This window comes from Hordeum vulgare, chromosome 5H (genome assembly GCF_904849725.1).
Source record: "Hordeum vulgare subsp. vulgare chromosome 5H, MorexV3_pseudomolecules_assembly, whole genome shotgun sequence".
Taxonomy (NCBI): Eukaryota; Viridiplantae; Streptophyta; class Magnoliopsida; order Poales; family Poaceae; genus Hordeum; species Hordeum vulgare.
The window spans coordinates 454,001,224-454,073,312 of record NC_058522.1 but is presented as its reverse complement, the minus strand read 5'-3'; the positions used below and the strand labels follow the sequence as shown (position 1 = coordinate 454,073,312).

Genomic DNA, 72,089 nt, shown 5'->3' with positions numbered 1-72,089 from the left:
CGACCGCGTCGGCCAACCTCCCCTTCCTCCAGCCCACCCTCTCCCTCTCCTCTCCGTCGCCGTCGCTAGCACCCACGATCGGCCTTGTCCCGGGTTCGCTTGTGGCGGCGGCCCCCTGCCCTTCCCCTCCCGGTGGCTCTCCGACACGGGGCAGAGCTGCACAGGGGGATGCTCCTAGGGGCCGGCGTTCCAGGTGACGGCGGGGCTCCCCGACGTGGCGTGGGCGGACGGCTGGGCGGCGGCGTCGTCGTTGGCGGCGGGGTGAAGCTGTGGTTCGATCTGGCGGCGGCCTCCCGGCCTAGGTCTAGGCCCTACGGGGCCCACCTAGGCCTCGACGGGCCAACAACAGAGCGGGTCTGCGGCAGAACTTTCGGGAGTCGAGGGAGCGGCAACCAGCGGCTGGGTGCTGGCGGCACCGTTACGAGCCCGCTGCAGTACGGCCGACAGGGCTTAGCGGGCCCGTTTCAGGCCTGGCTGGGCCAGGGGTGGCCTGGTATGCCCTGCTGCCGTGTCTGGTCGGTGACCGCGGCAGTGTCGAAGGCGCGTGCCTCCCGCACGTCGGCGGTGGAGGTGGATCTCCTCCTGCTCGGTTTTGTGCTGCTGCTCCATCATTTGGCGCAGCTCTCCGATCTCCTTGCCTCGTGTTGGTATTCGCAGTGAGACTGCATGGATGGTGGCGCAACCGTGCTGGTGCATGGGGTTAGGCGATGGTTTGGTTGGTCGGCTTCGGTTGGGCGGTGGGGTTTGGAGTGCGGGAGAAATACTTGTCGGTTCGTCCGACTCCGATGCGGTGACACCGACGGGTGCCACCATTCCTTCCTGGAGGGTGTCGGTGGTAGCCATCCCCTACCCCCTTCCACGTGCCGGGGGAAACCCTAGGACTCGTCCGGGCAGCAGCGTCATCGACGCCGCATCCCTTTTTGGAGGTGTTGCTTGGCATGCGACGTATCGGAGCCTCGGGCTGTGGTGGTTTGTCTTAAAAAACACAGCGGTGGAGGATGGTCCGCTCTTTGTCGAGCTAACGTTGTTGGCATTTGTTTCTTTTTTGTTTTTTGAGCTTGATGTGATGTTCGCCCCAACAATGATCTATGTACGGTGTTGGCTGCTTTGTATACAAAGCGAGGAAAAAGCCTTTTTCGGTAAATGAAATATTGTGCAAAAACAGTTAGAGTAACCTAGTTATCTGAAGCTCATCATCATCCAAGCCATTATGAAATCACATCGAAGTCCATAATATTTACGTCGTGCAAACAAGTCTATTAGAAGTACCAGTGACGGTCATTAATTGTTGATTACTACATAGCAAGCAATATGTCAGCTACAAGTTATCTATCTATATTCTAACTAGGGTCGGAACATAAAAGATTACATGGAACCTTTTGACGGTCCTCCATGAGTATTCAACAAGCGTTCCCATATCAGGGTTGTAGTATATATCTCAAGACATTCATGCGAGCCATAGCCTTGTCTCCTTTACGATCTAGTTGGACGTCAGAGATAATCTAATGTATCTTGGTACACTATCTCATCATCAAGACGCATGGAAAATGGGTAGTCGAGCACATGCCGCTGATGCCACCGTGGCGGGTTGTTGCCTTCCACTTGGTTGCACATCCATATCTCGACCAATTCACTGTTAGGCCCTGGAAGAAGCGAGCGACCTTGTAGGCGTTTGAGCGATGATGGTCGCGCCCGAACCCGATCGAACGCGGCGGAACGCTGTTCGGGCTCGAAGGCAGCACGCGAATTTGGCGTGTGGCCGGGTTGAGCACGCGCACGTACGGTATCCTCGATCGGCGGGTAGCAACACTAGCCCGTCGCAGTGCGCGAGCCCATGCAGGCCTTGTCGCTTTTGGTACGTGGTGCGATGAGCAGGCTAGCTGTAGGGCTTCTTGTCTTGCTGGTGAAGTTGTGGAGGTGCGCCTGCCTGAGAGAAGGAGGGGTCGGCGCCGGCGCCGGAGATGGTGTCGCGCCATGCCTTGCAGACGCACCGCAGCCGCAGCTAGCAGTGATTTGGTGGGCAGCCGGACCAGGATCTTCCACAGGATCAGCTCGTGAGGCAGGCACGGCATGGTCAGGTCGCCGGTCGACGGACCAACTTCGAGCGTCCATCGTCACCTATCTTGAAGCTTGTTGGCTGCCTTTCTCTTGACCAGCAAAAGGGCCCGTGCGTTGCAACGGGAGAAAACAATAATAATCATATAAAATGATATCGAGTTTAAGTAGGACCTGAGTTGAAATAGCGTCCACCTTCAATTCCTGCACCATGGGTTTGGTTGGTCAGACCTTTGCACTATTCCAGCTCCACCCAGCATCACCTTGCCCTTTTGTGTCGAGACGCGCCTCACTCATGGCTATCTCACCTGAGCTCTTCTGCTGCCTTTTCCGGGCCCTCCATTATATTGTGCATCCTTGACGCCTTTCGTCTTCAACCACGGTTTTGTGTGAACACATGTAGACATTTTAGAATATAAGATTCATCAGTTTCATTTAAGGCCCTGTTTGGAACCATAATAGATTATGATAATCTGGATTATGAAGATAGATTATATAATCTGATTTATAAAAATAATCTAGGTGAACATGTTTGGAGGCCAGATTATACAAACTGTAATTCAGGTTTTACATTGCATAATGACCTTTCTGTCCTTTTTTTTTTAAAAAAAAGAGAGGAGGGTATTAAAAGATTGATGTTTATTGTACATGTAGAAACATTGTACACAAGTATTGCTTGACAAATTTATCACTATATGAAGAAAACGAAATGGAAATAGCTAATCATGTAAGGAGAAGCAAAGTACATAACGCTAGTTTTATTTAGTTCCTGACTTACGCCTTGCCCCGATCACTTTTAGGTTGTTGCCGGCCCGCCGGCGCTTCGCGTCATGACCGGCAAGCTTGGTTTCTTTCTGTCATTATGTGTACTCACTTCATGCTATCTTTCAATCAATCAGATCAATATCTGAGCTGATTAGCCATTGGGTCATCCGATCTCTCTGTTTGCGTTTGCATTGATCAAGCAAAACACAAATTAGATGCCACTCGCCTCCATGGATCAGAATAGAGGAAAGGGCAGCACAGGGGACCCTGAGCCACACCGAAGCCATGGATTAAATAGCCACACACATACCGATGTAGCGATCAGCCAGTTGCGCCCTTGGTCAGCCGTCGCCACATCTCTGATCCAGATCGCCATGGCTCCGATCCAAATCGCCAACGCTGCTGCGTCGCGACCTAGCACAGCCACTCCCTAGCCCAGGAGCATCGCCGACAGCGACATCCGGTGCCATAGGGCACCACCCTCCCCGAGGAACGACGCCACTGGGTCACGCCCTCGCCGAGGAACAGCGCCACCGGGTCGCGCCCTCGCTGAGGAACATCGCCGGCAGCCACATCCGGAGACATCAGGCCGCGCCCTCGCAGAGGAGCATCGCCGACAGCGACATCTCGTTTTCTGACTTAAATCCGGGCTGCGGGTTGATTACCTGAAACATCAGGGGGTTTTCTAAAAAATGCAAAAAATATTCTTTTTTGACTCAAAAACGGACTGCGGGTTGAATACTGAAAAAGCGACGGGTGTTTTTGCAAAATGACCGCGACGGACGACAGAAGCGCTCCGCGCTTTATTATTACTAGCAAAACGGTCCGTGCGTTGCAACGGGAGAAAAGAAATCCTATTCTCTAATGGCAATGACCATATTTTACTGCATCATCGAGATACACTATCACTTTCATGTTCATGAAATCATGAACAATTTTTGAAAATCATGGACATATTTGAAATCGTGAACTCAATTCACGAACATTTTCTTAACCATAACAAAATATATTTTGGCTGAGCAAACTACATTAATGAACCATGTGTGAGCTAGATTAATGAATGATATGTCTCGCTTTGACCTAGCGTGGTGGTGTTTTTCATAACCAATAAAAACCATGACATCAGAATAAACATAGTTGTGTATGGAGGCAAAATGAACATTTAGTCATCTTCATATAACTTACAAAAACTAACCTATAAAAAGTTGTGTCAATTTTTTGGGGCACAACGTTGTACAAAAACATGGAAACTGTTTTCTTACGCAGCGCGTGAGGGACTTAATAAAAGTATAAAACGAAATCTACAAATCTCCTAATATAATCTCTACGTAAGAGACAGTTTGTTTTGTTTGTTATTTACGTATCCGCTTTAATTTGTGTGAACATTGTAAAGAATTTGATGGACATTTTATTTCAAATTACCAAATGTTTTTTGAATACACGATCATTTTTTCAAAATTGTGAAGATTTGTATTTCACTAACATTTTCTCGAAACACTGCAAAAAATAGAAACGTTAAGAAAAATACTTGGGCCAAAGTTTTTAAAATTCCCCATATAAAAAGGTATTAATTAAGGATGTAAAGACAATTTCAAAAATAATTATCATGAAAGATAATATTATATTTGAAGTTTACATATTTTTTAAGCTATTTCATATATAACTTTTTGAAATTTAGAGTTAGAGTTTTAAAGATATGAATATTTAAAAATATATTTGAATCTGCAAAAAATAGAAACATTAAAAAAATTAAGCCGAAGTTGCAACAATGCAGCTCTAACTTACCCCAGCCTGAAATCAAGTAGAGAAAAGAAAAAGAAAACTCGATGGTGGTGGGGGTTGAACTTGGGTATCCCTAGTGGGAGTTGAAGGCTCAAGCCACTCGGGCTAATGTCAATCTATTGTATATAAAGGGCCGAGCGCTAGATGAACCAAAGCCACTGGACGACGAATTTAAAAAAGAAAAACGAAGCATTTTCTTTATTTATGGGTGGCACAGTGGGTAATTTATGTCAACTTTAAGGTTAATATTAATGACGGACGACAGAAGCACTAATTGCTTTATTAATACTAGGACAATGCCCGTGCGTTGCTACGGTGGCACATATATTCTTCCAACTCCCTAATCTGTTTGATGAATATGTTTTCGAATTCATTCTATGAATGCTGAAAATTTTGATTCTGTCAACAGTTGTGTACTACTTAGATTCGGGACACAACCACTAACTATCTTTGAGATGCATCAGACTTTGATTCATAGTATTTTGAAAACGTAGGAATAAGAAAAGTATAGGGTTGAAGTGGCATGTCCACTTGAATCCTATAGGATTAGCTATGAGTGTTTGATGCCACAGGAAAACAAAGGAATCGTAAAAAAGGTTGAAGTGGATGTTAGAATTTCTATGAAATGTAGTTCAAAAGATTCCATCGGAAATATCTATATAGGATTCAATCATATGAATAAAAGGACCAACATAGCTAAAATTTAAAATCATTTCAATCCTTCAAAAATCCTATTTATTTCTTTTGAATCAAAGATGCCATAATGTAGAAAAAAATCCTAAGGATTTCAATCCTCCAAAAATTCTATAAAATGTCTTTAAATCAAAGGAGACCGAAAACACTAAATTGTTAGTAAAAATCATGTAGGGAGGGAATCTCTCCCTCCCTAGCCTTGGAGTGGAGCAACAACGAACCGTTGATACTGGAAACTAATAGCATCATTGCAGACAAAATGATCATGGAGCCGGACCAAAACCGATCACGTGTAGCAGCTCGAGTTGGCGAGATAAAGAGGCTTCTTTTCTGTAGGCTCAGAGCATGTAATATCACATGTGAGTAGGAGTAGAAATAAAGTTAGTTGTATGTTAGCTTAAATGAAACTCTCGATCCCTTATACTGCTGTTTGGCTACGGAACGGACCCGATGAAATCGGCATCTTGTGTCAGCAGGATTGTAATGAGCTACCTTGATAATACTTCCTCTATAAACTAATGTAACAACGTTTAGATCACTATTTACGGAGAAAGTACAATTCTTTCCGTTCACAACAAAAAAACTAAATTGTCCGTGCTTGGACGTGGTATGGCCATGTACCGTAGCACGAGCTCTGTTTTCGTGGAAAGTTGTAACTTGACTACGTGAGCTAATTCAGCGCTCGAGAGTGAGAGGTGCAATGCAACACGGCACGCACACACATTTTTCTCCGAGGCAAAAAAGCAGCTGAGGCCGTTCCGTCCGCTCGCCCGACGCAGAACGCTTCTGGCTTCCTGTCCTCTCCCCCCTGCCACCATCTCATTCTCAATTCTTGGAGAGGTCGTCCCCCCACCAACCTGATCCCCCATTAAACATCCGGCGCGCAACCAGACAAATCCTTCCAGGCGGCACCACCACCACCAGCAGCAGCGCCACTGCCACCCCCATCCCCATCCCCACCCGCACGCGCGCGGCGAGCAGGCGCCATGCGTCCGACCGGCACCAGCAGTAGCCTCCCGGCCCAGCCGGGCACGCCGGGCCGCCCGCGCCGCCACCCGGATCTCAGCCTCCTGATGCCGCAGCACCCGGACGTTTCCTCCTCCCTGGCCGTCCAGCTCCCCCTCCCTCCCCCACCACTGCTGCTCCCCCCGTCGGGGCCGCCGAACCCGCCCAACCCCGACGGGCCTGCCCCCGCCCCCGCTGCACGAGCTCGAGCGCGTGCGCCGCGTGGGCAGCGGCGCGGGCGGGACGGTGTGGATGGTGCGGCACAGGCCCACGACCCGCTTCTACGCGCTCAAGGTGCTCTACGGGAACCACGACGACGCGGTGCGGCGCGAGATCGCGCGGGACATCGCCATCTTGCGCACCGCCGAGCACCCGGTGGTGGTGCGCTGCCACGACATGTGCGAGCGCGGCGGGGAGCTGCAGATCCTGCTCGAGTACATGGACGGCGGGTCCCGCGACGGATGCCGCATCGCCTACGAGCCCTTCCTGGCCCACGTGGCCCGCCAGGTGCTCTCCGGGATCGCCTACGTTCACCGCCGCCACATCGTGCACTGCGACATCAAGCCCTCCAACCTGCTCATCGACTCGGCGCGCCGCGTCAAGATCGCCGACTTCAGGGTGGGCCGGATCCTGAACAAGACCATGGACCCCTGCAACTCCTCCGTCGGCACCATCGCCTACATGAGCCCCGAGCGCATCAACACCGATATCAACGACGCCACCTACGACGGCTACGCCGGCGACATCTGGAGCTTCGGCCTCAGCATCCTGGAGTTCTACCTCGGCAGGTTCCCCTTCGGCGAGAACCTCGGCCGGCAGGGCGACTCGGCCGCGCTCATGGTCGTCATTAAAAACGATTCACTCTCACAAAATTTGGAACGCTGGTTATTTAGCATGAAAGCAAGGGGATTTTGTGTAAAATGTGAAAAAACGGTTCGGCCTCACTTATAAACGGACTGCAGGTTAGTTGAAGGAAACTATAGGGGTCTTTCTGCAAAAACGCCATAACGAACGACAGAAGCCATCGGTGCTTTATTATTAGGGAGATATATATCTCTCCCTAATAATAAAGCAAATACGGTTTCTGCTCGTCCGTCTTGGAAATTAGCCCTAAAGTTTGCATAAATTACCCACCATGCCACCGGTAAGTAATAGAAAAAGTTTCATAAAGCGAAAATCTTGGACTGGGCCGGCCCATGTAAAAACCTCCTATATTACGCTCTGCACCCTGGGAGAATATCCAGCACACTGTATGGGCCGGCCCATGCACAGGCACCTGCTTTTAGTTCCGTTTATTTATTTATTTTCAGTTCCGTTATAATTTAGAACTTCAAATAATCTTTAAAATTTTAATAAACTGAAAATTATAAATCAACATATTTAAAAAATTAAAATGTTTGTGACTTCAAAAACTGCTCGGAGTTTTGTAAAAAATGCTGGCATATACAATAAAATGTTTGCAATTTTAGAAAAATATTTGTACAAAATGCTTTCTAATTCATAATATGTTAATGCATTTAAAAAATGTCCTAATTTTTTTAAAATATCTAATGCCTGTTTTGATAGTTTTTTTTTATTTAAAATTTTCCGTTCCATTTTTGTTTATCTATAATTTAAATAATTTAGAATTACAAAAACTTTTGCATATTCAAAAATAGGAATTTTGAATTAAAATGCTGACGAATTTTTATTTTGAATTAAAACTTGGATTCAAAGAAAGCGCCGGATTTTTATATTATTTTTGCAAATTCAAAAACAATGTCCATGAATTTAATAAATATATTACTGATTTATAAAAATGTTTGTTTATTGAAAAAAACTTCATGCGTTTCAAAAATGTTTGTGAATTTAAAATAAAATCCTCCAACATAAAAAATTATGTTCGCCTTTTCTTGAATTGGTCGCCAATTCAAAAGAAAATATTTAAACCCTTTCAAAATATAAAAAATATTCACGATTTTTAGTAAATGTTTGTAAATTGTAAAAAATGTTCTCGATTTTAAAATTGTTCTCATATTTATAAAATTGTTCACGAAAGATCTAATGTATGTAGTTAAACATTAATGCTTCTAAGTCTTTGCAACAAACCTGTGTGAATTTTTAAGAATTAACTGTTGTATGGATCGGATTATTATTTTTTATGTTTTCTATTTTTTTTTTGAAATTCAGAATAAACCTTTGAGTTACCAAGATTTTTGACAACCATGATATATATTTTTTGAAAATGTAAAGATTGATTCAACTTGTGAATGAATTTAAAAGAAGAATCATTTTCTTGTATTTGTGAATAAAATTTATAAATCAAGCGATCATATGTGAACATAATGTGGTCATCATCATTGAAGATTATGTTTTTTTCTGTGGCAATGTACGGGCCATTTTGCTATGTATATATCTTTACCTAATAATAAAGAGGTTATCACTTCCGTCGGAAAAACCCACCGAGGTGATTTTACAAAAAAACACTTACTGTTTATGACATTAAACTCGTAGTATATATTAAATATTTTTGTAAATACTCATATCTTTTAAACCGTAACTCCAAATTTAACATATTATACATGAAATTTGATTAGAAAAATATGTAGAATTTAAATATAATATTATTTTATCTGTTAAACATTTAATAAAAATACTATCTAGGGTGCAATCTTAATAAATAAGTCATTATTCATCTTTCTTTCATACCGGTACTCATCCGGGTTGAGAATGAACACGTCAACAAAATTAGGATTAGAGATGAAACTGAAGGTCACTTGACTGATTCTTTATACGTATTAAATCTACATGCAAACCGTGTTAAAATAGAAGACCTGTGAAATTTTGAACTGCATTTTTGTAGGATAAGACCATCTTTATTTGTATCATAACTATAAATTCTTAAATTATAAACATTTTTTATAAATTAAGAGCGTGTGCCGTGTGGTATTTTTTTCTCCCGTTGCAACGCATGGGCCTTTTTGCTAGTATAATATAAATAGGTAAAGAGGAGAGAGGAGAGATATGATTTTTGGCACCGTACGTAGGCCGTAGCGGTATGAACACGTACAGTGGGATTTCCAGCGTCCGTCATCAGCCATACGCACGTGTATACACGAGCAGAGCTGAGACAAACCAAACCAAAACGATTCGATGGTGCCTCAACCGAGTCGGACACGGAAGCTGTAGCAAACTCGAATTTGGAAATTTGGATAACACGGAAATTAATTGACTCGGACTTGCCTCCTGAAATCTGACGTTTCGGTTGCCGTGTGATTGGGAACAGGAAGAAGATCTGAACCGTTATTCTCCGGGAATTGGTTTTTCCCTTCTTGCATTGCATTGCTAGCTGCCACGGCCTCGTCCTGGACCGACCACAATCCGGCGGATCCCTTCAGCCGGATCGATCATCGTCCGATCTGACAATATCTAAAAGCATCTAGAACCGGATCCTTCGTAATTGTTTTAAACGTTCCGAGCTAACCGGCACTCCTCATATCCAGCACAAATATAGGATGGATATGAGGCTGCTCTAGCGCCTACGGACACGACCGTCACGTCAGCGCGACCCACCACCCAACCAACAAATACCCCCTGTCCGAAAACCCTAGACATCGATCACTTCAGTCTCGCCATCCAGTCCACTCTGATCCCTTCCCATCCGATTCGATGGCTGGCGACGGAAGCCACTCCGGTGCAGAGTTCGACGGACCCAACATCGATGTGCAGGAGGTGGACCTCCGCATCATGTTGAGGAGGTCGCTTTAGGATCAACCCGTCCCCGGCAACGGCGGATCTTCTTCTTCAGCGCTCGTTGCCCGTTGACGGAGCGTCGGCGCCATCGCTGGCCCTTCCCGCCCGGCATGCAGCTCCGGCCGCTCTGCTCCGCTAGTTTAGGTACGTCGCCCATCTCCACCACTATCTGCTCTGGAAATGGTGCCTGGCCACCGCCGGGTCCTTGTGCCCGCGCCGAGCCAAGGACACACAAGGACGCCCGAGTCGAAGGTGCCTGCAGCCCGTCGTGAGCGGCAGCAGGCGAGGGAAAGGGTGGAGGCAATGGCCGCGCATCGGTCAACCCGGAGGAAGCGCTCCTCGCATCAGTCCTTCGGCGCTCTCTCACGACGGCGAATGTGGATGCGCGCCGCCTCCGATGCAAGAATATCGAGGCGCTCCGACTCGCCATCGCGTTGTCGGGGTGTGAGGCAAACAAGGAAGCGGCGACCATGCCATGGAGCAAGCCTGCCTGCTCCGCAGTCTGTCGGACGTGAGATGCAGCTCTGATAACTCAAACATGACGGACTCTCCACCTCTAGCTCCGACGACGACACACCTCCGCACACAGACGCTTATATGGAGGAGGGGCACAACCGCGTCAAAGACCGGAAAGGGAAGGGGCCGGTGAGGAAATGATGATTTCCGCTGCCCTTCCCTTATGTTTATATTTTTATTATGTTTTATGTAATTTGTTCTATGAATTTGCCAATGAATTATGTTCTCTTTTGTCCAGCGATGCAATACAATCCTATGAACTGCTTGTTTGATCTAGTTATGTAGCGTTGCATGTATTTGTATAGTTTTAAAGGTTCGGATATAAAAATACGGATATGAAAGGCAATAAATAAGATGCGTAAGGTTCGGCTTTTAAGGATTAAAATTTGCAAATTCCGACTGTAAATGCTCTAACGTCTATAGAATCACCGAGCGCTGCTGTTTAGCCTACGCACTGCTCCTCTCCCTTACTTGTTGAGAGATGAATAGGACAAAAAAGGCTAGGTTATATTGTTACAGTAATCTAATGGCTATTGTAATTTTCTTGACAGAAGTAACATCGAAGATACTTGCAAATATTTTTTTATAAATATAATAACATTTTGTTCAACGACGGCATAAAAAATAGAAAAACAAATGGTAGGGATAGGTCGGCCGACTTTCCAAATAACAGTGGCAAGCAACTTGCAACGATGGTGTTCGATCTTCCAGCATTTCGTCTCAGGTTTCAAGCAATATTTGGTCGATCTGGCAAAAAAACAAAATGTGGGTCGGCTTGCAACATCATGCTTTTAACTTGTCATGTCAATTGTCCGGCTTGTAGCAGTACCAGCAAGCCTTGCAACGTCATACGGTTTTGCGACACGAAGATCAGGCATTTGTCGTAGGAAAAAAACCAACGAAAACAGGCGTTGCAACATCACAGCTCAACAGTTGTGACCCAGCCAGCCGTGGATTGTGTACCAGTTTTGTAACATGATAGTCCGGCTTTGCAACAGAAAAAACATTGGAGCCCAGATTTGCAGCGTCGAGCATCCAACATGTTGCATCGCAATCGTCGCTCGCAGCATGGCCCACAACATCGATGAAGTTGTCATAGCACCCATTTGTGCCACCTGTTGGAAATATGCCCTATAGGCAATGATAAATAGTTATTATTATATTTTCTGTTTAAAGATAATCGTTTATTATCCATGCTATAATTGTATTAAATGAAAACATAGATACATGTATGGATAAATAGACATAACAATGTCCCTAGCAAGCCTCTAGTTGGCTAGACAGTTGATCAAGGATAGTCAAGGTTTTCTGACTATGTGCAAAGTGTTGTTGTTTGATAACTGGATCACATCATTAAGGGAATCATGTGATGGACTAGACCCAAACTATAAATGTAGCATATTGATCGTGTCATTTTATTGCTATTGTTTTCTGCGTGTCAAGTATTTGTTCCTATGACCATGAGATCATATAATCCACTCGCACCGGAGGGATGCCTTGTGTGCATCAAACGTCACAACGAAACTGAGTGACTATAAAGGTGCTCTACAGGTATCTCCGAAGGTGTCCGTTGGGTTAGTATGGATAAATACTGGTGAAAAGAACGTGGATGTCGCCTAGAGGGGGGGGGGTGAATAGGCGCTTTAAAATAGTTAAGGTTTAGGCTTGAACAAATGCGGAATAAAACTAACGTTTAATATGTCAAGCACAAAACCTACAAACAACTAGGCTCACCTATGTGCACCAACAACTTATGCTAAGCAAGATAAACAACTAAGTGATAGCAAGATATATTACAATAAACAATATGTCTATCACAAAGTAAAGTGCATAAGTAAAGGGTTCGGGTAAGAGATAACCGAGGCACGGGGAGACGATGATGTATCCCGAAGTTCACACCCTTGCGGATGCTAATCTCCGTTAGAGCGGTGTGGAGGCACAATGCTCCCCAAGATGCCACTAAGGCCACCGTAATCTCCTCACGCCCTCGCACAATGCAAGATGTCGTGATTCCACTAAGGGACCCTTGAGGGCGGTCACCGAACCCGTACAAATGGCAACCCTTGGGGGCGGTCACCGAACCCGTACACGTGGCAACCCTTGGGGGCGGTTACCGGTACCCGTACAAATTGCTCGGGGCAATCTCCACAACCTAATTGGAGACCCCGACGCTTCCCGGAGCTTCACACCACAATGATTGAGCTCCGAGACACCACCAAGCTTCTAGGACACCAAAGCATCTACGAAGAACAATATCAAGGGTACTAAGTACCAAAGGTAGTAAGCTTCTCAACTTCTCACTTCCACGTATCACCGTGGAGAACTCAAACCGATGCAACTAATGCAATGGCAAGAACACACGAAGTGGTCAAGTCCCTCACAGTCAAATCCCTCCACAACAACAAAAGCTATGGAGAAATATGAGAGGAAGAACAAGGAGCTCACAAAGATCTCCAAGATCAAGATCCAAGGGGTTCCCCTCACAAAGAGGAGAAAGTGATTGGTGGAGATGTGGATCTAGATCTCCTCTCTCTTTTCCCTCAAGAACAAGCAAGAATCATTGGAGGGATAAAGAGTAATCAAGCTCTAAGAATGTCAACAATGGAGGTAGAACAAGAGCTCAACGGATGGATGAGACCAAGGGGGGAAGAAGACCCCCTTTATATAGTGGGGGAAGGAATCAGACCGTTACCCCCACTTTCTGCCCGAGCTCCAGCGGTACTACCGCTGGCACTCCAGCGGTACTACCGCCAGCTAGCGGTACTACCGCTGGGCCCCTGGTAGTGCAACGGCACTACCACCGCCAAGAAAGTCTTCACAAAAGGGTCCGTCCACGAACAACCGCTAGGCAGGCGGTACTAAGCTCCTGGAGCGGTACTACCGCTGACCAGGGGCGGTACTACCGCCAGCTAGCGGTACTACCGCTAGGGCCAGCGGTACTACCGCCAACTCTAGCGGTACTACCGCTAGGTCCAGCGGTACTACCGCTCGCCACTGAAACAACCATAACTTTCGCAAACGAGCTCCGAATCGAGCAAACCCAAGCTTGTTGGATTTAGGACGACAAGAGCTATCCAAGCAACTAGAAATCTTAAGACCATGCAGATATGAAAATGCCAATGATATAGAGATGTGAGATCTCTATGAATGAAGAACCGACAAAAACTCCAACATCGAAAACATCATAGTAGATGCATATGGACTCCGTTTTCGATGAACTCAAGCTTGTCACGAAGATGACCATAAGCTCTAAAACTCACAAAGAGAAACACCAAACAAGAACCAAGAAGTATGATGCAAGGATGCAAATGGTTTGAGCTCTCAACGAATGATACGATCAAGCTACTCACTTGAGAGCCCCCTTGATAGTACAACAATCTATCCTAAACAGAAAACCTATCAAGGGCAAACCTATACCTTGCACCTCGTCCTCTTGAGCTAGATGATGATGATCTTGGCTTCCTCAAGATGGACCACCTTTCTTGATTGTGTTGGCTTGATGAAGACTAGTTGATTGCTCCCCCATACTCACTATGGGTGAGCCACTCTTCAGCATATCTTCACAAGTCCATTGCCACCACAATGGACGGCAAGCTTCAAGCATGATATCTTCGTGCTGATCCACTTGAACTTGCACATTGCAATCTTGATGACTATCACAACTTGACGTCATACTTCATGGGTTGTATGAGATCTTCCCTTTGATGCAAGCCCATGGAAACACACCTAACCCCCACATAGAACTCTCATGAAGACCATGGGTTAGTACACAAATACGTAATGGACAATGCTTACCATACCATGGGATCACTTGATCCCTCTCGGTACATCTTGTACGCTTTGTGTGTTGATCATCTTGATTTGCTCTTTGTCTGAGATCTTGATCAACCATGTGTCTCTATGACCATTCTTTGGATAATACCTTGAATTCCATCTTGGTCATCGACGTCATACTTCATGGGTTGTATGAGATCTTCCCTTTGACGCAAGCCCATGGAAACACACCTAACCCCCACATAGAACTCTCACGAAGACCATGGGTTAGTACACAAATACATAATGGACAATGCTTACCATACCATGGGATCACTTGATCCCTCTCGGTACATCTTGTACGCTTTGTGTGTTGATCATCTTGATTTGCTCTTTGTCTGAGATCTTGATCAATCATGTGTCTCTATGACCATTCTTTGGATAATACCTTGAATACCATCTTGGTCATCATATAAACTTTTTGAACCCAACAGATGGACTTAAAGAAGTGCCTATGGACAAATCCTATAAATGTAACTTAAGGCAACCATTAGTCCATAGGAATTGTCATCAATTACCAAAACCACATATGGAGATATATGCTCTAACAACTGGGATTTGTCACTCCATCTGACGGAGAGGTATCTCGGGGCCCACTCGGTAATACAACATCACACACAAGCCTTGCAAGCAATATGACTAAGTGTAAGTCACGGGATCTTGTATTACGGAACGAGAAAAGAGACTTGCCGGTAACGAGACTGAAATAGGTATACGGATACCGACGATCGAATCTTGGGCAAGTAACATATCGAACGACAAAGGGAATGACATACGGGATTGCGTGAATCCTTGACACTGAGGTTCAACCGATAAGTTATTCGGAGAATATGTAGGATCCAATATGGTCATCCAGGTCCCGCTATTGGATATTGACCGAGGAGTACCTCGGGGCATGTTTGCATAGTTCTCGAACCCGTAGGGTCTGCACACTTAAGGTTCGATGATGTTTTAGTATAGTTGAGTTATATGTGTGGTTACCGAATGTTGTTCGGAGTCCCGGATGAGATCACGGACGTCACGAGGGTTTCTGGAATGGTCTGGAGACGAAGATTGATATATAGGATGACCTCATTTGGTTACCGGAAAGTTTTAGGGCATTACCGGGAATGTACCGGGAGTGACGAATGGGTTTCGGATGTTCACCGGGAGGGGGCCAACCCACCCGGGGAAGCCCATAGGCTATAGGGGTGCCGCACCAGCCCTTAGTGGGCTGGTGGGATAGCCCAAGAGGCCCTATGCGCAGGAGATAAGAAATCAAAGGAAAAAGAAAAGAAAAGAAAAAAGAGGTGGGAAGGAAGGGAAGGACTCCACCTTTCAATCCTAGTTGGACTAGGATTGGAGGTTGAAAGGACGTGGATGTAGCCTAGAGGGGGGGGGTGAATAGGCGCTTTAAAATAATTAAGGTTTAGGCTTGAACAAATGCGGAATAAAACTAACGTTTAATATGTCAAGCACAAAACCTACAAACAACTAGGCTCACCTATGTGCACCAACAACTTATGCTAAGCAAGATAAACAACTAAGTGATAGCAAGATATATTACAATAAACAATATGTCTATCACAAAGTAAAGTGCATAAGTAAAGGGTTCGGGTAAGAGATAACCGAGGCACGGGGAGACGATGATGTATCCCGAAGTTCACACCCTTGCGGATGCTAATCTCCGTTGGAGCGGTGTGGAGGCACAATGCTCCCCAAGATGCCACTAAGGCCACCGTAATCTCCTCACGCCCTCGCACAATGCAAGATGCCGTGATTCCACTAAGTGTAATGCCCCAAGTGTAGGACTTTCCCTTCTTGTAACCTTCCATGTGGGGCCACCTTGTCAGAGATTGTGATGATATCATTTTGTGCCATGATTTCATGTGTGTTCCCTAGTGCTTACTTCCCTTGCATGCATGCATTACATATCATTCCTTGCCATACTTATGATTGCATGCCATGATCATGTTGCATTTGTTTTTACTAGGAGTAGTGTTGTGGTGTTGTGAGTGCATGTGATCTTGCTAGGGTTAAGTGGTGGTTTTGCACAATCTTGTGATGCATGTGATAATGGTGTGTGTAGTGTAGGAGTGAGTGCTAGTCATTTGAAGCTCTTGCAATTTCAACTCCTTTTCCCTCCTATTTTTTTCCATGTCAAAAATTCCTTCTTCCCAAAAGTGATTCTAAAATGTCTGACGGTTAGATAAAAATGTGTTTATGAGGAGGTGCAATTTTTTTGGTTTGTTCTTTGATTTTTTAGAGGTGCAAATAAACTCAAAACAGTAGGTTAATTACTGTTTTGCATTTATTTCAAACATCTCCAAATATTGCATTCCTATTTTTCCCTATTGGGCCATAATTCCTTATGTCCAGCAGATTTTTCCTTTTGAATTTTTGCCACAGTAGATTATATTGTGGGTTATTTTTCTCTGTGGGTGTTTAAAACTAAATAGGAAATTCCCCTCCCAGCTTTATTTCTTTGTCCTGGACAGCATGGGCCTCCTTCTCCTTCCGGCCCAGCTGCTCCCTCCAGAGAGAGCCCACGCGAAGCCCTCTCCTTTCTTTCTTTCCTGACGGCGTCCTCCTCCTTCCCTCGCTGTCTTCTTTCCGTCAGCACGTGTGAGAGAGAGAGAGCTGACGGCGCCGTGAGCAACACATCGAGGACCCCCTATAAGATGCGTTGGCGTCCGTGCCCGTAGCCTAGGGTTCCTCTTCTCCCCTCAGCCGCCGCCGGCACCTCTCCCAACCCCATCTCCATCTATTCCTTTCCTCCCAGGTGAGCTTCCTGTAGCTAGCAGAGGGTGCAGAGAGAGAGAGTCGCCGGCGTCTACCCGCGGGCGTCGTCGGGCGGCACGGCCGCCATGTCCGAGGGCTCGGGGCAGCTCCCCGCGTCCCATTCCCGGCGCTAGGACCCCGAGGAGCGATCCCCCCCCCCCCCGTCGAGCTCGTCCTCGTCAACGGGGCGAACCGGGCGATGTGCGCGATGTGTTTTTATTGTGTGTGTTGTGCCTTAAGGAGATAAGATGCACTAGCTACTCTTGTGGAGCCCATCTTTGAGAGTTTTAGGTGGTCTAAGTTGATATTGTAGTTTCTTTTGTTTGCATGGATTTAGTGAGGGTGTGGATTGTTGTGGTGGTTGCATATTGAGGATGACATGAATACTAGGAAGATCCTAGTGATGCTTGTGATAGTGTGCACCATCACATGCCCATATGTGGGGGTGTGCATACTCTTTTGTTAGCTTAGAGTTACCTTTGTGTTGAGCTTGATGCTAGTGCTAGTGAGGTATTGTGTGGGTTGGTGTTGTTGATGTGCATGACACAAACATGGGGTTCAAACCCCCATGTCACTTTGTCATTATGCACATGAAACTCTCCTATGTAATTGTCATCTCATAAGCATACCTTATGGAGTTGCCTTTTCATTTTGTTGAAAGTTTGGGCTTTGTTTCCATGGTATAGATGGAACCCAAGGGCATGAATTTTGTGTGTTAGTAGTAGGGGTTTGTACTCAACACCATAGTGGTGTCAATCACCTCTTGGTGACATGTGTGTGCAAACTATGCCTAGACAAAGTGGGCATGTGGCTGGAAAATTCCAGATTTTTGAACTCTAAAAATTTCACTAAGTCTGGAATGCTGGAAACATTTTCTTCCCCTGTAGATAAGGCAGTGCTGGTCATTCTGTTGAGAACTGGACTTAGTTCACTGCTAGAGTTTTGAACCTGGTATGTTTGTGAAGCTTGCTGTCAATTATCAAGTCATTTGGAGTCCAGTAGCTTGTGTTTTGATTGCTGTCAAAAAGCTTCAGAACAGAAACAGAATCTCAGGTGCAGGAATTTTCACTAAGTCCCTGAGAACTGATGGTTTTGGGAAAGTTTGTGGCCTTGTATCTTCTAGAGTTTAATTCCTTTTGCTGTGATTCTTGCTGGAGCTTGTAGTGTTCTTGGTTGGCAACAGCCACATATATTATTTGTCATATTTGAAGACCTGTAGCTATGTTGCATGTTGCTTACAAACAGCTAAGATGCAGAAACTGGCAGATTGCGTAGTTTTGCCATTTTGTTCAAAGTTTGTGCTTAATTGTTGTTGGGGTGTTCTACCTTGCTCCATTTCATTCATGTTGGATTAATATATGTCTTGGCAACCTGGGAACACCAGATTTGTGCCAAATGTGTGTGAGGTGTGCATCTTTCATGTAGAGCTTCGTATCGTGTTTCGTTGATTCCCGTTGATCCGTAGCTCCGTTTGCAAAGTTCTTTATATGATTTTGCACCGTTCTTACGAGATGCATCTGATAATATCATTACCATGCATGTCCAGATAAGGTAGTGCAAAGTTATGCCCAGGAACTTGTTGTAGTTTATTGTGCTTGTGCTAGTGATGGAAATAGTAGTGCATGCTCAACTTTCATCTCATGCATCATGTGAGTGTTGCATTTTGTGGTGCTGCTGTTCATTGGCTGTTATTCTTGTGTTGGGTAGCACCGGGAGCGGAGAACGAATACGTGGAGTCAGGAGAGTACGTGCAGGACGATCCAGAACCATTTCAAGCTGGGGATATCACAGGCAAGATGACATGACCTTGATCCCACCTCTAGACTTGTTATGTTTGTTTCGATTCCATGTCAAATTTCTCGCTGCCTACCACTGTAAATATATTGCCTCTTCATATGCCATGAGCTTAAACACCTTACTCTTTCCTAGCAAACTTGTATGGCTAGGTAGGCTTGCTCAGCTACTAATGTTAGTTAGCTGCAGGTGCCTTAACTCATGTGATTACATGAGCTTGATATCATTATTTTAATTTATGTTATTTAATTAATGTATCTATATACTTGGTAAATGACGGGAGGCCTAGCCTTTTGCCGGGTGTCTTGTTCCGTTATTGCCGCCTTAGTTACCGGTTACCGGTGTTTTATTCCATAATGATCGCTCCTAACACGTTCGGGGTTGTTATAGGGACCCCCTTGATAAATCGCGTTGTGTTAAGGCTTGTCCGGCAGGACCCAACTTTGGTACTATTTGCTAATCACCTAATAATAAACTGCATAGGGAATAGCTACCCCGAGGATTCTAATCAACAACCCGGGCCAGTGCTCCTCATGAGTGTTGGTCCAAACTGGTCTGCCTGCGGGGCCACCACAAGGAAACTTGAGGTTTGGCACCTGTAGCTAGTTCCATCCGGCGTGTCCTCAGACTGAGATACGCGGCTCTTAACCGGGTCGTCGACACGTCGGAAGGTCCTGCTAGTCTTGTCTTGCCTTAGCGGTATATCTTGCGTATAGGAATCCCGGTGAAGCTTTGGTTTTCCCCAGAGTTGAGGTTTTCCTCTAAGGAATCCGACGAGATCACGAGATTCGTGAATAGAGGATGCCTTTGCGGCCTGTGTTCGTTTGTGATGGACTAGTTGGAGCACCCCTGCAGGGTCTAATCTTTCGGAAAGTCGTGCCCGCGGTTATGTGGCAACTTGGAATATTTTGTTAACATCCGGTATTAGAGAACTTAAACATAAACTAATAAAATATGCCAACTGTGTGCGTAACCGTGACTGTCCCTTCGAAGATCTCTCTTCGACCGGGAACACGGTGGGGTTATGATTGCCGTAGGTAGGTGTTCAGGATCACTTTCTGATAAGTATTCTCGATCGTTAGCGTAGACCACTTTCACTTCCTTCTCGCGTAAGTTAGCCACTTATTCAATCATAGGGTGCAGTAGCCTGAAACACTTCACCCCTTCCTTACCCAAATAACGTGACTAGTTTTGGCACCAAGGTCTTAGATTGCTGAGTCCCCGTGGCTCACGGATTCCTCCGAAACTTCCAGCAGGTACAAGTACCCCAGAGTCAGATGATCCCGACGGCACCCAGCTGGCGTGGCAGTATGACGAGGAGACAGATCGCCTTTACGTGAACTATCCAGAGGACTGAGCCGTGGTCGTGATCGTGGGCCTGCAGCGGGTAGCATAGCATTTTCCTTGTTTTGTAGTCCGTACCGGAACTACCTTGTTTGTATCTGCGTTGTACTCTGTATTATTTATAAGCAGACAGTTGAATCCCAGATTGTCTACTGTATTTATTATTTTGTGCTATGTTTACTTGCTTGCGAAACGCTTGGATGCGCTTCTTTCCTATTCGGGGCCTCGACCCCCAGATCGGAAAGGACCGCATCTTGGTCGTTACACTAAGGGACCATTGAGGGCGGTCACCGAACCCGTACAAATGGCAAACCTTGGGGCGGTCACCGAACCCGTACACGTGGCAACCCTTGGGGGCGGTTAACGGTACCCGTACAAATTGCTCGGGGCTATCTCCACAATCTAATTGGAGACCCCGACGCTTGCCCGGAGCTTCACACCACAATGATTGAGCTCCGAGACACCACCAAGCTGGGATGCCAAAGCATCCACGAAGAACAATATCTAGGGTGTACAAAGTACCAAAGGTAGTAAGCTTCTCAACTTCTCACTTCCACGAATCACTGTGAAGAACTCAAACCGATGCAACTAATGTAATGGCAAGAACACACGAAGTGGTCAAGTCCCTCACACTCAAATCCCTCCACAACAACAAAAGCTATGGAGAAATATGAGAGGAAGAACAAGGAGCTCACAAAGAACTCCAAGATCTAGATCCAAGGGGTTCCCCTCACATAGAGGAGAGAGTGATTGGTGGAGATGCGGATCTAGATCTCCTCTCTCTTTTCCCTCAAGAACAAGCAAGAATCATTGAAGGGACTGAGAGTTAGCAAGCTCTAAGAATGTCAACAATGGAGGTAAAACAAGAGCTCAACAGATAGGTAAGGCCAAGGGGGAAGAAGACCCCCTTTATATAGTGGGGGAAGGAATCAGACCGTTACCCCCACTTACAGCCCGAGCCCAGCGGTACTACCGCTGGCTGCAGCGGTACTACCGCTGACCCTCCAGCGGTAGTACCCATGGTAGCGCAAAGATACTACCGGGCCAACCACCGCCAAGAAAGTCTTCGCAAAAATGTCCGACGCGGTACAACCGCAAGGATGACGGTACTAAAAACTTGGAGCGGTACTACCGCTGGCCAGGGGCGGTACTACCGCTCGGACAGCGGTACTACCGCCAACTCTAGCGGTACTACCGCTAGGGCCAGCGGTACTACCGCTAGGTCCAGCGGTACTACCGCTCGCCACTGAAACAACCATAACTTTCGCATACGAGCTCCGAATCGAGCAAACCAAGCTTATTGGATTCAGGACGACAAGAGCTATCCAAGCGACTGGAAATCTTAAGACCATGCAGATATATGAAAATGCCAATGATATAGAGATGTGAGTCCTCTATGAATGAAGAACCGGCAGAAACTCCAACATCGAAAACATCATAGTAGATGCATATGGACTCCGTTTTCTATGAACTCGAGCTTGTCACGAAGATGACCATAAGCTCTAAAACTCACAAAGAGAAACACCAAACAAGAACCAAGAAGTATGATGCAAGGATGCAAATGGTTTGAGCTCTCAACGAACGATACGATCAAGCAACTCACTTGAGAGCCCCCCTTGATAGTACATCAATCTATCCTAAACAGAAAACCTATCAAGGGCAAACCTATACCTTGCACCTCGTCCTCTTGAGCTAGATGATGATGATCTTGGCTTCCTCAAGATGGACCACCTTTCTTGATTGCGTTGGCTTGATGAAGACTAGTTGATTGCTCCCCCATACTCACTATGGGTGAGCCACTCTTCAGCATATATTCATAAGTCCATTGCCACCACAATGGATGGCAAGCTTCAAGCATGATATCTTCGTGTTGATCCACTTGAACTTGCACATCGCAATCTTGATGACGATCACAACTTGACGTCATACTTCATGGGTTGTATGAGATCTTTCCTTTGACGCAAGCCCATGAAAACACACCTAGCCCCACATAGAACTCTCACGAAGACCATGGGTTAGTACACAAACACGTAATGGACAATGCTTACCATACCATGGGATCACTTGATCCCTCTCGGTACATCTTGTACGCTTTGTGTGTTGATCATCTTGATTTACTCTTTGTCTGAGATCTTGATCAGCCATGTGTCTCTATGACCATTCTTTGGATAATACCTTGAATACCATCTTGGTCATCATATAAACTTCTTGAGCCCAACAGATGGACTTCAAAAAGTGCCTATGAACAAATCCTATAAATGTAACTTAAGGCAATCATTAGTCCATAGGAATTGTCATCAATTACCAAAACCACATATGGAGATATATGCTCTAAAAGTTATGCAGTGCACAGTTCGATGCATAGTTAGCTTGTAGCCCAAGGCATATGTTGATAGAGTTAGTTTGAATGATTGTAATCTCTTTAAACCAATTATCTCTATCTCCTCTTATCTCTTGTATCTCAAGATTAAATGTACCGCTATCAAGGGACTTGCGACCCCTCTATTTAACACGGAAGCGTCGCCCTGGAGAGGGACGACGTTCTCACACCGCCAACACAGGTACCTGCTAATATGGATTTAATTGATGTTTTGATTCTTCATTCACTCACGTGGACTAAGGAAACATGCACGCCATTGTTGCCATGCATGCTGCGATCAAGTCTACAAGTAATCAATCTCCTCCAAGACCTCGTGCATGGACACCAGAAGTTGTACTGTTCGGTCAGTATATATGCATGTGCATGCTAATTTGCGATCTCTAAATCTCTTTCCTGAATAAGGTGACGGATATTCTGGACGCGCGACGCATGGCGTGACGTGACGTGTTGGGGGTTGAGGATGGATTGCACCAGCACAACAGCTTCAGCACAGACCACTGGTCTCGACGGACAACGGGAGTGGCCTGCAGCTAGTCGCCCTGTACGTACGGACTAGCGTCAGACAAGTATTATATTTCGAAACTTGTTGGCAGGCACTGGGATGTCATCCGAATACTCAGGAATCCATCCAAGTACTCCGCCGACACACTCACGCTCTGCCCAGACGTTGCTCGGCCGAGGTATCCATGCATGTTGCCACGGGCTACTCGGCCATTGCGACGGGAACCTCCAAGCCTCTGCTTCCGGCTTGTCAGTGGAACTGGAAAAGGAATTTTCTATCTTGCAATTAATTTTCATTGATTTACTTTATTAAATTATATATCGATTAACAATCTTCTAATTTGTTTGGTTGTTATATTAATCCGCTGCTGCATGTATGTCACAGGGAAAAGACGTCTACCCCTTAGAAGAAATTTAGCAGCAAGTCTGGATTAAATATGAGGATGGAGATTTGTTCGCCGGCTTACGAGGAGGACATATTGGAAGAACGCACTGAGTACGATGAACTTGCCTAAGGCGGTTACAGCAAGTTGATTCGCGAAGGGTATCAAACTTCCTTCGCCCCTGTCCTGAACTTTGTGGTAAGTGTGCTCCCCTATGTAAATTATGAATTCTAGCGGACCTATTCACTTGCACTTATTTGTTGTCATTGTCTTGTGATCATAGCGCAAAGAGGTCAAGAAACAAGCTGACGAGTCCGAAGATATTCTAGATAACACACCTGGAGGAAAAAAGGGAGAATCTGCACTTCGTCTATTCATAAAGGTGTTGTGTCATTATTATTATTTTGCCCACGAATGCAACATTATAGGTTACCTAATATATGTCATTTATATTTGAATCTAACAGGAACAGGGCAAGAAGTTACGGCGCCTATCCAACATTTTAGGTTGCCGTGACCCTGAATATGTTTCACCTTCGAGATCCGGTTCATCCGAAAGAAATACTCTTGACGATTCAGCTTCTTCGGGCGCTCGTATGGATGATGGTGACATTACCCAAAGAAATACTCAGGAGGATGATGTTGACACTCCTCAGGTATGACATAGCCATACAGTTTGCACTTTCAACCTTCAGCCTTGAACCTTCAAATTTGAACTTTCAACCTTCATATGTATTAGGCTGCGGACGACATGAAGTTGAAGGCTTTCCAACGCTCCGCTTACATGTTGAAGCCCAGGAAGGAATTTAAGCGCTACTCACCGGATGATTATGCGAAAGGGAAGAATCCGGTGGCCGGGAGCTCTCGTTTGTCAAGGATTAGAAGCAGGGAGGATGAGGTTGAGGATGACGATGACGATGAGTCGGATGACCCGGATCAATTTGTGGTTGCGAGAAGGAAGAAGCTAGTATCCAAGAGGGGACGAGGCCCCAAGTGATTTGGAGTTGGTGTTGCACTTGTCGAGCTGAACTATTTACTGTAGTCTTGAACTATTTCGAGTTGTGAACCATTTAGTTGTTGTTGCAGTTGTTGTGAACCATTTAGTGCTGTCAAAAGATCCTTATTGCTGGAAATATATTGCTTTATTGCTGTCAAAAGATCCTTATTGCTGTCAATATATTGACTTATTGCTGTTATAAGATCTTTATTGCTGTCAAAAATTGCTTTATTGCTGTCCAAATTCAGTTCCAGCAGGTTTTCACATGTGGACTTATACTGGGGGAGGGGGGTGGGGAGGGGCTGGGCTGAGGCTGTATAAGTCCATGTGTGGCGCCTAAGCCTTAGGCGCCACACTACACATGTGTGGCGCCTAAGGCTTAGGCGCCACACACTCTGTCATGCCTAGAACTGCATATTAATGGAGGAGGAGTTTAAAAATAGTGGTGGAGGAGTTCAGATACATACGTTAAAACATACAACACAAAGCACATAGTAATGGTGGTGGAGTTCAAACATACATACGGTTCTTGAAGTAACTTACGTCCAAAAGTGCATACATAGTGGAGTTTCATAGTAATAAAGCGCGGAACCAAACAAGGTTCAACAACACATAGATTACAAGCATCCGGCTCTATTGGGTCGAGCAAGGCCCCTTACCCTTCTTCTTCTTCCTCTCTTCTTCCTCTTCCTCTTCCCTTTTGCGCAGTTTTGAAGCCTCTTCCTTAACCCTCTCCGTGAAGCGCTGATGCTCCCGCTCTCTCTTTGCTGCGGCCTCTGCCAACATCTTCTTAAAGTTAGCTTCATATTCTTTTTTATGTTTCTCTAGCGTCTTCCTGTCATTCTCCTTTATCCTAGCCTCATATCGCTTATGCTCAAGGAACATTTGCCACTCCTCATCCCTCTTTGCCTTATCCTCCTCATCCTTCTTCTTTCGCGCTTCCGCTGCATCCTCCTCTCTCAACTTCTTTACAGCCCTCTCCATCAACAGCTGCTCCTCACTGGCTGCATCCTTCTCCTCCCCCCACTCCGCTTTTGCCTTGTTCGGCTGAGAAGCGGCCATACCTACAAAACAAGCATCATAGCTCATAGTTAGTAAAATAACACACAAAGGAGCATCAAAAACAACATGATAAAGATAAGTGAAATATGTGACATACGGAAATGGTCCTTGTAGGTATCCACGCATACCAATCCTAGTAAGTCCACCACCTATCCCACCACTGCCTCTAGCACCTTCTTCTATTGTGCCCTATTACACCGCAATCTCCACATTGTGATCTCTCAGTAGGCTCTTGGAATTGGTTGTTCCCCATTTCTCTGCCACCACCATGGCCCCATCCATCCATGTCTCCTCTAAAACGCTTTGTCTTTCGTCTTCCCAGTTTCACAACCTTCCACTCTGGGTCGGGCCATAGTTGTACTCCATGATACTCCGGCCATTGTGATTGGTCAAAGTATGGTTCAAATCTAGGAGCCCATGTATGCTTCGTGGTCATTATCGAGAACTCGGACTCCCTCACGGTTAGTGGATGGTTGACGTCCACATTCCTACTGCGAGCTGCCGTGTACAAATGCGAGCATGCGAGATGAAGCAATCTTGGCCTCCCACAAGAGCAATCACACAAGGATAAAGAAACTTTGAACGCCCTGTTTCCGTGTTGCTGGCCATCGTTTCCCGTTCCTCCGGGCTCATTCACTTCATATGTCCAATCCTCGTTGTTGTACAGGGTAGCTGTTTGGGACTCAGCCTTCCGTGATTGAAATATCATCCATTTGTCAACCTTTGGTGGAAACTGGTACTTATACTTTTTCTTGTTCTCTCCCGCAATCTGATCATCTGTTTCTTGTGAGTACTTTAGAAAGTATGCTCTCAACTTGTCGAATGTGTATTGAACTATTGCCGTCACCAGCAACGCACGGACACCCTTCAACACCCGGTTGAAGCATTCTGCCATGTTACTGGTCATTTGACCATATCTTCGGCCATCTTCGTCATAAGCTCGTGCCCACTGGGCCCGAAGTTCAACGTGCCTGTTAAGAAACTCAAGCCCACCTGCATCAAGTTTTTTGTTTACAAGCAAAGCATTGTACAATCTTGCAAATCGTTTGTCAGAAAATGCTTGACAACAATCCTGAAGATCATCCGCCAACTCCTTGGTACCACATGCCCGGTAGAAGTTTGCACAGAAATGCCTCATGCACCATCGATGATGCAAAGGAGCATGGCCGGGAATGACAATGCCAACCGCGTTAAGTATGCCTTGATGACGATCCGATATGACACATATTTCCCTCTCAAACGGTAATACTTTGGTTCTCAAAATATGCAAGAACCATTCCCAGTTAACATTGTTCTCTGCCTCAACCAAAGCAAAAGCCAAAGGCATCAACCTGTTATTGGCATCACTTGCTATTGCAACCAACAAAGTGCCCTTGAATTGTCCGGTCAAAAACGTGCCATCGATGGAGATGACAGGACGGCAGTGCTGAAAAGCCCTCACACATTGCTCAAATGCCCAAAATGCACGGCCAAATACGCGAACCCTATTTCCATTCTTAATCCTTGTTTTCTCCCCATACGGCTCGACCACATGAACCATGCCCGGGTTAGTGTGGGCAATAGCTCCCAACAACCTAGGTATGCGGTTGTATGCTTCCTCCCAATCACCATACAACATCTTGAATGCGGCTTGCTTTGCTTTCCATGCCTTACCATATTTCACCTCATAGTGAAAGAGGGCTTTCACAAGGTCTTGTACGATTTTTATGCTCATTGTAGGAAGAGAGGAGATGGAGTTGGAAAGCCTATAAGCGATGAACTCGGAGGTTAGTTGTCTATGGCTTTGCGACGATAGGGCACCATCAACCCTCTTGCCTTGACACATGTGAGGCATACAACTGACAATGTTCCATCCTGGCCCTCCTTTCCATGGTCTTGCACGGACAATCCAAGGACAACCTCTATCCTCACAAGCAACCGTGTAACGTAGCTTCATGTTTGAATGAACAACTTTGTGTGGCCTGTAATGCGTAACAGAATATTCATCCAACCACATCTTCAGTTCAAAGAATGTTTCGAACTTTGACCCCGGCAAAATAATATTCTTCCCATGTGTGTCCCGATGAGAAGGTGGCCTAACTCCAAACAATATGCCTTCGCCTCCGTCAACCACGGCTTCATCTGCAAGGCTAAGATCCTCGAACAATGGTGTCCGGTGATCACACTTTAATACCTTCGTGAAAGCTTCAGCCTCCTTTGCCGTGAACCCTTCCTCATCAACTTCTTCATCGGGACCCTCATCGTCAGACTCAGAGGCATACCCACGTGAGTACGGAATGGAACGGTCCATTGTCTCTTGCAAATTATATTTGTCCAAATCACCAAGATTGTTGTCATGAAGAACATTACCATCATCATAGTGCTCATAATTAGCCTGTACCAATGGTTCATGTTCAATGTTGACCTCTTCGTTAGCCTCATACACACAAGAAAGAGGTTCAATGCTGGCCTCTTCGTTGATGGTTGCAGGAATAGCTTCAACAATCGAAGAGGAAACCCGGTTCAAATCCAACAAGTTAGGAACATTTGTTTTCATGGCAAATAACTCTAGAGTCTTGTCTAGTGATTCGGCCACCGTATCCTTGTATGCAAGCCAACGTTGCTCGGAGTTGACACGCATGGTCTTCCAACGAATGTGCATTCCGAATCCCACATTATGCCTACCAGCAAACTCAACTACATCACTAGGGTCCATCCAATTCAAATCCTTTCGGACTTGTTCTAACAATTCAGCATAGCTAGGATACAAATCGAACACCATGTCAAGCTCATCCGGGTCCGGATCAATATTGCCTTTTAAAAAGGCATCCTTGTCCACGTGATGAACATAAACACATGTTCTTCCCATACCTAAACAACAAAACATAGAACCTTTTTATGAGCAATCATACAATTACAATAACCATAGCCTAACTTCCGAATAACCCTAACCCCCTCATAACCCTAACACAACCAAACATCCCTAACCCTAGCCTAACCATAGCCTAACCCTAGCCTAACCCTAAAACAACCATAATGCACACATCCAAACAACCCTAATCCTAACCCCATCATACCCCTTATCCTAACATACAAACAAATAAAACAATATGATATACATCCCACATTTCATGAAAAACTAGGGTTTCCTCAAATTTGCAAAAAAAAGAACACAAAAGATTTTCCTTTGGATGAGAATGAGGGGAGAGGTGGGGATTACCTTAGGGGAGTGATTGGACAACAAATGCCCGCTCCAAACCTTGAGATTTGGTGATGTAGAGAAGGATTTGAGGGAGGGGGCAGTGGCTGGGAGAGGGGCTGGGGGAGGGGAATGAGGGAGGGGGTGGGGAGGGGGGTGGGGAGGGGGCTGGCCCGTGGCTCTGTAAGTCAGTGTGTGGCGCCTAAGGGTCAGGCGCCACACATTACAATGTGTGACGCCTGAGGCTTAGGCGTCACACTGCCTGGGGGTGGGGCCCTCCCTGCCACGTGGTCGGGGGTGTGGCGCCTAACCTCTAGGCGTCACACAGTACAGTGTGGCGCCTAGGTGTCGGGCGCCACACAAAAGGGTCAGGCCGGTGAATTATTTCCCCCTAGGGGTCAATCCGTGAGTTCTTTCGTCCCAGGGGTCATTTTTGTCAATTTTGCCCCACCCAGCACCGATCGGCGGCGCATGTGCGAGACACAATTAATATAGGATAGGATACACAATCTAAAGTCTGCGGGCGACGACGGAGATGTGGGACTGGTGGAAGCGTCATATCAGTTTTATTTTTACTCTCTCCTTTTTATTACGCTATAAGAGACAACCATCTCTGCTCTTTTATTACGCTACTAGCAAAAGGGTCCGTGCGTTGTAACGGGAGAAAAAAAATAACAAACGCTTTTAATCTTTTTATAATCATTTTGATTTATTAAAATAATAAGCTAACTAACTAATGTAGTCAGTCCTATCATATTTTGTTGAGAAATCAACACGTCCATTGTTAATTCCACCATGATGAAAAATTGAGCGGGACAAACAAAGCAAAACAAAGAGGTTACTTGAATTGATCAATTGACCGTTATCTTATTTCACTCATGGGGTAGAGAATGTGGGATCAGATGACAAACTGAAAGTGGTGTTCCATTCTCTGTCTCTACAACAATACAATCTTACATTCAATACATTCATTCATCAGCAAACAAATCCCTACAAAACAAAATTTCTTGCCGGTGCTTGGCACACAGTTGGAGGCATGGGGAGGGGATCTCACTAGATGATGAGTTCCTGCCGGAGGAGGGGATACGATGAGGGGAGCAAGGCTTAGGCGCCTCTATCTGGTCATAAGGAGTCGCCATTGCCGCGCCATAACCTCGGAATTCCCCGTGTGAGCCATGGAGGCCCGCCTCCACCTGCAAGTACTTCGCTCCGCCGCGCCTTATCCGCACGCCGCCGCCGTTCTGCATCGAGCAGACGCATCATCCCCAGTCACTGTAGCTGTGCATTGATTTGATCCAGAAGCTGTGCTCGAGCGCCGAAACGGGGGCAGCAAGCGGACAGAGGTACGGCCGCGGAGGCGGGTGGGTTGAGATCGACAACAGTAGTGGTTGAGGTCGGCCGCGGCGGCGAGTGATGTGGCAGCGGCCTGGGCACAGGCCAGGGTGGACCAGGGTCGACGCGATGCGCTCGAGCGCCGCAACAGAGGCAGTGAGCGGGGAGAGGTACAACCGCGGAGGCGGGTGGGTTGAAATCGACAGCGGTGGCGGTTGAGGTCGGCCGCAGCGGCGAGTGGTGTGGCGGCCTGGGCACAGGCCAGGGTGGCCCAGGATCGACGGGAGGAGGCGATGCGTACGGGTATAATTTTTGCAGCGAATCATTTTTTCCTTTTGCGTTGCAGATAAATGATGGAGCATGGGTTGAATAACAAAAATTACACGGGCTTTTTTTATAAAAATGCCGCGGTGGGTTTTCCGACGGAAGCAATAGACGCTTTATTATTATAGCAAAAGGGCCCGTGCGTTGCAACGGGAGAAAAAATACCACACGCTTTTAATCTTTTTATAATCATTTTGATTTATTAAAATAATAAGCTAACTAACTAATGTAGTCAGTCCGATCCTATTTTGTTGAGAAATCAACCCATCCATTGTTAATTCCACCATGATGTGATATTGAGCGGGACAAGCAAAGCAAAACCAAGAGGCTACGTGAATTGATCAATGGACTGTTATCTTATTTCACTCCTAGAGTAGAGAATGTGGGATCAGATGACAAACTGAAGGTGGTGTTCCATTCTCTGTCTCTACAACAATACAATCTTACATTCAATACATTCATTCATCAGCAAACAAATCTCCACAAAACAAAATTTCTTGCCGGTGCTTGGCACACGGTTGGAGGCATGGGGAGGGGATCTCACCAGATGATGAGTTCCTGCCGGAGGAGGGGATACGATGAGGGGAGCAAGGGTTAGGCGCCTCTATCTGGCCATAAGGAGTCGCCATTGCCGCGCCATAACCTCGGAGTTCCCCGTGTGAGCCATGGAGGCCCGCCTCCACCTGCAAGTACTTCGCTCCGCCGCGCCTTATCTGCGCGCCGCCGCCGTTCTGCATCGAGCAGACGCATCATCCCCAGTCACTGTAGCTGTCGCATTGATTTGATCCAGAAGCTGTGCTCGAGCGTCGAAACGGGGGCAGCAAGCGGGCAGACGTACGGCCGCGGAGGCGGGTGGGTTGAGATCGACAACAGTGGTGGTTGAGGTCGGCCGCGGCGGCGAGTGACGTGGCAGCGGCCTGGGCACAGGCCAGGGTGGACCAGGGTCGACGCGATGCGCTCGAGCGCCGCAACAGAGGCAGTGAGCGGGGAGAGGTACGGCCGCGGAGGCGGGTGGGTTGAGATCGACAGCGGTGGCGATTGAGGTCGGCCGCGACGGCGAGTGGTGTGGCGGCCTAGGCACAGGCGTGGGTGGCCCAGGATCGACGGGAGGAGGCGATGCGTACGGGTATAATTTTTGCAGCGAATCGTTTTTTCCTTTTGCGTTGCAGATAAATGATGAAGCGCGGGTTGAATAACAAAAATTACATGAGCTTTTCTATAAAAATGTCGCAGTGGGTTTTCCGACGGAAGCAATAGCTGCTTTATTATTATAGCAAAAGGGCCCGTGCGTTGCAACGGGAGAAAAAATACCACACGCTTTTAATCTTTTTATAATCATTTTGATTTATTAAAATAATAAGCTAACTAACTAATGTAGTTAGTCCTATCCTATTTTGTTAAGAAATCAACCCATCCATTGTTAATTCCACCATGATGTGATATTGAGCGGGACAAGCAAAGCAAAACCAAGAGGCTACGTGAATTGATCAATGGACTGTTATCTTATTTCACTCATGGGGTAGAGAATGTGGGATCAGATAACAAACTCAAGGTGGTGTTCCATTCTCTGTCTCTACAACAATACAATCTTACATTCAATACATTCATTCATCAGCAAACAAATCCCCACAAAACAAAATTTCTTGCCGGTGCTTGGCACACGGTTGGAGGCATGGGGAGGGGATCTCACCAGATGATGAGTTCCTGCCGGAGGAGGGAATACGATGAGGGGAGCAAGGGTTAGGCGCCTCTATCTAGCCATAAGGAGTCGTTGTTGGCGCGCCATAACCTCGGAGTTCCCCGTGTGAGCCATGGAGGCCCGCCTCCACCTGCAAGTACTTTGCTCCGCCGCGTCGTCAGCACACGCATCATCCCCAGTCACTGTAGTTGTCGCATTGATTTGATCCAGAAGCTGTGCTCGAGCGCCGAAACGGGGGCAGCAAGCGGGCAGAGGTACGACCGCGGAGGCGGGTGGGTTGAGATCGACAACAGTGGTGGTTGAGGTCGGTCGCGGCGGCGAGTGGTGTGACAGCGGCCTGGGCACACGCGAGGGTGGACCAGGGTCGACGCGATGCGCTCGAGCGCTGCAACGAGGGCAGTGAGCGGGGAGAGGTACGGCCGCAGAGGCGGGTGGGTTGAGATCGGCAGCGGTGGCGGTTGAGGTCGGCCGCTGCGGCGAGTGGTGTGGCAGCGGCCTGGGCACAGGCCAGGGTGGACCAGGGTCGACGCGATGTGCTCGAGCGCCGAAACGGGGGCAGCAAGCGGGCAGAGGTACGGCCGCGGAGGCGGGTGGGTTGAGATCAACAACAGTGGTGGTTGAGTTCGGCCGCGGCAGCGAGTGGTGTGGCAGCGGCCTGGGCACAGGTAAGGGTGGACCAGGGTCGACGCGATGCGCTCGAGCGCCGCAACGGGGGCAGTGAGCGGGGAGAGGTACAGCCGCTGAGGCGGGTGGGTTGAGATCGGTAGCGGTGGCGGTTGAGGTCAGCCGCGGCGGCGAGTGGTGTGGCGGCGGCCTGTGCACATGCCAGGGTGGCCCAGGGTCGACGGGAGGAGGCGATGCGTACGGGTATAATTTTTGTAGTGAATCGTTTTTTCCTTTTGCATTGCAGATAAATGATGGAGCGTGGGATGAATAACAAAAATTACAGGGACTTTTTTATAAAAATACCGCGGTGGGTTTTCCGACGGAAGCAATAGCCGTTTTATTATTAGGTATAGATAAGGAGGCTATTTTTGATGTTTGGCTATTCAAGAGACTCTAGTCCTCTCTGCCATAACTTCTTTGCACACGCATTCTTTGCAAGTCGTTGATTCTCTGAATGATCTCTATTTAATTCTATGCGAAATACTTCCTCCATCTCAAAATAACTATCTTAAACTTAGTACAACTTTGTACTAGAGCTAATGCAAAGTTAAGACACTTATTTTGGAACGGAGGGAGTAGTACTTTGTCTATCCTATGATTTTTTGAGCTGTCAGCCTGTTACCTATTGATCAAAGTGCTTACCTGACTGGATTCACATTGTCTAGCAGTAATAGGAGTGATATACCTGATGATATGTTTTTTCATTCTTCCCTTGTATGACATGAGGGAGCTATCAAAACAAACTGTATTGAGTTTTGAAACAAACTGTACAAAGGATACTGAGTTTTGCATTAACCGACTTTTGGTGTTTACTCTATCAGGTAACAGCTGAGAGCCTCTCATAGGAGGAAATTGCAGGGTTGAAGGAAATGTTCCAGACTATGGACACCGATAACAGTGGTGCAATCACATATGATGAGCTCAAAGAAGGCTTGAGAAGATACGGCTCCACATTAAAGGATACTGAGATTCGTGATCTTATGGAAGCAGTGAGTTATCCAAAACCTAATGCTAGCTTGGATTTCTTAATCTTAAATCATCTTGTACCTTAAGTTGCCATAAGTTTAAATCCCTGTGAAGTAGAAGCTTTTAAAGTCTCTTAGGAAACTTGGGTTGCCTCCGGCCAGCTCATTTATTACAAGATTATGAGGAAAGTTGGGAACTAGGCCGCTTAATACGCAAGCTTTTCTTCTTCTTACAGTTGCATCTTTTTGTTGGCGGTTTTCTTTAGGGCCTATATAATTAGGAAGCATGGAGTAGACGTCATGTTACCTTACATCATTCCTTCTGCATGTTATGTTGCAAATAGGGGTACAGAATTGTACTTCTGGTATGCAAAACTGGATTTCTGATAGCAAATGGTATTATCAAATATTGATTCTTTTTAAAAGCACCGTGCATTTGATGTCTCATAAGAATTTGTTCTCATGCACCAGCAGATGCATATATGTGGAAGTTATTTCTTAATTGACTAGTGTAGCAAGTCTGCAGAAATTTACTCTGCTGGCTGATAAGTTCAGCTTGGGCTTGCCGGAGGCTTTGTAAGCATTTTGGTTACATGGTAAAGGAAGAAACTTACATGCCCCTTTTGTACCATTTGGTTCATTAGGCGGATGTGGACAACAGTGGGACCATTGACTATATGGAGTTCATCGCTGCAACATTGCATCTGAATAAACTGGAGCGTGAGGAACATCTAGTGGCAGCCTTTTCATATTTTGACAAAGACGGAAATTCTTACATCACGGTGGATGATCTGCAGCAAGCTTGGCAAGAGCATAACATGCCAGATGCTTTTCTTGATGATGTCATTAAAGAAGCTGACCAGGACAACGTAAGTGTGGTGCTAATTCTATTTATTTATATTTATATATCTATAGATATGGTACATGTCTTGGTTACCTATTAGTCTATTACTGTCTTCCTAGCTGGTATATGCACAATCAGTATTCAGTGCGATGCAATAGAGCTTGTTCAGTAGTTTAGTCTAGACAACAAATAACTTATACCGAGGTTTCAGTCTTTGGAAGAGGAATATAGTCCCTCAACCACCTAGGTTTTAAAACCAGATACTTGCAATTATGATCAAAAAACTTTCTGGGTTTGGAAACATATTATGCTGTCCTTGAAGCTATGCACTCTATTTAAGCAAGCAAGGTTTACGGATTTATTTTTGGAAGTTGAATGGTGCTGCTCCAGAAAATAGTTTGGCCCCGAGAGACTGTCCTCATCAACCAACAGATCTCATTTGTCGCTTATTAATGAATGCTTATGGTCCAGTCAGAGCATCTACAGCCGGACTCCTCATATTTGACCGGGTGGACGCAGGGACCATTGATCGGACAAGAGAGAGAAGGAAAAAAATTAACCCAACCGGACCCTTCATAGTCTCCTTAAATGCCCAGGCTATCCAACACATTGCCCTCATATATAGGGAGTATGAGGTGCGCCAGGGCGTATCCGGTTAGTGGTCCTGCATCCGTCACGTAGGATTTGGCCAACCTTTTTCTCTTTGTTTATTTTCTTTTCTTTCTCTTACTTTACCTCCATCAATCACATGCACGTGGCCAGACGTATATGTAGGGGAAAATGAGTGACATGGCTATGCAAGTGAAATTTTGAAAGATGACCGGTCAGCGTCTGCGGGCGCTTGCGACCGGGCGGGTTTAAGGGGCCGGATTTGCAGGTTGCGGTTGTAGATGCTCTTAGTAACAAAATGAGTTAGTTGCAAGACTTTCTTGTCCTAATTTTGATTTCTTTTGTCGGGATGGCCGCATTGACTTTCTTGTCCTAATTTTGTTTTCTTTTGTCAGGATGGCCGCATTGACTTTCTTGTCCTAATTTTGATTTGTTTTGTCAGGATGGCCGCATTGACTATGGAGAATTTGTTGACATGATGACCAAGGGCAATATGGAAGAAACAGCGCGTGCTAGGCATGTGCGTTTGGTTGCGGAACTGCAAACCAATACCGAACCGAACAGGTCGTATGGTCTGTTCATTCCGTCATTTTTCTAAAAAAATATATAAAGGATGGATTTTATTGATTCAAATTCCGCCATTATTTTGGTGATTGGGAATGTTAGGGAAATCGATAACGCCTTGCCTTTGGTTACATCAATTAAGGCCCTGTTTTTTAAAAAAGTCCTAGGACTTTTTTTAGTCACAACTAAAAAGTCTCTAGTCCCTATCCGTTTTTTTTCTAAGGACTAAACATGGACTAGAGGTCATTAAATGACATGCAAAAAGACCATGTTATCCCTAGTAATATACTAGAAGTCATTAAATGACATGCTAAAAGTAGGGACACTGTTGGAAAAAGTGTCAAAAAAGTCACAAAAAGTCCCTCCCATAGTGACTTCTTTCTTTAGTCCCAACTACCCCATTTTAGTCCCTAAAAATTCCTCCTGTTTCTTTCCCATGGGACTAAAAGGGATTTTTTTTTAGTCCCTACACCAAAAAGTCCGTGAACCTCAAGTAACCAGACAGAGCAGCCTAGGCTTCGTTCCTCTTCTAAGGCCTTCCGTAATGCATTGTCTCTTAGCGCGGTATCCTAAGTAGTATACGATCGTTAGATACAGCCATCCTAATGTATTGTATGTTAAGTGTCGTATCTTAGTAAGCATGTATTTAATGATTTTGGCCTCATACTAATATGTGATTGGTCTAACAAGTTATTTTGCCTATGATACCATGCAAGAGCCGTATCCTAAATAAGATACAACAACCTCCTCTTTCCTTAATAAATATAGTGCCACGTCAGCATTTTGCCTATGATATTGTGCCAAGATACTACCATTACGGAAGGCCTAAACATGCCTTTTCGCGGGGGGCAAAAGACCCTACTTTTCCTAATCGTTCTTTCACACACAAAAAAAAAGATATCTTCACAGTTCGTTTGGCACACATAGCTCCGCCGCTGACGGTAACACCAGCACTAGTGGAAAGCTCGTTTTGCACACGGTCGTATGCATATCTTGGACCATCAGGTCGCATGTGAATCACCAACACGGCGTCCATTGGTATGCAAAAAATATCTGGAACATCAGGTCTCATGTGGATCAGCAAACAACATTCAAATTTCAACGTAAAGAGACTTTTTTTAATCTACTTCCTCTGTACCAAATGTAGTTGGGAAGAAATAAACTAGTTAGTCTCCAACTACAATTATTTTTGTTGGGATCAGCAAACAACTAAACTAGTTCTCCCCAACTATAATTATTTTGGTACAGAGAAAGTAGTTCTAAAGCCCTTTTATTTCCATGGGCAATGAGGAAGGATTCTCCCCAAGACAGGATTCTTTGCTTACATTCCAAGGTGGGAATGGGTGACAAAATTTATCAAAAATCAGAATGGAGACCAATGTGCCACATGACAGTACGCGACCAAAATAATGAGGAAAAATCTAGATGCACATTGATCTAAGGTTGCTACAGTTATAAAATTAGCCATATATTTCTGGCAGGTTGAATCAACTGCATTATTATTTAATAATCTTCACGCGAAGAGGTTGACCACACAGCCTACAAGCATACAACTAGGATGAATCACCATATTTAATTTTTTGCCACCGTAGAAACCGAGAATGTCTGCATACCGAAGAAAAACGAGCCTCTTCTAAAGATAAACACAACAGGAGGAACTCAGTTCCATCCACCAACAAGATTGCTCCATAATGAAAAGCTGGTCATCGACTCTAGCTAGAAAAGATCGGATCATAAGACGGTAGAAGCTTCCATCTCATTTCGTCTTTAGCGCGACGCACGTGATCTCACTCAAGCATCGGACTTAGCTGATCTCACCTTCATCCTTGAGCAAGAAGCCGCTCCACAGCAGCGAGGTCTCCTCCTTCGAGCAGGCCGTGGTGACGATGGTCACGTTGAACCCTCCAATGGTCTCGAAGATCTCGAAATGGTCCTCTATCTCCGGGGAGAACTCACAGAACTCCGTCGCCATGAAGAACTTGACGCAGTTCCCCTGCTCGAACGCCACCTTGGAATCCAGCATCGACATCACTGTCAGGACCCTGACCAGGAAGTTGTACATCCCGTGCCCACGGATGATGCTCTGCCTAAGGGACACGGCGTCTTTCTGGGACCCCAGGTATGCATTGGTCGCCTTCCCTTTCAGATGGGCGGGCAGCTCCGCCTGTATGCATCTCTGGCCGCACAGAATCTCCATGGCCAGTTTCCCAAACTGGATTTTGGCACCGGTGGTAGACTTGGGCACCAGTCTGATCTCAAACAACCCAGGGACCTCCATGGTGTTGGTGTGGTTCAGTTTGAGCAACAGATCCTCACGCAACACATCTTCGTAGTGGAAATGGAGTGGGAACATCATGGCTTTTCCGCTTTTCGAGCCCTTGGCCTTTTTGCCCACCCGCCGTTTCTGCACAAACAGATTATTTATTAGCAATTTCTACCAGAAGCATCACTACTAATCCACTACAATTGAAGTTGTCATCATCATCAGCAAATCACAATATTAGATCAATTGAACATCACATGATTAACTGCACTTCATCACTGCATAACCCTCTTACATTTTTCTCTTATGCTTCCCCATTTAAATACTTGTACAAAAAGTTTTAGTTAAATCTGCATGCAGGTTATAGATGAAGAATATATGTTGATGACATGTGTCACCACATATTATATTTTCTGATCTCTGCTCAATTCTTCAGATATCCTCATCTCTACATGATATTTTCCACAGAATGTCTGCTGTTTCCTAAACTAGCAGACCGTCCATATGAGATTCAATAGATACAATATGGGCAACCAGTAGAAGCATGTTTCTATCGAGCAGAATTTAGTTCGAGTTTTCATATTTATTTTCTATTTACAATCTTATGCAAAAGTTTTGGCCAAGAAAATGTTTAAACTCCTGCTGTTAATCTATATATGTAGTTATATACAGCACATCTGGTTTCAATCATGCTTGACCTAAATTAGTTTAGTACTTGGATGTCAGTTCCATTTTACATTAACTTGATGGAAAAGTCACCTCTAACCGCTAAAGATACGGAAACCAACTATAATACATGATCACTGAATCAACTGAACTATTTCTACTCCCTTTTCTCTACCATCACTTTTAAACCCTTCTTTTATCCAGGCCAGTCATCTGGCACGTGCAAGAATTCAGACTGTCAGTTAGCACGCATAGCATGTTATTCTCTTTTGACACTCTTCCCTGTTTTTATTGGATGCAGGATCCAACGATATGAACGTTGATACTGCCCTAGCGATAAAGAATCGGTGCAAAATTTCTCTGCTGTAAGGCATATGCTAATCCAGTTGTGATGGTGGTATACTGTCTCGAAAGACAGTCCACTACGTGCATGAATACCCAGTCCTTGTTTGTTGTGCTCTGTTTTTGGTGAAGTACAAGGCATATAATGTCTACCAAGATCAGAATGCATGTATTCATGGATAGTTCTTTATATATACACATAAAGTAGCGCAGTACAATTTAACACATTATGGTGTGTGGTTCAATTTAACAAATGCAATGTATCGCCAGGATAGAATAGACCCAGAATCTCCCCTTGGCAATAGCATTCTGGTTTTCTGGTGCTATTCTAATTCCTCGGTTTTAATTATCTAATGTACTCGCATTTACCCGGACCAAGAAAAAGAGGTATTATTTTCTCTCTGTACTAAACTATCTCCATATGGAGATATCAGCTAATTATACACATATTATAGTATTAAAGCAACATTTTGAAGTGGTTCTAAACAAAACATCAGCCAGGGCCTCACTTGCCGGCCCAGCAAAGCACGTGTATTCTGCTAGCTGCTACTCATATGCAAATGGACCCTACACTCACACACAATTAGCAGAACATGAGAGATTCAGGGAGGGGAGTAACACACCTGCTCTTCCATGACAGGGACACCTGAAGCGGCATCATCTGCTGCAGGGCTTGAGCTGCACACATATGGAACGAACAACTCATTAAGCTCTTTGTGCAAGGAAGAGTGAGGCTGGCATCAGAGACTGGAGATGGTAACAAGAGATGTACCTGAAGGCGCGGGCGAGTGGTGCAAGCCTCGAAAGCAGATGAGGCACGCCAGCGTGCTGGTGCGCCCTGGAGGCCGCCTGATCAATCAGACCACACGCAGTAAAACACATCAGATCAGTTGAAAGATGTTGTGAATCAGTGTCCACCTTCAGTTGTAAAGAAAGAGGTGAAAGAAACGCGGGGGAGGGGCGCCTGACCTGAGAGATGGTGGCAGAGGCGAGTGCATGGCCGGACCTGGACGCGGCGATGAGAGATCTGATGGACATGGCTGCTTGCGCTTAAGCTTTCTCGGCGGCAGCGACCTGTGGAGACAGAGAGGAGGAGAAAGTGATGAGGAGCCCCGTGGACCTTGCGGGTTGGAATGGGTATTGCAACAGCTTTCAGTCATGAACAAGGTAGACAAGTTAAAAAATGGGGCGTTGCTCATCCTAAGCTGGTTGCGGCGATTCGTGTCTCTCGAGCATCTGACCGTAGCTGATCAGAAATCCTAACCATTTAACTACCATGGTCATGTATGTACACGGAACAGCAACCAAGCCTGCAGCTCGCAGTGTTAGCATTTGCGGTTTTCTTGGTGACGTATATAAATCTAGACACCGACTGTTGCCTAAACTGTTTATAAATGATGGCATTCAGATAAATGAGCCTAGCCCAACAGTAAAAACACCATCATTTAAGAGATATAAACATGCTTGCACCTCCGACACACTTGAATCTCTAACAAACTACTCCCTCATTCATTTATTTATGAACATCAACTGCACGCAACCAGTTTTATCATGGGACCATATATATGCAACTATGCAAGAACATTTGTAAAAAGGAACCATGGGCCAAATAGGCGCATCAGAAGGGCAATGGGTCATCATTTGTAATCCAAGTAAAAGTACAGTAGTTGGCAGCAGCGGCAGCTTCCAGATGAAAAGAAGCCCCTAATCAGCTCAGAAATGCACGGACAGACCATGGAGCACATTGAGGGGAGAAACGTGGGATGAGGAGAGTTGGGGCCGGTATTGGGCAACCGGGGGAGGGGAAGGGGCGACGGTGGAGCAGCATCCGGCGGCAGTCAGAGGGAGAGGGGGAGAAGGTGAGCTACGTGGGGGAGGGGGAGAAGGAATGGGGGCGCGCCGGTAGACGGGGAAGAGTGGGGGCGCTGACCTCTGCGGCGGCGATGGCCACCAGACCCGTGCGGCGGCGGCGGCGTGATCTGGGAGTGGGAGTGGGGGCGGCGAGAAGACAATGGGTGTCGTCGTCGTGTCACAGGGTCGCAAGGGGCGGCTGGGCCAGCCCAACAACGGCGGGCTCTGCTGGGCTTCCTTTTCCCTCTTCCCCTCGAAAACACACGCAATTCGTCAAGTCCGGTTTCTCTCAAAATCCTAAGGGCTACTAGCAACTTACACGGCTTAAAATTATCAAAATCATTTCCCTTCATTCTTTCCAGGCAATTCAACTTCATTTTTTTTATCATCTGCGGAGATATGTATGTGCCTGGCTAGAATTCACACGTCTTTCGCAATTCAAATTTCTTTCACTACGACCCAACCTCCCCCCAAATATGGCCTGAGAAAAATATATTTTTTTATCTTTGTATTAATGATGTGGATAGTTTATACTTCCTCCGTTCCTAAATATAAGACATTTTAGATATTGCACTATAAACTACATACGGATGTACACGGACATATTTTAGAATGTAGATTCACTCATTTTGCTCCGTATGTAGTCTCCTATTGTAATCTTTAAAAAGTCTTATATTTTAAAACGGAGGGAGTACATCATAACCTTATGTTTTCGGTCAATCTGCCACCTTAAGATCGAGCATCTCCAACGACCAACGGCATACAAGAAAATCATAGTTGTGACAACAAAACAACTGTTATTTTTTTTGTTTTTAGGATCGAAAAAGTCTCCAAGCCTCCAATAACAAACCAGTCTACAAGGGGACCAAATTTTCTTGTCACAAAATAAAATGGTGCGCCGGGCCAAACTGCTGACCCTGTGAAACAAGAAATATCAGATTTACAAGGTTCCCAGAGCGAACGAGAATCGCCTCCGGCCACCCCTCCGAGGATGCCACACCTTGACCTCCGGTCTCCCTCACGTCACCATTCCTTGCCACCCGGTGCTTCTTCCGTCGACGTTGCACTCCACTGGCCAAAAGTGAGCCCAACGCACCCAACGTGTTCAGCAAAAGTGAGCCCAAGGCACCCAATGTGTTCATCGAATTGCCACAAAGTTGATTTATTTTTTTATTCTGCTTCTATTGAATATGATGTAGTTGTGAATATTAATAGTCAAAATAGATAATTTTACATTGAATTGTAAGTTGCCATGAAATATGAGGCGAAATTGACATCTTCTTTCACCTTTTGGTCAGCTCGAAAAGCAGGAAATTTTATGGAGACCAAAAACCTTCTCTCTTCACACCTAAAATTTGGTCTTCAACTTTTTTGGTCAACTGTTGGAGATGCTCCAGGGAGAGACTACCCACACCCATTCCATTGTGACTTGAACATTGCAGTAATAAAAATGTTCAGAGATTCACCAGCTTGTACATAGTCATCAGTACCTAAGAGTTCAGAAGCTAGAACACACTTAAAATGCTGCAACTGGAAAAAGAAATCGTACCCTAAGAATAGCACACAGGCAGAAATCACGGCTTACAATATGGGATCAGCCATGGACAAGCGGATATATACATCCAATCAGCGTGCGAGCTTTTCTATACGACGGGAGCTGTACCAAGCATTGAACAAGCGAATGCATTTGATCCACCCGTCACCTTCTCTTCCTAGATCACAACATGGTCCGAGGAACCAACTCCTTTTTCGACACAGAATCAGCATCTGTGGACAGATGAAACAACATGAGCTTTCTATATGAGCAAATATATCAGCTGCAGCATGTGACGCATTAAGTCGACATTGGATATTATCAAGAAGGTACCTATCACATTGCACAGTAATGATGTGTATTACCTGAAAAGAACCTACCAACCAGGGATAAGCCTTCAAATATGTACTACTTTGCAAGCATCCTCATGAGCAAATGGCATGAAGACACAAGCTGAAATTTCTATGTGTGCATTTGATTATGCAACCCAGAGTTCACACGATATGAATGCACTATGCTGAGGTTTCCATTCAACAAAAATATTCAGAAGGGAAACAAGGTTGTGTCAGATGCAAGATGCAGATGCAGAGGAAACAATGATGAGGCTAAAAAGGGTGCAGATGAAGAAAGGATATGATACGGATCAAATACATTCTGATCAGGAAAACAAAAGCAAAAGCTCAATGGTAAAACTTTTGTGTTTTATGTCTTGGTAATATGTTTTCTTATGAGAATAAAGTAACTTATCCAGATCAGTTGAAAGTAATAATAAATATAATATCCTCATGCCTATGATAATGAAAACAAGGTTATGGCAGATGCAAGAGTGGAGGAGCTTCAAGAGGCAGATGCAGAGCAATAATGAAGCTAAAAAGGCGTAGATGAAGAAAGGATACATTTACAACTGAGAAACCTGCTTAAATAAATTCTGACGAGGCAAAAGTAAAATCTAAGTGGTGCATACATGTACAACTTTTGTTCTGTTTTGTTTTATGTCTTGGTAATATTTTTCTCTGTAAGAATAAAGTTACTGTCCAGATCAGCTGAACATAACAGCAGTTTTCAACAGCAGAACAATAGACATACAACCCAAATTAATAGTTCCACTGGATTGACCAAGGCAATCTACATTCATATGTGTGACTACTAGATGAACTGTCTGTGTTTTATACTAGTGATTTATGGAGTAACCTGCAGTGGATTGCAATAACAACAAGAAAAAAAAACTGCCCAAACTACCTCATTTCTTTGAAAACTGTTGTTCGGAGCAGAAACTCGGGGCTGTTGTAATATGATGATTTCTACTTATACGCAGGCCATATATAAAAATAAAGGAATTGGAAATATATTGGAGACGACAATCAATTGGAAATGATGCAAACAACTAGACAAACTCATATAGTAAATGCCTGAACCTTATTTCTTTGTTGTATAACACTGTGACCAAGTTAAATAAAATTAAGCAAAGAGTACATAACACACGCTCACCGCTTCATATAGTTGGCGCACACAATGATGGAGGGAAACCAGCGTATAGTCGTCTAGGTGAGTGTGTGCCAAGCGCAGCGAACAGCTCAACCTGCAATGTCTTCAAGTTCACCGAAAAGAATCCAAACTTCATCTTCTCCTGTGAAGATGCGTCGTACATCGCGTATACGAGCAGGTATCCCCCGGCTACACCAACCAGACTCACATACTTTACTGGCAACGGGATGACCTTCTCAAAGTGCCATTGGTTATTTGTCAGAATGGAATACTGGAGACAACATCGGTCATTGCCATAACCTTTAGTGAGCATCCCGAGCATTCCTTTTGCCGCCTCAACAACAACAAAACTATCGCTCCGTTGTCTAGATTTGATAGCAGAGAACTCCATTGCACGCAAGTTAAGCACAAGTAACTCACACCGCTTATGCAAACGCCAATAGAAGCATCCGTGGACAAACTGACGACTGGAGAGCCCAGGCTCAGACTTCACAAATGAAGCAAGCGTAGCACAAACACCCCATTGGTCATAAGTAAGAACATGCCACTGTCCATCCAAAGAGGAGAAGATCAGAAGCAGCAGATTGCTTCGGCATTGCACCAAACATATCACCCTGAATGACAAGGGGTCCTCCGCATGCTCGCCGGGCGCAAGGAAAGTCTCCATGTCGAAGAGATCCTGTATATGGACCAGCGCTTTCAGGTCTCCGGGACGGCCAGGTCCCTGGTCAGAAATTCATGGTACACCTTGAAGCCGCTTCCATTCCCGACGGGGACACCGGCCATGAGGGCACGCCCGTCAAAGAAGTCAACCGAACTCCAGGTGCGGCCGGCGGCGGAGGGGAGGAAGGAGGAGCAGGAGAAATCGAAGCCGGCGAAGGAGCGGGCGGGGGCGGCGGAGGGGTGCGGCGGCTGGGCCGGGACGAAGGGTATGTGGTCGTGGAGGATGCCGACGAGAGGCGGCGTGTGGAGGGCGCGGTAGCGGCGCAGGAAGGCGTGGCCGGCGATGACGCGGCGGAAGGAGGGGCAGGCGGCCGAGGCGCGCGCGAGGTCGGCGGCGGCCGGGAGGCGGAGGAAGATGTCCTCGAGCAGCGCGTCCGGGGCGTCGGCGACGCACGGCGCGGGCGGGGCCATCACGGTGGTCGGGCGGCGGGGATTTGGCCTGGCCTTCGGGAGGGACGGCGTGGAGCTCCTCTTCTCGCGGGAACGGCGGCACCGCCGTTTCTTGGCCGCCGCGTCGCCCCGCTCCCCCGCCCGCTGTTGCGCCGCCGTGCCCTGCTCCGTCAGGGGGCCGGGGTCAACAGCGCGCCGGCCCTCTCCCTCCACCGGCCGCTCCTCCGGCGGGTCACTTGCCTAGCGCCGCCGGGGGAGTGAGGAAGCGAGAAGGAAATGGGGAAATGGGGCCAAGGGTTTGGGGGGAGTTGGCTGAGCCAACCTGGTTTTGGCAACAGGGGTATTTTGGAAACGGTTGGTTTGCTAGCTCACCTACCTTAGGCCCACTCCATCCCACGACCCAATCCGGTTCAGTTCTATCCATTTGAGGCAAAACGGACAAAGCCAACGGCCCAGCGCGCGTTGTCATGGACGCATCTTATCCGGTTTGGGTCCTCGCAAACAGCGAGCGGACGCGCTCGAGCCCTCTTCTCGTCCGTGTCGGGGACGCGTGGCAGCCGGCCAGCTACCTCCCTTACTGCGCACATCCGGTAGGCCCCGTCTATCATCCATTCATCAGGCGGGCGGTCGCCGTCCTTCTTTATGGGGAAGCCGTGGACCGGCACAGTGCACGCGCCCACTCTACTCCTGGTGCCTCCTCGGGACCGACACCAAACCCTAGCTTTCTCCCCCTCCCTCGAGCTCACCGACCGCCGGCAACAATGGGGTGATGGAACACCAACGACAAGGGGAAGGGGGCGCACGACCATGAGGCTGGGTGCTCGTCCGGCCGCCGCCAGCGTCGCCAACCTTCAAGGGGTCGTCCGCCCACCTGTGGACGATGCCGCCGTACATCGACCTCACCGGCGACGATAACGACAACAGCGGCGCCTGAAGACGGCGACGGACACGGCAGCAGCGCGGGAAGGCGCATTTTATCTGTTTTTTAATTATGTTAATTAAGGACTATGGGTCGTGCGGCCGTTGAACAATGTTTTACTCATGTATAATTATTAATGTTTGTGTTTTATATTATTAGAGTTGGTGGTGGTGGTGGTGGCCGGGGGCGAGGGAGGAGCTGGCGAGGAGGGGGTTGGCCTGTGGTGGTGGTGGTGCGCGGGGGGAGGCGGCCGACGGCGGGGTCGGCCTCCACAGCTCGATCCCTCCTGGATCGAGTGGGAGAGGGAGGCTGAGCGAGGGAGAGGGGGCTCGTGGGGGCTGTGGGAGGGAGTGAGGGAGGGTGAGGGTTAGCTAGGGTTTGGGATGGGGTTAAATACCACAGTGTGTGGGGTGGGCCGGTGGGCCGGTTGGCCCAGTTGGGCCGGGGGAGAGGGGGCCTTTTTGTGACAGCCCGAGACCGATGCCCCAAAAGATTGCCCCTTTAGTCTGTGGTTTCCGTGTGTTTATTTTAATTGTCGCATCATGCGCATCATCTGCATTGCATCGGCATCCCATTGCCGCCAGTTTTCAAACTTGCATCCGTTATTAGTTGTCGGTTCTCTCCGTGTTCATCGCAATCGGAGTCCGTTTGGTACCCGAACGGTCGACCGTAGCGGCACCGTCCTCGGTTATTCATCGGACGTGTTTCGGTGTTTTAAAACTCGTTGCCGGGTTGCCCGTTTTCCCTCTCATCTCCGGCTAGCCACTCTACACAACCACTTAAACCGGGGCGAAAAACTGCTAAACCTAGCCCCCCATTGTTATAAATAGACCCATGCCATTTTTAGCAGCCACTCTCTCTCCCTCAAAATACGTGCCCACCTAACCCTAGCGGCCACTCCCATAGTGTCGTGGTTTTGTCACGACAGATGTCCTCGTGCAAGGACTTAGGTGTGAGGCCATCGCAACCATGTGGCGGCTTGAGAGGGGTTGGTCGGAATCGAGAGACGCGAGTTTACCCAGGTTCGGCCCCTCCGATGGAGGTAAAAGCCTACGTCATGCTTGTGCTTCATTGATGAAGATGATGATCTCAATTACAAGGGTGCAGACTCGCCACCTCTAATCTCGTGGGTGTCTAATCTGTCTATCTCATGATTTGTCTTGTCTAGACCTAAGTTGTGAATCTTTTCTAACTTAACTCTTCTCTCTTGGGGCGCCTTACCCCTCCTTATATAGGTGGAAGGGGTAAGTTTACATGTAGAGTCCTACTAGGAGTAGGAATAGGACTAGTCTCTCTTGAATCCTAATTCGGGTCTTGTTTCCTTTGTGAGGGAGTCTCTCCTCTTCTTGGGCCTTCTCTTGTGAGCCGGCCCTCTTGACCTCCCTATGAGCCGCCTTATGCCAGGGTGCAAGCCGGTCTTGGGCCTTCGTCATTTGTCTGAGTCGCCTACGGGGTAATCTATGAGTCGCCCGCTAGGTCACTGCTCAATCGCCGATGAGTCGCCAAGTCCTTGGCGGGTCATACTTCAAGCCGGGTTACACTGCGGGGTATATCCCCGACATTAGCCCCCAGATTAGCTTGAATTTATTCGTGGTAAGCTCCTGAAATAAGAATAATAAATATGTTAAGGGACCGGCTTGCTCCTTTGTCCGGCTTGATTTACTGAAGCGGCTCCTTCAAAAACCCGGGTTTGTCCTTTGAACTGTCTTCAATCATTTTGCAAGTATGTGTCCTCCATAATAAAATACATATGCCACTGAATCGGCCTCCAATGCTTTGGCTTGATGAAAATTTTGGGAATAAGAAATCCACACAATGTTGAACCGGCTTCTCTTGCTTCGGCGGGTTATGACTGACAATGGCGGGTCATGATTGCTAATGGCGGGTCATCATTATTGGTGGTGCCCCGTCAAACAACTGAACTCCAATTGACTATGTCGAATTATTGGGGATAAAGAAATCCGTGTGATGTTGAGACGGTCTTTCAATGCTTCAGCTAGATAAAAATATGTTGAACCGGTCTCTCAATACTTCACCTCCATGACGAAATGAAATATGCTCTTCAATTTTTTGATATATCCATATTACCTGTAGCCCCCAAGGATCGGGTCATCAGTGTGTGATGGGTCGGGTATTCAATTTGAACCTCATGATCAATGAAACAACTTAGTGTTGAAGCCCCCAAGTGTCGGGTTGTCTTGCCTGCGGCAACCTGTGACTTTAGAAATTATGATCTAAATAGTGTAGCCCCCAAGTGACGGGTCATTATAAAAATGATGAGCCGGTTCTTCCTTGAATCCATACTTGAATAAAGAGCGACCTGTAGCCCCCAGGGCCGGCTTATCTCCTTGAAATAGTCGGGTCTATTGATGATGTGATGATTTGAAAGAGCAGTTTGCATTAGCCCCCAAGTGTCATGGTGCATGCTTGGAGCGGCATGGGACTTGCATACTTTGATGTAATCTTGATTTGAATAATGTAGCCCCCAAGTGCCGGGTTGTGTGCCTGCAGCGACTCGGGGCTATTGCTTCCATTGTAGAATAAAATCATATCCACTCTGTGAGCTGATGATGCCTTTGTGATAAAAGAAATCCTTGATCGTGGTTGCAATGTAACCCGACAAATATATCCTTGATAAATCCATATGTTTGAGAAATCCATAAGTGTTGTAGTTTACTACAGAGCGCAAGTTTGAAGAAATCCAAGGGCCGGTCAATTAGATGACTCGGCATTATATGTGATAGGGCGGCTCTTCGACAATAGTCAATTATTCCGAGCTGGCTTAAAAACCCCAATCATTTAACATTGGTTATGATAAACCATGATGAAAATCTAGCCAGATTGGCTATTCAAAGATTTATTTGCACCTGCAAGAATTTATGCTTTGACCCGGTTTGAAGACCGGCATGATATGTATGATGATATGTATGTATGATGCATGATGCAATGCAAGATGATGCATGTATATGACAAAATAGTACTGGTTTATGAGAGACTTGAATCTTACTTCAATGAAACTAGCTTGATAGTCACCGGTTTATCCTCGCTCTCTGTAAGCCGGCATTCACGACCAATCGATGTTTTAACCTGAAAGTCAGGGCCAAATGGATGACTTATCGAGAGTACACGGGGTTCGGAGTAGCATCATGCAGACATGCAGGTTTAACCAAGTTTCAAAGAAGGCGGCTTAATAGCCCATGGAATATCCTCGCTTTCTGTAAGCCGGCACTCACGACCAATCAATGTTTTAACCTGGATAGTTCAGGGTCCAACTGGATTGACATATCGAGAGTACATGGGGTTCGGAGTAGCATCATGTAGACAGACAGGTTTGACCAAGAAGGTGGCTTAATGGCACATGGAGTATCCTCGCTTTCTGAAAGCCGGCACTCACGACCAATCGATGTTTTAACCCGGATAAGTTCAGGGTCCATATGGATTGACTTATCATGAAACGGAGTACACAGGGTTCGGAGTAGCATCATGCAGACAGGCGGGTTTAACCATGAATTCTTGCCATTAAGTCGGGCGCCCATGTTTGAACTGCGCATCGTGGCAACTTGTCCTCTTGGGCGACTTTAAAATTCCTGCCAATGAAGGAGGGCACCCATGTTTGAACGGCACATCATGGTGACTCGTCCTCTTGGGCGACTTTAAAATGCCTGTCAATGAAGCAGGGCACCCATGTTTGAACGGCGCATCATGGCGACTCATCCTCTTGGGCGACTTTAAGATGCCCGCCAATGAGGCAATAGCCCTCGGGGCCGGGTTATCTTCCCTGCAATGACCCGGGGTTCTTGAATTATTCAGCATGGTTGGATCTGTCAAGCCATGTCTGTGTAGCCCTCGAGTCTTAAGTCGACTCAAGGAGGCGGCTTGAGAATCTCCATACTTGATTGGGACATAAGTCGACATAGGGTTGATGGTGAATAATGGACTTTTGACTCGTGCTTAATTCTCAGGTAGTCCGGCTCTGGTGATTCCTTCAGGGACATTTTCCTTTTCTTTTTGTTGCTTGCTTTGAATTGTCGGCTCGATGATGGCTGACTCAAATTGTAGCTTCACCAGGGATGTTTCCATCATGACAAACTCTCCTGTTACTTTTGATATGCTTTGCTCCAATATTGTTGGGGGAGACGGGCCGCAGAGGCGACTTGTATGCATCTGTTGGGCGGCTGTATAGGTGAGCACCGCACCAATATGTTTGACGGAGAAACAAACCATAGGGACGACGGCTTGCACGCATCTGTTGGGCGGCTCGTATAAGCGAGCACCGCACCGATATGTTGACGTCGTCCGGACCGCGAGGGCGGCGTCTTGCATCCTTATATTGGGCGGCTCGTACAAGCTAGCACTGCACCAGCGGGTTGATGTAAACCACACCATGGGGGCGGCGACTCGCGTCCGTCTGTTGGGCCGCTCATACAGGCGAGCACTGCATCACCAGGTTGAGTTGAGTGCGAGAGTTGTTTGGCTATTTGGCACGGACTCGAGAATCGGCCGCGGCATTGTAAGCCGTCTTGCTTGCGCGGTCCTGAGAATTGACCGCGTCATTGTAAGCCATCTTGGTCGCGCGAACGTGAGACTTGGCCGCTGATACGTCTCCAACGTATCTATAATTTTTTATGGTTTCATGCTATTATCTTGTCAAACTTTGGATGTTTTGTATGTCTTTTATATATTTTTTGGGACTAACTTATTAACTCAGTGCCAAGCGCCAGTTCCTGTTTTTTCCATGTTTTTGACCCCTTTCAGAGGAGATTTTGAAATGGAGCCCAAACGGAAGAAAATCCCCGAAAAGATTTTTTTTTTGGAATAAATTCCAGAAAAAATCAGGAGATCATCACGATCGCTTTTCCGCCGCCGCAAGCTTCTGTCTCCGCAAGATCCCATCTGGGGCACGTCCTGGTGCCTTGTCGGAGGGGGGATTCGGACATGGAGGGCTTCTCCATTAACACCATGACCTCTCCGATGATGCGTGAGTAGTTCACCATAGACCTACGGGTCCATAGCTAGTAACTAGATGGCTTCTTCCCTCTCTTGGATCTTCAATACAAAGTTCTCCATGATCTTCATGGAGATCTATCCGATGTAATCTTCTTTTGCGTTGTGTTTGTAGAGATCCGATGAATTGTGGATTTAAGATCAGTTTATCTATGAGTCTTATTTGAGTTTCTTCTGATCTCTCTTATGCATGATTTCATATCCTTGTAATTCTCTTCAAATTGTGGGTTTTGTCTGGCCAACTAGATCTATGATTCTTGCAATGGGAGAAGTGCTTGGTTTTGGGTTCATACCATGCGGTGACCTCACCCAGTGACAGAAGGGGTAGCGAGGCACGCATCATGTTGTTGCCATCAAGGGTAAAAGGATGGGGTTTTCATCATTGGTTTGAGATTATCCCTCTACATCATGTCATCTTGCTTAAAGCGTTACCCTGTTCGTCATGAACTCAGTACACTAGATGCATGCTGGATAGCGGTTGATGTGTGGAGTAATAGTAGTAGATGCAGAAAGTATCGGTCTACTTGTCTCGAACGTGATGCCTATATGCTTGATCATTGCCTTAGATATCGTCATGACTTTGCGCGGTTCTATCAATTGCTCGACAATAATTTGTTCACCCACCGTAATACTTGCTATTCTGAGAGAAGCCTCTAGTGAAAACTATGGCCCCCAGGGTCTACTCCACACCATATTTTCAGCCTTACACTTTTTACTTTGTTGCACTTTCCGCTTTCAGATCTCACTTTGCAAACAATCTTGAAGGGATTGACAACCCCTTTGAAGCGTTGGGTGCAAGCTTGCTTGTGTTTGCGCAGGTACTCTGGACTTGACGAGACCCTCCTTCTGGATCGATACCTTGGTTCTCAAACTGAGGGAAATACTTACTGCTCCTGTGCTGCATCACCCTTTCCTCTTCAAGGGAAGAACCAACGCAAGCCCAGCCTCTGTCAACGTGTCAACTTCTGGCGCTGTTGTTTGTGGGATAGCAGAAGGATTTTTGGCGCCGTTGCCAGGAAGGACTTTTGTTGCCGTAGCAGAAGGATTTCTAGCGCCGTTGCTGGGGAGGAAGATCAAGTCAAGAACTCATCCAAGTAGGTTTCGCAAACTCATCTCTTGCATTTACTTTGTTTGCCAGTTGCCTCTCGTTTTCCTCTCCCCACTTCACCAATTTGCCTTTTTTCTTTCGCCTTCTCGTTCGCCCTTTTCTTTCGCCCTTTTTCTCGCCTGCTTTTTGCTTGTGTGCTTGCTTGCTTGCTGAAGTCACCATGAGCGAAAACACCAAACTTTGTGACTTCTTGAATACTAATAATAATGATTTTATTAGTACTCCGATTGCTCCCGCCACTAGTGCGGAGTCACACAAAATCAATGCCGCTTTGCTGAATCTTGTTATGAAAGAGCAATTCTCTGGCCTTCCTAGTGAACATGCTGCATCCCATCTCAATACCTTTATTGAGCTTTGCGATATGCAAAAGAAAAAAAGATGTTGATAATGACGTGATTAAATTGAAGCTTTTTCCTTTCTCGTTGCGAGATCGCGCGAAAACTTGGTTTTCTTCTTTGCCCAAAAATAGTATCGATTCTTGGGATAAGTGCAAAGATGCTTACATATCCAAGTATTTTCTACCGGCTAAGATCATCTCTCTCTGTAATGATATCATGAATTTCAAGCAACTTGATCATGAACATGTTGCACAAGCTTGGGAGAGAATGAAATTAATGATTAGAAATTGTCCCGCTCATGGCTTGAGTCTTTGGATGATTATTCAAATCTTTTACGCTGGCTTGAATTTCGCTTCTAGAAATATCTTGGACTCCGCCTCAGGTGGAACGTTCATGGAAATCACGTTAGGGGAAGCCACAAAGCTCTTAGACAACATCATGACGAACTACTCTCAGTGGCACACTGAAAGGTCACCTACTAGTAAGAAGGTACACGCTATAGAAGAAATTAACTCGTTGAGTGCTAAGATGTACGAGTTAATGAATTTGGTTGCTAGTAGAAGTGCTCCTTTGGATCCTAATGATATGCCTTTGTCTTATTTGATTGAGAGTAGCAACGCTAGCTTGGACGTTAATTTTGTTGGTAGGAATAACTTTGGCAACAACAATGCCTTTAGAGGAAACTATGTTCCTAGGCCTATTCCTAGTAACTCCTCTAATAACTTTGGCAACTCCTACAAAAATACTCATGGAAATTACAATAGATTACCGTCTGATCTAGAGAGTAATATCAAAGAGTTCATCAACTCTCAAAAGATTTTCAATGCGTCCATAGAGGAAAAACTACTCAAAATTGACGATTTGGCTAAGAACGTGGATAATATTTCTTGTGATGTTGATGCTTTGAAAGTTAGATGTGCTCCTCCCAAAATCAACATGGATTAAACTTTAAAAGCTATGCGTGTTTCCATGATTGAGAGCCAAGAAAGAACCGCCCAAATTCGTGCTAGATATGAATGGCTTAAAAAGGCGTGTTCTCGTGATGAGAATCACGAAGATCTTAAAGTGCTTGGTGTGACTCCCATTGAATCTTTGTTTTCTTGTGTCAAACCTAATGATTATGGGGCTGGATATGAATCCACTTTGGTTGAAAAGTGCCCCAATGATTCGGAGTCCATCTATCTTGATGCTAAAAGTATTAAAAGTGGAGTAGAAGACGTTAAAACTTTGAGTAGTAATGAAATTACTACCGTGAATTTCAAGGAATTCAATTATGATAGTTACTACTTGATTGAATGCATTTCTTTGATGCAATACATGTTAAACTCTCCACACGCTTATAGCCAAAACAAAGCCTTTACCGATCATATCGTCGAAGCTATGATAAAAGCTCTTGAAGAGAAACTTGAATTGGAAGTCTCTATCCCCAGAAAGCTTCATGATGAGTGAGAACCTACCATCAAAATCAAAATAAAAAACTATGAGTGCAATGCTTTGTGTGATTTGGGTGCTAGTGTTTCTGCAATTCCAAAGTCTTTATGTGATGTTCTGTGTTTTAATGAGATTGAAGAGTGTTCTCTTAATTTGCATATTGCTGATTCTACTATCAAGAAACCCATCGGAAGGATCAATGATGTTCTTATTATTGCAAATAGGAACTATGTACCCGTGGATTTCATTGTGCTTGACATTGATTGCAATCCTACATGCCCTATTATTCTTGGTAGACCTTTCCTAAGGACTATTGGTGCTATCATCGATTTGAAGGAAGAGAATATTAGATTTCAATTTCCTTTCAGGAAGGGCATGGAACACTTTCCTAGAAATAAAATAAGATTGCCTTATGAATCCATGATGAGGGCCACTTATGGTTTGAGCACCAAAGACGACGATACGTGATTATATCGCTTCTATGCCTAGCTAAGGGCGTTAAACAATAGCGCTTGTTGGGAGGCAACCCAATGAATTTATCTTTTTCTTTATGTTTTGTTGCGTCCACACTTTCATAATTCTGTTGTGATTGTGTTTTTTGTGTTTCTTTTTGTGTTTGAGTCAAGCAAAGCCTTTATGACTAGTCTTGGTAATGGTCGTTTGATCTTGGTGGAAAAAGACAGAAACTTTTCGCTCACGAGATGATTTTTCATTTTTATCCAGAAAGAGCATTTGAGTTGATTATTTTTGCTGATGATTGATATGCTTTTTTCCTAGACCGTGGTAATTGTTCAGATTTTTTGAGGTACCAGAAGTATACGAAGTATACAGATTGCTACAGACTGGTCTGTTTTTGACAGATTCTGTTTTTGTTGAGTTGGTTGCTTGTTTTGATGAAACTATGGTTAGTATCGGGGGGGGGGGGGGTACTAGCCATGGAAAAGTGAGAATACAGTATCCCATCATCAATATAGATAGAATTAAAGTTTGCTACAGTACCAAAAGAAGTGGTAGTTTGTTTTCTTTTACTAATGCTATCACAAGTTTCTGTTTAAGTTTTGTGTTGTGAAGTTTTCAAGTTTTGGGTGATGTTCTCATGGACAAAGAGATAAGGAGTGGAAAGATCTCAAGCTTGGGGATGCCCAAGGCACCCCAAGCCAAATTCAAGGATACGAAAAAGCCTAAGCTTGGGGATGCCCCGGGAAGGCATCTCCTCTTTCGTCTTCAATCCATCGGTAACCTTACTTGGAGCTATATTTTTATTCACCACATGATGTGTGTTTTTCTTGGAGCGTCTTGTATCTTAGGAGTCTTTTATTTTTGTTGTGTCACAATCATCCTTGCTGCACACCTTTTTGAGAGATAGAGACATGCACTCATCGTGATTTTGCTAGAATGCTCATAGTGCTTCACTTATATCTTTTGAGCTAGATACTTTTGCTCTAGTGCTTCACTTATATCTTTTGGGCTAGATACTTTTGCTCTTGTGCTTCACTTATATCTTTAGAGCACGGCGGTGCGTGATTTGGTAGTTGTCTTATGCTATGAAAGTAGTCCCAAATGTGCTAGGTACCCAAAGAGGATGCAAAAACCTCCATCTTCATGTGCATTGAGTAGAAAGAGAAGTTTCGATTCCTCTCAATTAGTTTTGAGACGTGGATTTGGTAATATTGAGAGTTATGTTAGTAGGGTGTTGTGAATCTAGAAATACTTGTGTTGAAGTTAGTGATTCCCGTAGCATGCACGTATGGTGAGCCGCTATGTTAGGAAGTCGGAGCATAATTGATCTATTGATTGTCATCCTTTGTGTTGAGGTCGGGATCGCGCGATGGTTTACACCTACCAACCCTTCGCCTCGGAGTATGCGCTTAGCACTTTGTTTCGATTACTAATAAAAACTTTCGCAATAAGTATGTGAGTTCTTCATGACTAATGTGAGCCCTTTTTATAGATGCACTTTCACCTTCCACCATTGCTAGCCTCTCTTGTGCCACGCAATTCTCGCCGGTGCACAAACCCACCAAATTCCTTCCTCAAAACAGACACCATACCTACCTACTATCGCATTTTCATAGCCATTCCGAGATATATTGCCATGCAACTCCCACCGTTCCGTCTCATGACTTGTGTCGTCACTCTCATATTGCCATTGCATGATCGTAAGATAGCTAGCGAGATGTTTTCAACGTCATACGCCATGCTAGATCGTTGCACATCGCGGTACACTGTCGGAGGCATTTCTTATGGAGTCATCATCATTGTGATCTTTGAGCTATGAGTAAATAAAAGAGTGATGATCATCATTATTAGAGCATTGTCCCATGTGAGGAAAAAAAGAGGCCAAAGAGCCCAAAACAAAAAAAAAGAAAAGAAAAGAAAAAAAGAGGCCTAAGAGCCCAAATGAAAAAAAGGAGAGAAAAAGAGCCTATCTTTTTCCACACTTGTGCTTCATGTTAGCACCATGTTCTTCATGATTGTGATACAACAAAAATAAAAGACTCCTATGATACAAGACGCTCCAAGCAGAAACACATAACATGTGGTGAATAAAAATATAGCCCCAAGCAACGTTACCGATGGATTGAAGACGAGAGAGGGGATGCCTTCCCGGGGCATCCCCAAGCTTAGGCTTTTACGACATCCTTGAATCTCTTGGGGTGCCTTGGGCATCCCCAAGCTTGAGCTCTTGACACTCTTTATCTTTTTGTCCATAAGAACTTCACTCAAAACTTGAAAACTTCACAACACGAAACTTAAACCGAAACTCATGATAACATTAGTACACGAAAGCAAACCACCACTTCCTTAGGTACTGTAGAAAACTTAAATTCTACTTGTGTTGATGTTGGGTTACTGTGCTTTCAATATTCCATGGCTAATACCCCCCGATACTATCCATAGTTTCATCAAAATAAGCAACCAACACAACAAAAACAGAATCTATTAACAGCAGACCAGTCTGTAGCAATCCGTATGTTTCGTATACCTCTGGTACTTCAAAAATTCTGAAACATTACGACAGTCTGAAGAACTCTCGTAGCAATCAGCAGCAAAAAGATTCAACTCAAAATCTCTTACAGAAAAAAATGAAAATTCTTTTCGTGAGCAGAAAGTTTCTGTCTTTTCCAGCATGACCAAACGAGCATCCTCAAGACTAATCATAACGGTTTTGCTTGGCACAAACGCAAAAGGAAACACAAAAAACACAATCATAACAGAATTATGAAAGTATGCAAAACACAAAACAGAAAGAAAAATAATAGATTCGTTGGGTTGCCTCCCAACAAGCGCTTTTGTTTAACGCCCTTAGCTAGGCGAAAGTGATGGAATCACGTATAGTCATCTTTGGTACTCAAACCATAGGTAGCGTGATCATTTATCATCTTAAGATTTTCATCTTTGTTAGATGACTCACCACTAGCTCTAGGAACAAGAATAGGCTTGACGGTCTTTTTGAGAGTAAGATTTAGAGTATTTTGCACAACGGCAAAAGCGGAACCCAAGTTGGTTATGACATCTTCTAATTTGCCAATTCTAGAAGAATCATTAACTATAAGTTCCTTCTCCTTTAAATTTTTCAAAAAGTTTCCCACTTTGGATCCGTACTAAGAGATTTGATTGTGGATCTTTCTATCCAAACCCTCAATAAGTTCAACTGTGGCAATTTTGTTTTCAATAGCGTCAAGCCTTTGCATCACGTGTTCCAAGGTCAAGATAGTTCCATTAACCATGATCGGGAGTGAGCCTACCAAATTAATGATAGCTCTATAGGAGTCAACAGTATGGCTCCCCAAAAAGTTCTCGCCTACAATGCTATCAAGGATATACCTATTCCAAGGAGAAATTCCAACATCGAAACTGCGAAGGAGGACGGTAGTGGATTGCTTACGAGTAGATCTACTTTGAGCATTGCAAATCCTGTACCAAGCGTCCTTCAAATTTTGTTCCTCATTCTGCCTGAAATTGAGAACTTCATTTTCAGGGGTGTCGTTTGGAGTGGTGGGTCTAGCCATTGATGGACTATCTCGCACACAAACGAGCAGGAAGAGAGATTGAAACGGACAAAAGAAGACAGCGAAAGCGAAAGGCGAATGAAAACGACAAATGTGAAGTGGGGGAGAGGAAAACGAGAGGCAACTGGCAACAAAAGTAAATGCAAGAGAAGAGTTTGTGAGACCTACTTAGATAGATCTTGACTTCTCCTCCCCGACAACGGCGCCAGAAATACTTCTGATGTTTATAAAAGATCCCCGGCCACGGCACCAGGAATGCTTCTGATGTCCGTTATGCTGCTGCACAAAAGACCTTCCAGTGGCGCTAGAAATGGGCATGTTGACGACACGAGGAATCCTTCTGCGTTGGTGTTCCCTCGAAGCGGAGAGGATGATGTAGCATAGCGGAGGTAAGTATTTCCCTCAGTTTGAGAACCAAGGTATCAATCCAACGGAGGAGTATCTCAAGATCCTGCACAAACACAAAAGCTTACACCCAACGCTATGAAGGGGTTGTCAATCCCTTATAGATTGTTTGCCAAGTGAGAACTGAAAGCAACAAAGTAACAAAGCAAAGTAAAAGCGGAGTTGTAAACGATGGATGTGAATAGACCCGGGGGCCGTAGTGTTTACTAGTGGCTTCTCTCATGAAAGCAAGTAGACGGTGGCTGAACAAATTACTCTCGAGCAATTGATAGAACTGTGCAGAGTCGTGACGATATCTATGCAATGATTATTTCTATAGGCATCACATCCGAAACAAGTAGACCGATACTTTCTGCATCTACTACTATTACTCCACATGTCGACCGCTATCCAGAATGCATCTAGTGTATTAAGTCCATAAGAACAGAGTAACGCCTTAAGCAAGATGACAATATGTAGAGGGATAATCTCAAACCAATGATAAAACCCCCATCTTTTTACCCTTGATGGCAACTGCTTGATGTGTGCCTTGCTGCCCCTACTGTCACTGGAAAGGTCACCACATGGCAGAACCCAAAACCAAGCACTTCTCCCATTGCAAGAATCATAGATCTAGTTGGCCAAACAAAACCCAAGACTCGAAGAGACTTACAAGGATATCAAACCATGCATATAAGAAATCAGCAAAGACTCAAATATATATCATAGATAATCTGATCACAAGTCCACAATTCATCGGATCTCGACAAACATACCGCCAAAGAAGATTACATCGGATAGATCTCCATGAAGATCATGGAGAACTTTGTATTGAAGATCCAAGAGAGAGAAGAAGCCATCTAGCTACTAACTACGGACCCGTAGGTCTGAAGTGAACTACTCACGAGTCATTGGAGGGGCGATGATGATGATGATGAAGCCCTCCAACTCCAAAGTCCCCTCCGACAGGGCGCCGGGAAGGGTCTCCAGATGAGATCTCGCGGAAACGGAAGCTTGCGGCGGTGGAAAAGTATTTTCAAGGCTCCCCTGATTTTTTGCGGAATATTTGGGAATTTATAGGCCAAAGACCTAGGTCAGGGGGCGGCCAGGGACGCCACAAGCCTGCCCACCGCCGCCTCCCTCCTGGTGGCGGAGTGGGGGCTTGTGGGCTCCCTGGAGCCCACCTGGCTTGGCCCAAAAGCCCCCTGGACTTCTTCCGTTCGTGAAAAAATCATTTCGGGGTTTTTCTTTCGTTTGGACTCCGTTCCAAAATCAGATTTGAAAAGAGTCAAAAACACGGAAAAACAGGAAGTGGCACTTGGCACTAAATTAATAAGTTAGTCCCAAAAAGATATAAAAAGGTACATAAAACATACAAAGAAGGCAAGATAACAGCGTGAAATCATCAAAAATTATAGATACGTTTGAGACGTATTATTTACCAGGCGGCGCAGCAGCAGGAGCTGGGCGCGGATGGAGGCGAAGTGAGCCGGAGCGGAGTCGGGTGAAGTGGAGGCCAGGGCGAGCGGGAGAGGTTGCTACCTCTTGAGCTTGCGTTGGTTTTTCCCTTGAAGAGGAAAGGGTGATGCAACACAGTAGCAGTAAGTATTTCCCTCAGTATGAGAACCAATGTATCAATCCAGTAGGAGTATCAAGATGAAGCACCAATGTACCTGCGCAAAAACAAACAAACTTGCACCCAACACTATAAAGGGGTTGTCAATCCCTTCACAATTGATTGCAAGGTGAGATCTGAAAGCAGAAAGTGAGCAAAGTAAAAGTGTAGGGCTGAAAATATGATGTGAAGTAGACCCGGGGGCCATAGTGTTCACTAGAGGCTTCTCTCATGATAGCAAATATTACGGTGGGTGAACGAATTACTTTCGAGCAAATGATAGAACCACGCAAAGTCATGACGATGTCTAAGGCAATGATCATACATATAAGCATCACGTCCGAGACAAGTAGACCGATACTTTCTGCATCTACTACTATTACTCCACGCATCGACCGCTATCCAACATGCATCTAGTGTATTGAGTTCATGACAAACAGAGTAACGCCTTAAGCAAGATGACATGATGTAGAGGGATAAATTCATGCAATAGATATAAACCCCATATTTTTACCCTTGATGGCAACAACACGTTGCGTGCCTCACTACCCCTTCTGTCACTAGGTGAGGTCACCGCACAGTATGAACCCAAAACTAAGCACTTCTCCCATTGCAAGAATCATAGATCAAGTTGGCCAAACAAAACCCACAACTCGAAGAGAATTACAAGGATATGAAATCATGCATATAAGAGATCAGAAGAAACTCAAATAAGATTCATAGATAATCTGATTATAAATCCACAATTCATCGGATCTCAACAAACACACCGCAAAAGAAGATTACATCGGATAGATCTCCATGAAGATCATGGAGAACTTTGTATTGAAGATCCAAGAGAGAGAAGAAGCCATCTAGATACTAGCTATGGACCCGAAGGTCTATGGTGAACTACTCACGCATCATCGGAGAGGCAATGGTGTTGATGAAGAAGCCCTCCGTGTCCGAATCCCCCCTCCGACAGGGCACCAGAACGTGCCCCAGATGGGATTTTGCGGAGACAAAAGCTTGCGGCGGCGGAAAAGTATTTTTGTGGCTCTCTCCCATGGTTTTGGATTTTTCAGGGATTTATAGGCGGAAGAAGTAGGGCAAAGGAGCCACAGGGGGCCCACAAGCCTGCTAGGCGCGCCCCCCAAGCCGCGGCTAGGGGGTTTGTGGCCTCCCCTGGTGCCCTCTGCCTTGGTTCTCAAGCTCCGTGCATATCTTCTGCTCCGGAAAAAAATCTTTTCGGAGGTATTATTCCATTTGGACTCCATTTAATATTCTCCTCTGAAAAAGGTCAAAAACACGGAAAAAACAGGAACTGGCACTTGGCACTTAGTTAATAAGTTAGTCCCAAAAAATATAAAAGCCATACAAAACATCCAAAGTTTGACAAGATAATAGCATGGAACCATAAAAAATTATAGATACGTTGGATACGTATCAAGCATCCCCAAGCTTAACTCCTGCTCGTCCTCGAGTAGGGAAGTGATAAAGACTGAATTTTTGATGTGGAATGATACCTAGCATATTTGTCCTTTGTAACTTCTTTCATGTGACATGAATTTTCAGATCCGTAAGATTCAAAATAATAGTTTGCTATTGACAAGAAAACAATAATACTTCAAGCAAACTAGCAAGGTAATCATGAAGTTCCTAAATAACAAGGCCAAAGAAAGTTATCCCTACAAAATAATATAGTCTGGCTATGCTCCATCATCCCCACACAACGAATTTAGATAATGCACAACCCCGATATTGGCCAAGTAATTGTTTTCGCACTCTTACTTTCTCAAACCTTTTTCAACTCTCACACAATACATGAGCGTGAGCCATGGATATAGCACTATAAGTAGAATAGAGTGTGGTGGAGGTTGTGAGGCAAAAAGGAGGAGATGGTCACATCGACTCGGTGTATCAAAGGGCTATGGAGATTCCCATCAATAGATATCAATGTGAGAGAGTAGGGATTACCATGCAATGGATGCACTTAGAGCTATAAGTATGTGAAAGCTCAAAAGGAGAACTAGTGGGTGTGCATCCAACTTGCTTGCTCACGAAGACCTAGGGCAAATTTGAGGAAGCCCATCATTGTAATATACAATCCAAGTTACATAATGAAGATTCCCACTAGTATATGGTGGTGAAAAAACAAGAGACTCTCAATCATGAAGAACATGGTGCTATTATGAAGCACAAGTGTGGAAAAAGATAGTAGCATTGTCCCGTCTCTCTTTTTCTCTCTCTTTTTTTGTTTGGGCTCTTTGGCCTCTTTCCATATTATTATTTTGGTGGGCATCTTTGGCCTCTTTTTTTATTTCCTCACATGGGACAATGCTCTAATAATGATGATCATCACACTTTTATTTACTCACAACTCAATGATTAGAACGATGATGACTCTATAGGAAATGCCTCCGGCAGTGTGCCGGGATGTGCAATGATCTAGCTTGGCGTATGACATTGAAACATCTCGCTAGCTATCTTACGATCATGCAATGGCAATATGTAAGTGACGGCACAAGTCATGAGACGGAACTGTGGGAGTTGCATGGCAATATATCTCTGAATGGCTATGAAAAGGCCATGATAGGTAGGTATGGTGGCTGTTTTGAGGAAGGTGTATGGTGGTTTTGTGTACCCGCGAAAGTTGCGCGGCACTAGAGAGGCTAGCAATGGTGGAAGGTGAAAGTGCATCTATACCATGGACTCACATTAGTCATGAAGAACTCACATACTTATTGCGAAAGTTTTTATTAGTAATCGAAACAAAGTGCTAAACGCATACTCCTAGGGGAAGGGTTGGTAGGTGTTAACCATCGCGCGATCCCGACCGCAACACAAAGGATGACAATCAATAAATCAATTATGCTCCAACTTCCTAACATAGCGGTTCACCATACGTGCATGTTACGGGAATCACTAACTTCAACAGAAGTATTTCTAGATTCACAACACCCTACTAACATGACTCTTAATATTACCAAATCCATGTCTCAAAAATAATTGAGAGGAATCAAACTTCTATTTCTAATCAATGCACAAGAATATGGAAGTTTTATTGTATCCTCTTTGGATGCCTATCATCTTTAGGACTACTTTCATAGCACAAGCTAACTACCAAGTTACTCAGAGACAAAAAGATATAAGTGAAGATCGAGAGTTCTTATTTCTCCAAATTATGACACCACCGTGCTCTAAAAGATCTAAGCGAAGCACTTAGAGCAAAGTTATCTAGCTCAAAAAGATATAAGTGAAGCACATGTGAGCTAAATTGCCTAACTCAAAAGATATAAGCGAAGCTCAATGAGTATTCTAGCAAATTCACAATGAGTGCATGTCTCTATCGAAAGGTGTGCAGCAAGGATGACTATGACACAAAAAAAAGAAAAGACTCCTATAATACACGACGCTCCAAGCAAAACACATATCATGTGGTGAATAAAAATATAGCTCCAAGTAATGTTACCGATGGATTGAAAATGAAAGAGGGGATGCCTTCCCGGGGCATCCCCAAGCTTAGGCTTTTTGGTGTCCTTGAATTTGGCTTGGGATGCCTTGGGCATCCCCAAGCTTGAGATCTTTCCACCCTTTATCCCTTTGTCCATGAGAACATCACCCAAAACTTGAAAACTTCACAACACAAAACTTAAACAGAAACTAGTGATATCATTAGCACAAGAAAACAAACTACCACCTCTTTAGGTACTGTAGAAAACTTGATTTATATTTATATTGGTGTTATATTACTGTATTCTCACATTTCCATGGCTAGTACCCCCCGATACTGTCCATAGTTTCATCAAAATAAGCAATCAACACAACAAAAACAGAATCTGTCAAAAACAGACCAGTCTAGCAATCTGTATACTTAGTATACTTCCGTTATCTAAACAATTCTGAAAAACTATGAAAATTAGGGAAATTGGCATATAAACCGTCATAAAAAATAATCAACTCAAAATCTATTTCTGTATAGGAATTAAAAATAATTTCGTGAGCGCAAAGTTTCTGTCTTTTTCAGCAAGATCAAACAACCATCGCCAAAACTAGTCATAAAGGTTTTACTTGGCTCAAACACAAAAACGAACACAAAAAACACAATCATAACATAATTAAGATGGTGTGGACACAACAAAACAGAAAGCAAAAAAGCAAAGATAAATTCATTGGGTTGCCTCCCAACAAGCGCTATTGTTTAACGCCCTTAGCTAGGCATTGATAATTCAATGATGCTCACATAAAAGATAGCAATCGGTCACGAAGAGAGCATCATGAAACATGTGAAAATCACATCTAAGTCTAACATACTTCCTATGCATAGGCATTTTATAGGAAAACAAATTGTCAAGACAACCAATAGTTACCACATGCAAGGAAGAAGAAAGATACAATAGCAATCTCAACATAACGAGAGGTGAATTAGTGATATGAAAGTTCCTACCACAATATTTTCCTCTCTCATAACAAATACATGTGGGATCATATTCAAATTCTACAATATAGCTATCACATAGGATATTCTTTTCATGATCCACATGCATGCTAAGTTGACGCTCTTCAAAAATAGTGGGATTATCATCAACTAAAGTCATGACTTCTCCAGACCCACTTTCAATATTAGTGCAAATATCATATTCATCATGAGGCTTAAACAAATTCTCAATATCATAATAAAAATCATTACCCCAATCATGATAATTGCAACAAGTAGTGGACATAGAAAAACTAGCATCCCCAAGCTTAGGGTTTTGCATATTTTTAGCATGATTGACACTAATAGGATTTATAGTGAAACCATTGCAATCATGCTTTTCATTCAAGGAGCCCTCGTGAATCACTTCATGAATTTCTTCATCACGATTTTCAGATTCACGCATCTCAAGCAAAACTCCATAGAGAAAGTCAAGTGCACTCAACTCACTAGCAATTGGTTCAACATAATTGGATCTCTTAAAGAGATTAGCAAGTGGATGAGGATCCATATCAATAGATTTTTAGCAAGCGAAGATGCAAGCATATTGAAGGCACATAGCACACAAGCAAAGAAAAGGCAAGCGAAAGAAAGGGCGAACGAAAAAGGAAAATATTTTTGTAATTTTTTTTCAGAAGTGGGGGAGAGGAAAACGAGAGGCAAAAAAGTAAATGCAACGGATGAGTTTGCGACGGTTACTTGGATAAGCTTCACTTAGAATAGTCCCCGGTGCCAGAAATTGACACGTTGGCGAAAGACTATTCTTGACTTGATACTCCCCGGCAACGGCGCTAGAAATTCTTCTTGCTACCTCTTGAGCTTGCGTTGGTTATTCCCTTGAAGAGGAAACGGTGATGCAGCACAGTAGCAGTAAGTATTTCCCTCAGTATGAGAACCAAGGTATCAATCCAGTAGGAGTATCAAGATGAGGCACCAATGTACCTACGCAAAAACAAACAAACTTGCACCCAACGCTATAAAGGGGTTGTCAATCCCTTCACAATTGATTGCAAGGTGAGATCTGAAAGCGGAAAGTGCAGCAAAGTAAAAGTGTAGGGCTGAAAATATGATGTGAAGTAGACCCGGGGGCCATAGTGTTCACGAGAGGCTTCTCTCATGATAGCAAATATTCAGTGGGTGAACGAATTACTGTCGAGAAAATGATAGAACCGTGCAAAGTCATGACGATATCTAAGACAATGATCATACATATAGGCATCACGTCCGAGACAAGTAGACCGATACTTTCTGCATCTACTACTATTACTCCACACATCGACCGCTATCCAGCATGCATCTAGTGTATTGAGTTCATGACAAACAGAGTAACGCCTTAAGCAAGATGACATGATGCAGAGGGATAAATTCATGCAATAGATATAAACCCCAACCTTTTACCCTTGATGGCAACAACACGATGCGTGCCTCGCTACCCCTTTTGTCACTAGGTGAGGTCACCGCACGGTATGAACCCAAAACCAAGCACTTCTCCCATTGCAAGAATCATAGATCAAGTTGGCCAAAAAAACCCACAACTCAAAGAGAATTACAAGGATATGAAATCATGCATATAAGAGATCAGAAGAAACTCAAATAAGATTCATAGAAAATCTGATCATAAATCCACAATTCATCGGATCTCGACAAACACACCGCAAAATAAGATTACATCGGATAGATCTCCATGAAGATCATGGAGAACTTTGTATTGAAGATCCAAGAGAGAGAAGAAGCCATCTAGTTACTAGCTATGGACCGGAAGGTCTATGGTGAACTACTCACGCATCATCGGAGAGGCAATTGTGTTGATGAAGAAGCCCTCCGTGTTCGAATCCCCCCTCCGACAGGGCACCAGAACGTGCCCCAGATGGGATCTTGAGGAGACAGAAGCTTGCGGTGGCGGAAAAGTATTTTCGTGGGTCTCTCCCGTGGTTTTGGATTTTTCGGGGATTTATAGGCGGAAGAAGCAGGGTAAAGGAGCCACAGGGGGCCCACAAGCCTGCTAGGCGCGACCCCCCAAGCCGCGGCTAGGGGGCTTGTGGCATCCCCTAGTGCCCTCTGCATTTGTTCTCAAGCTCCCTGCGTATCTTCTGCTCTGGAAAAAATCTTTTCGGAGGTTTTATTCCGTTTGGACTCAGTTTAATAATCTCCTCTGGAAAAGGTCAAAAACACGGAAAAAACAGGAACTGGCACTTGGCACGGAATTAATAAGTTAGTCCCAAAAAAGATATAAAAGGCATACAAAACATCCAAAGTTTGACAAGATAATAGCATGGAACCATAAAAAATTATAGATACGTTGGAGACGTATCAGAGGTGCCCAAGCCGGATGTGGCAGAACCGACAGGCTGGGCGCAGTGAGCCAACGACGGCTTGTGGATGTGGCTAGCGGGTGTGGCAGAAAGTTGACCCGGGGCGTGCTACTTCTCAAACAACAGCGCTAGAAATTGACACGTTGACGGAGATTGGGCTTGCGTTGGTTTTTCCCTTGAAGAGGAAAGGGTGATGCAACACAGGAGCAGTAAGTATTTCCCTCAGTTTGAGAACCAAGGTATCGATCCAGAAGGAGGGTCTCGTCAAGTCCAGAGTACCTGCATAAACACAAACAAGCTTGCACCCAACGCTTCAAAGGGGTTGTCAATCCCTTCAAGATTGTTTGCAAAGTGAGATCTGAAGGCGGAAAGTGCAACGAAGTAAAAAGTGTAAGGCTGAAAATATGGTGTGGAGTAGACCCTGGGGGCCATAGTGTTCACTAGAGGCTTCTCTCAAAATAGCAAGTATTACGGTGGGTGAACAAATTACTGTCGAGCAATTGATAGAACCGCGCAAAGTCATGACGATATCTAAGGCAATGATCTAGCATATAGGCATCACGTTCGAGGCAAGTAGACTCATACTTTCTGCATCTACTACTATTACTCCACACATCAACCGCTATCCAGCATGCATAGTGTATTGAGTTCATGACGAACAGACTAACGCTTTAAGCAAGATGACATGATGTAGAGGGATAATCTCAAACCAATGATGAAAACCCCATCTTTTTACCCTTTATGGCAACAACACGATACGTGCCTCGCTACCCTTTCTGTCACTGGGTGAGGTCACCGCACGGTATGAACCCAAAACCAAGCACTTCTCCCATTGCAAGAATCATAGATCTAGTTGGCCAGACAAAACCCACAACTCAAAGAGAATTACAAGGATATGAAATCATGCATAAGAGAGATCAGAAGAAACTCAAATAAGATTCATAGATAATCTGATCATAAAACCACAATTCATCGGATCTCGACAAACACACCACAAAAGAATATTACATCGGATATATCTCCATGAAGATCATGGAGAACTTTGTATTGAAGATCCAAGAGAGAGAAGAAGCCATCTAGTTACTAGCTATGGACCCGTAGGTCTATGGTGACTACTCACGCATCATCGGAGAGGTCATGGTGTTGATGGAGAAGCCTTCCGTGTCCGAATCCCCCCTCCGGCAGGGCACCAGGACGTGCCCGAGATGGGATCTTGCGAGGATAGAAGCTTGCGGTGGCGGAAAAGTGATTACGATGCTCCCCTGATATTTTTGGGAATATTTGGGAATTTATAGGCGCAAGATCTAGGTCAGGGGACCTCCAGGGGGCCCACAAGCCTGCATGGCGCGCCCGTGGCCTCGGGGTGGGGCTTGTGGGGCCCGTGGGGCTCTTCTGGCTTGGCCCCCAAGCTCTTCAATCTTCTTCCGTTCCAAAAAAAATCTTTTCGGGGATTTTCTTCCGTTTGGACTCCGTTTCAAAATCTCCTCTGAAAGGGGTCAAAAACATGGAAAAAACAGGAACTAGCACTGGATTAATAAGTTAGTCCCCAAAAATAAATAAAAGGCATGCAAAACATCCAACGTTTGACAAGATAATAGCATGAAACCATCAAAAATTATAGATACGGTGGAGACATATCAAGCGTCCCCAAGCTTAACTCATGCTCGTCCTCGAGTAGGGAAGTGAAAAGAATGAATTTTTGATGTGGAATGCTACCTAGCGTAGTTGTCCTTTGCAACTTCTTTCACGTGGCATGAATGTTCAGATCCGTACGATTCAAAACAATAGTTTTCTATTGACATGAAAACAGTAATACTTCAAGCAAACTAGTAAAGTAATCATGAACTTTCAAAATAACAAGGCCAAAGAAAGTTATCCCTACAAAATCATATAGTGTGGCTATGCTCCATCATCCTCACACAATTAATGTAAATCATGCACAACCCCGGAATTGGCCAAGTAATTGTTTTCACACTCTTACTTTCTCAAACCTTTTATAACTATCACGCAATGCATGAGTGCGAGCCATGGATATAGCACTATAGGTGGAATAGAGTGTGGTGGTGGTTGTGAGGCAAAAAAGGAGGAGATGGTCACATTGACTCGGCGTATCAATAGGCTATGGAGATGCCCATTGATAGATATCAATGTGAATGAGTAGGGATTGCCATACAAGAGATGCACTAGAGCTATAAGTATGTGAAAGCTCAAAAGGAAAACTAGTGGGTGTGCATCCAACTTGCCTGGTCACGAAGACCTAGGGCAATTTTGAGGAAGCCCATCATTGGAATATACAAGCCAAGTTATATAAAAGATTCCCACTATCATATGGTAGTGACAAAGCAAGAAGCTCTCAATCATGAAGAACATGGTGCTAATATGAAGCACAAGTGTGGAAAAGGATAGTAGCATTGTCCCTTCTCTCTTTTTTTATTTGGGCTCTTAGGCCTTTCTTTTTTTATTCTCCTTTTTTTGTTTTTGGGCTCTTTGGCCTCTTTTTTTTTATTTCCTCACATGGGACAATGATCTAATAATGATGATCATCACACTTTAGTTACTCAAAGCTCAAAGATCACAATGATAATGACTCCATAGGAAATGCCTCCGGCAGTGTACCAGGATGTGCAACGATCTAGTATGATCATGCAATGGAAACATGAGAGTGCCGGCACAAGTCATGAGACAGAACGAGGGTAGTTGCATGGCAATATATCTCGGAATGGCTATGAAAATGCCATAGTAGGTAGGTATGGTGGCTGTTTTGAGGAAGGAATTTGGTGGGTTTGTGCACCGGCGAGAATTGCGCGACACTAGAGAGGCTAGCAATGGTGGAAGGTGAAAGTGCATCTATACCATGGACTCAACATTAGTCATGAAGAACTCACATACTTGTTGCGAAAGTTTTTATTAGTAATCGAAACAAAGTGCTAAACACATACTCCGAGGGAAGGGTTGGTAGGTGTAAACCATCGCGCAATCCCGACCTCAACACAAAGGATGACAATCAATAGATCAATTATGCTCCGACTTCCTAACATAGCGGTTCACCATACGTGTATGCTACGGGAATCACTAACTTCAACACAAGTATTTCTAGGTTCACAACACCCTACTAACATAGCTTTTAATATTCCCGAAACCATGTCTCAAAACTAATTGAGAGGAACCGAAACTTTTCTTTCTACTCAATGCACATGAAGATAGAGGTTTTTGCATCTTCTTTGGGTACCTAGCACATGGGACTACTTTCATAGCATAAGCCAACTACCAAATCACACACCGCCATGCTCTAAAGATATAAGTGAAGCACAAGAGCAAAAGTATCTAGCTCAAAAGATATAAGTGAAGCACAAGAGCAAAAGTATCTAGCTGAAAAGATATAAGTGAAGCACTATGAGCATTCTAACAAAATCACGATGAGTGCATGTCTCTCTCTCTCAAAAAGGTGTGCAGCAAGTATGATTGTGACACAACAAAACGAAAAGACTCCTATGATACAAGACGCTCCAATCAAAACACATATCATGTGGTGAATAAAAATATAGCTCCAAGTAATGTTACCGATGGATTGAAGACGAAAGAGGGGATGCCTTTCCGGGGCATCCCCAAGCTTAGGCTTTTTGGTGTCCTTGAATTTGGCTTGGGGTGCCTTGGGCATCCCCAAGCTTGAGATCTTTCCACTCCTTGTCTCTTTGTCCATGAGAGCATCACCCAAAACTTGAAAACTTCACAACACAAAACTTAAACAGAAACTTGTGATAACATTAGTACAAGAAAACAAACTACCACTTCTTTTGGTACTGTAGCAAACTTGAATTCCATCTATATTGATGGTGGGCTACTGTATTCTCACTTTTCCATGGCTAGTACCCCACGATACTAACCATATTTTCATCAAAACAAGCAACCAACCCAAGAAAAACAGAATCTGTCAAAAACAGACCAGTCTGTAGCAATATGTATACTTCGTATCCTTCTGGTACCTCAAAAAATCTGACACATTACGACGGTCTGGGGAAAAAGTATATCAATCAGCAGCAAAAAGAATCAACTCAAAAGCTCTTTCTGAATGAAAATGAAAAATCATCTCGTGAGCAAAAAGTTTCTGTCTTTTTCCAGCAGGATCAAACAACCATTACCAAGACTGATCATAAAGGCTTTGCTTGGATCAAACAGAAAAGAAACACAAAAAACACAATCACAACAGAATCATGAAAGTGTGGACACAACAAAACAGAAAGAAAAAGATAAATTCATTGGGTTGCCTCCCAACAAGCGCTATTGTTTAACACCCTTAGCTAGGCATAGAAGCAATAGAATCACGTATCGTCGTCTTTGGTGCTCAAACCATAAGTGGCCCTCAATTATGGATTCATAAGGCAATCTTATTTTATTTCTAGGAAAGTGTTCCATGCCCTTCCTTAAAGGAAATTGAAATCTAATATTCCCTTCCTTCATATCGATGATAGCACCAATAGTCCTTAGGAAAGGTCTACCAAGAATAATAGGGCATGTAGGATTGCAATCAATGTCAAGCACAATGAAATCCACGGGTATGTAGTTCCTATTTGCAATAATAAGAACATTATTGATCCTTCCCATGGGTTTCTTGACCGTAGAATCAGCAATATGCAAATTAAGAGAACACTCTTCAATCTCATTAAAACCCAGAACATCACATAAAGACTTTGGAATCGCAGAAACACTAGCACCCAAATCACACAAAGCATTGCACTCATAGTTTTTGATTTTGATTTTGATGGTAGGTTCGCACTCATCATGAAGCTTTCTAGGGATAGAGACTTACAATTCAAGTTTCTCTTCAAGAGCTTTCATCATAGCTTCGACGATATGATCGGTAAAGGCTTTGCTTTGGATATAAGCGTGTGGAGAGTTCAACATGGACTGCATCGAAGAAATGCATTCAATCAAGGAGCAACTATCATAATTGAATTCCTTGAAATCCATGGTAGTAATTTCACTACTACTCAAAGTTTTAACGTCTTCTACTCCACTTTTAATGCTTTTAGCGTCAAGATAGATGGACTCCGAATCATTGGGGTACTTTTCAACCAAAGTGGTTCATATCCAGCCCCATAATCATTAGGTTTGGCACAAGAAAACAAAGATTCAATGGGAGTCACACCAAGCACTTTAAGATCTTCGTGATTCTTATCACGAGAACACGCCTTTTTAAGCCATTCATGTCTAGCACGAATTTGGGCGGTTCTTTCTTGGCTCGCAATCATGGAAACACGCATAGCTTTCAAAGTATTATCCATGTTGATTTTAGGGGGAGCACATCTAAATTTCAAAGCATCAACATCACAAGAAATCCTATCAACACTCTTAGCCAAATCGTCAATTTTGAGTAGTTTTTCCTCTATGGACGCATTGAAAATCTTTTGAGAGTTGATGAACTCTTTGATATTACTCTCTAGATCAGAGGGTAATCTATTGTAATTTCCATGAGTATTGTTGTAGGAGTTGCCA

General features: G+C 44.9%; 2 protein-coding genes and 3 pseudogenes across 2 annotated transcripts; 2 read left to right on the top strand and 3 right to left on the bottom strand.

The window, feature by feature from the left end:
* Positions 1-1,520: 1,520 nt before the first annotated feature.
* Positions 1,521-2,072, bottom strand: LOC123396867 (annotated as a pseudogene).
* A 4,209-nt stretch (positions 2,073-6,281) lies between these two features.
* Positions 6,282-7,347, top strand: LOC123397860 (annotated as a pseudogene).
* A 26,287-nt stretch (positions 7,348-33,634) lies between these two features.
* Positions 33,635-35,876, top strand: LOC123396866 (calcium-dependent protein kinase 5-like). The gene is made up of 4 exons (XM_045091657.1): positions 33,635-33,769; positions 34,390-34,614; positions 35,641-35,718; positions 35,865-35,876. The coding sequence occupies exons 1-4, from the start codon at positions 33,650-33,652 to the stop codon at positions 35,874-35,876; spliced, it is 435 nt and encodes a 144-aa protein (XP_044947592.1). The 5' UTR covers positions 33,635-33,649.
* Positions 35,877-37,214: 1,338 nt separating this feature from the next.
* LOC123398427 (60S ribosomal protein L5, mitochondrial-like) lies at positions 37,215-41,061 on the bottom strand. The gene is made up of 5 exons (XM_045092899.1): positions 40,964-41,061; positions 40,003-40,107; positions 39,806-39,882; positions 39,657-39,711; positions 37,215-38,166 (listed from the first exon to the last, which is right to left on the bottom strand). The coding sequence occupies exons 2-5, from the start codon at positions 40,069-40,071 to the stop codon at positions 37,567-37,569; spliced, it is 801 nt and encodes a 266-aa protein (XP_044948834.1). The 5' UTR covers positions 40,072-40,107; positions 40,964-41,061; the 3' UTR covers positions 37,215-37,566.
* Positions 41,062-41,664: 603 nt separating this feature from the next.
* LOC123396865 lies at positions 41,665-45,825 on the bottom strand (annotated as a pseudogene).
* Positions 45,826-72,089: the final 26,264 nt, after the last annotated feature.

Bases quoted from the DNA above. Each gene is read 5' to 3' on its own strand.
- LOC123398427 (XM_045092899.1), bottom strand. From the start codon at position 40,071: ATGTCCATCAGATCTCTCATCGCCGCGTCCAGGTCCGGCCATGCACTC. The intron at 39,712-39,805 runs GTACATCTCTTG...ATATGTGTGCAG, and splicing joins CCACTCGCCCGCGCCTTCAG to CTCAAGCCCTGCAGCAGATG. The intron at 38,167-39,656 runs GTGTGTTACTCC...CTGTTTGTGCAG, and splicing joins TCCCTGTCATGGAAGAGCAG to AAACGGCGGGTGGGCAAAAA.
- LOC123396866 (XM_045091657.1), top strand. From the start codon at position 33,650: ATGTTCCAGACTATGGACACCGATAACAGTGGTGCAATCACATATGAT. The intron at 33,770-34,389 runs GTGAGTTATCCA...TTGGTTCATTAG, and splicing joins TTCGTGATCTTATGGAAGCA to GCGGATGTGGACAACAGTGG. The intron at 34,615-35,640 runs GTAAGTGTGGTG...TTGTTTTGTCAG, and splicing joins AAGAAGCTGACCAGGACAAC to GATGGCCGCATTGACTATGG.